Below are 72,089 nucleotides of genomic sequence, written 5' to 3'. Positions count from 1 at the left end.
AATCAAATTTTCGCAGAGGGCATGGATTTATGTAACAATTCTTCCCCTTTCATATTCCACCTTGGAGGTGACGTCCACACACTTTTCAAACATAAGTAACACGACCTTGTTATTGGATAATTTTAATACAAAAAGTCTCATAATAATTTTGCCAAAAAGTTTCATAATAATTTTGCAAAGAAATAGATTAATTATAAAGATTGATGTAGGAAATGCTTTTATCCTTGGACCATAAGAATACCGCAATATTCAACAATAATTAGGCATTGTTGAGAAACTACAGCTGTAGCTGTGCAACTACAAAAATAATCATATTTTTTTTTAACGTGATGTACATGATATGATAAGATAAGTATTAGGCTTATAGTATTGATGATAGTACCGTAATACTATAACGATTACTCGGTAAAGCAATATACATGTTAAGCTATCATGAGGGCATATTACAAGTATTGTACCCTTTCATGAAATGCATGTGTTCATGTTGTTGGGCTTTATTATTTGTACATATCGTTTTGCATTTTCTATGTTTCTGTTTATTCCGAAAACATTTGAAAAATATCAGCACGCGTTTGCCTCCCCGATGGAGTAGTGAAAATGTCGGCTTGTAATCAATGGGCCCGGGTTCGATACAGGTTGAGGCACATAGTGGTGCCCCACGACTGTAGGTCCAGTCCCGATTAGCCTTTCTGTGCCTATTGTGGAATTAAAAACACACTCAAAGCAACAAATACGTGTACTGTTAGTTCGTGCTTCACTGCATTGCAAGTTAGGAGCAGAAGATTTCAACAATTATTGAAAGGCGAAGACGGCTTATTGAATAGGTACATTTTCTTACTTATTATTTTAACACGAAGCGTGCCTGACTATATTATTAAAACATTAAGGCACATCTTTAAATGCTAAGGGAGTTTATAATAACATTTTCCATTTAACTGACATAACGAGAAATATATTGGATTTCGTTTTATCTACCGTATATCATTCTAATTGCTTCCTCGTAATTTATATTTCCTCCCTTTTATATACACATATAATTGATTTCAAATTATAAAATCAAACTGGTCCCCAACTCTATCTTAGAAATAAAGTATTACCACAGGTATTACTTCTTTCATTTATAGGTAAGGCGTAAAGAAATGGCATCAAAACAAGATGGGTAGATAAAGGTGAACCAATCAAGGATATTACATATTTACTGGCTGATAAGAAACGTTGCTATCTGAAGTTTGGCACAGGTAGTCAAACAGTCAATCTTTGGAAAATTGTGTAGAATAACCTCACGATATTCTTATACAATTACAAACTTAGTTCTAACGTCAGAAGAAAATATATAGCTAAATCACTTGAAACATATAAAACTGATGTAACACAAAATTCACCTTACAGATCATATGGTTCTAAGGCAAAGTTTGTTCTAGGTTCACTTCATGCTCACATGGGCTAATCGGTACTGGACCCACACGCTGAAGGGAGCTCCCTACTGGGGGATCGAACAAGAAACCCATTGATTGAAGGCGCTGCGACTCCAAGGATCCCGGGTTCAAATCCCGGTCGGGTATGGTTGTTTGTGAATGTCCATTCATCAATTTCATTATTTCATCACTCATCCCCATCTTAGCAAATTAGCCAAGAGGCACAAAACGCGAAGTAAAATAAACTAAATCAATCAATCAAACCATTGATTGAAGGCCGCGTGGCTTCTGTTTACAAGAAAATGTCTCCATATTACAAAAATGAGTTTTTGCCAACATCCACTGATCGCCGTAGAGATAGTCACCACACATTTAGGTGTTGCATTTTTATGTCTGCGACTCTGCATAAAAACTGATAAAATATTATTATTAATAGGGGAGGGTGGGGCAAGTGTATCCACACTAGCTAAATTGTAGACCATGATAGAAAATGACTCCGCGAGAAACTAGTTTGTGTCATGGAAGCTGGAAAGGCTGTGTGCGAAGAAGTTGTACGCTCACTTGAAAATTGACGATTTTATAGGTATTTATTTTCGGTGTTATCTTTATAAGGATTATGGTGTATATAGAAGTCTACATTCCATTTCGTCAATACATTTTAACACTTGTAATATATTTATTGCATAATATATCTCTTTATGAACCTCGTATTGGCATCCGGTGAATGTAGCATTATTAGACTCTCATACAGGCGTCAAGTAAATAAAACATGTGTGGTGGGGTAAGAGCGTCCACCTAGAATCTTAGACAGTCGCACTTGTTCCAAGTGTGATTGATTCACTGGTAGGTTGTTTTTCGTTGCGTTACTACCGTAAGTTTAATTTTAACAACAATGCCCCCATGTGTATCGAGCAGTATGTGTGCTAAATTTTCGTTCTGGGGAATTCCCACTCATTCCTTTTGCCAGTTAATTTTGCTGTCTGAAGGACTCTCCAGCACATTTCATTAATCTGGACACATGATTTAAGTAATTTAGAACGTTTGTCTGGTGAAAGTTATTTGCCAAGTTTTATTGTTCAATTTCTGTATCTGGCTGGTCTCATTTGCCCCACCTGGTGGGGCAAGTGCTTCCACATGCAGACTTGATTTATTTCAATTTTTTAACAGAGAAGATAATTCTTCTTTTTTTTTGTATTTTAACTAGATAAAAATGTTCATAACTGTTCTACGTGTAGCCTGGTAAAAGTTTGTTTCTTCTCAAATAAATAATGTGTACACTATGACCTTTCTCTCACTTGCCCCACTCTCCCCTATTATTAAACAGAATGATTCTTCATTTTGAACCTGCAAAGTAATTTGTTAGGTTAGGTTGTATGATGTGGTGCTTGGGTTTGTAGTTTTTGGTAATACGTTACGTTCTACATTTTGTTAACGGGTTCAATCTACACAGATGCCAGGTCTGGCGTAAGGTGGCGCCAATTCAATTAGCAATTCCGGCGTTCCTGGCAGTTGGTTCTCCGGCGCAAAGCTGTAAGGTACGTACGTACAAATGGCCTTGCGTCCCACTTCCAACTGAAATAAAGAGGCCCTCACAGATTGTAGAGACGTTGACGGCATTGTGAGACTTTGAACTAACATCTACCTGTACCAATATAAAAACAAAATCTCATCAGTTGGAGATATAGGACCAAGGGACAGGTCTGTAGTCGAGGTGATACGCCGAATTTATTTGTTTGTGCCAATTATTATTATACATATATTATATGCACAACGCTATAAATGGGTATTTGCCTGCAGTGTGAAGTTTTATAAATAAATACTCATTAGTAGGGGTCGGAAGTTGATGCCTAACTAATCTCAAACAATGACCTAGAGAATGACCATAAAATTATAAAAATAAGCTAAAAATAATTTTCGCTTTTAAAATAAAACCTTGTTTTTTTCTTCATAGATTTCAACAGAGTACTGAATCAACTACTGAATCAAAAGGGAAACTGATTAAGTGCTAATATAGTTTTCTTTATTTTCACTTCAAGTTTTATTCTGTGTAAGTCATTCACCCGCTTTCAGAGTGGGCTTTGCACGGTACAGTCAGTAGTCGGTCAGCATCTGAAAATATAGTTGTGTTTCGCGTACATCAGATTATAATTGTTTTAATATTGTGACTCAAACCCAAGATTAAAGCGATTATAGTGGCCAGCAAGGGAATCTCCAAGTAGGCTTCAGACAAAGTATTTTATGTGCTGGAGGAAAAATAATACGAAGCCTCTTCATCTTATCGAGGTGTATCTTCTGGTGTACCCCAAGTCAATGTTCTTGGACCTCTTCTCTTCATCCTCTACCTTGATGATCTTCCAGAATATCTTTCTGACTCATGTAGAAACCTTCTTTTGTTCGCCGATGATTGCAAAATATACAGTAAAATATCAAATTTAAATGACATGGCACTGTTGCAAAGGAACTTAGATTCCCTAATAAAGTGGTGTGAAATATGGAACTTAATCCTCAGAAATGTACTACCATGACTTTCTCCTTAAAGAAAAATACATTTAATACGCAATATTTCATAGAAAACAATTGCGTTCAAAGGGTTGCCGCACAGAAGGACTTAGGCGTCATATCTGATGAGAAACTATCCTTTTCTTACCACATCTCTGCAGTCACTAAGGGTTCCATGCGTATGCTGGGTCTCCTCTATCGCTTTACTGAAATAAACAACCTGTCTGCTCTCGGCACTTTATACAAATCTTTCGTTTCACCTAAACTTGAATACTGTTCTCCGATCTGGTCTATGGCATGCCCCTCAAAATTAGATAGACTAGATTCTGTTCTAAATTTCTTCCTGGCCATTGTTCGCCACCGAATATAATCCACAAAACATTTACAAAAGTCCATCCTTCTGAAAATGCTTAATATCCATACCCCTCATGATAGACACATACTTGCAGACAATATTTTCCTCCATAAAAAACTTAAGAAGTGATCGCCTTCTTCAAGAAATTCACTTTTGAGTATCATTCCGCACCACAGACTACCCGGCCAATACAACACTCTACCAAACCAAGTTGATATTTTTGAAAACCAGTCACGTTTTAAAAAGCTACTGTGTAACAACATGTAATCCACTTTATCTCATATGTATGTATTTTAGTTTATGTTATTATTCTTAATTGTTACTTACATGTTATTTTTTGTTATTTCCATTGTTATTACATTCCAATGTAAAATGGCCAAAGCTGTATTTGGAATTCTCTGGTTAATAAAAGGCACCGCAATTGAATATTTCATTCCCTGCCAAACATTTCAGTTAAAAATAATATTGTGCATTTCCATTGACCGTATTTTCGTTTAGAGCAGAGCATGCTAAAAGGACCATGTTAGGAATACATAAATTATTCTAGAAAATGCATATAAAATTCACGACACAACAGAAGAGAAGAAAAATAAACCTCAAAAATGAAGAAAAATGCAATAGAAACGACAGAAAACTGAAAAAATGACCTGAAAAAAAAAAAAAAAAAAAAAAAAAAAAAAAAGCCGAAAAATGGGGAAAAAAATGCAAAATGATTGTTTGATTGATTGATTTGCTTTATCTTACTTTGCCTTTTGTTCCACTTTTGGCTAATTTGCGAAGATGAGGATGAGTAATGATATGATGAAATTGATGAATGGACACACATAGATATCTACGCCCAGGCTAGGACTCGAACCCGGGACTTCTGGCGTCGTAGCGCAACATGAAAACGATGTTTTCTGATTCTAACTTAAGGAAACGGATTGATATCGAAGTTAGCATTGTCTTCAAGGCTCAGAAAAGAAGATGATCTTTCATCAACTTCCTAGCCCCACTCATTAACGTATATCTTCTACGGAGGTACGTGCCCTCCTAAAATAAAATACTAAATAGGCAACTGTAAGTAATGACGCAGTAGGACGAAGTTTAGCACAATTATGCTAATTGAAACTAGAAATCGTATCTGGGATGTTTTGAATACATAACAATCATGTTAATACTGCACCACTTTGAAGGCCCGCAGAGAATAAAACATGGAGATAGATTTAAATAAATTGACACCAGTGGCTGATAATAGGGGGGCGTTGGGTTAGGGCAGTTGCCCCCCAATTTTGTCACTTTTGCCCCCCCCCCACTATACTAAACCTTATCTAAGAAAAAAGAAAGTAAACTGTCTTTGCCCCCCCACAATATACTGCTTTTCCAGATTCTCTGGAGTAGCGACGCGCAGAGGGGAAAGCTTGTGGGCGGGGCGAGACTAGGTGGGGAAGGGTGCCTGATGAAAGCAACGAAGTGCTGCGCGGTGTAACGGCCGTAAAGCAAAACGCTTTCTGCTGCCAATTTCTTCTTTTATTCTTAACAATGGTCAGTTTATTGTTTTACACAAATAACAAATAATATTGCACGTTTATTTGTCTTTTGATGCTACGAAGAACAGAAAAGAATTAAAACAAATTTAAACATACATTTTCAAAAAACATGCAAATAACCACAAACTATGAAACATCATGTATCAAAATGTGTTTTAAACAAGTCTGAAAAACATGTTTAAAACACTTTGTTTTAAACGTTTTAAACATTTGTAAAAAAACAAAGCCATGTGTTTTAAACTTTTAAAACAAGTTGTTCTCGAACACATTCAACACTATGAGGCACTCTCCTGAATGCAGAGTTCCCCTAGACTTGCGAGCTGACATGTTTACTACGAAACTACTGGACCGCGAATGAGCCCCCTCCCGTGGATGCCCCTCCCTTCCGGGCGTTCGTTGGACGAGGCGCACACCTTTGAACATGCGCACAAAACGCGTTCGCGTTCTCTTACTCCAGAGAATCCGGGAAAGGAATATAGTTTTGGCATCTTCTCCCTTAGTTTTGGAACCCAATCGCCGCCACCGCATGCCATGAAGGCATATGAGGTGATGTGGAGGTTGAGCTCCACATGTTCTTGATCACGGCCATACAGTCCAGCCAGGGAAGAAAAAATTAGCTGGAAAGATCTATTCCAAACGCAAGGTACAAAATAATTCACACACACACACACACACACACACACAAACACTCTATGCAATTTTTGGAAGTTTCAATTTTTCGAACTACTGGTACAATTTCAGGACCTTCTCGGTTCACATGGCATTTCTTCCACCTTCATATGAGCTCAGAAGGTGTACTTTAGCTCAATACAATACGGAAATTAAGATTTCTTGAAAGCTCTTGCATAAAAAAATCACAATACTAAAATATTGCCAGATTGTATTATGCAAATAACATTTCCAAATGAGAATTGAGTGCTTCTGAGATAATAATAAAATAAAGTTTTATGTGAATAAAATATGCTTGTACCAAATGTACATATTTGCCCTTGTTTGACAAATTTTCAGGGGGTGTAATGTTCATTGATGACTCCTCATAAAATTTGAGAGGGTGCAGTGTTACACTGTATCCCCCTCCCCCTATATGTTTGGATAATATAAATGTTCAAGAATTAACTTTATGTGCAAGCGTTCATTATCTGCCTTGTCTAAAGTTGAAGTATATTTTAGAAAAGAAGGGCTTCTTGTACACCCAACGGCAAAAGAATCAGTAGGCGAATTGCCCATGCATTTTCATTCGGTCTGTTTTACACAATGTGATGACAATTAATAGAAATAAAAACGTCAATACCCCACTTCGAATCAATGCAATTCCATTCCTTAAAACAGCACAGGATGCAGAATAAAGAAGTATTGAAAATAGCGATTGACAATTTGCCTACTATTATATTTGCCGTTGACTGTACAGCCTACGGAAAAGAAGTCTGATTACTACCCCCGAGAAGATACCCGATTTACTTATCTGTGTGGGTGTGTTTGTTAGGAAAAAGGGAGAGGAAAATGACCGAAACCAAGAGGCAAGAAGCAAGAACTAAAGATCAAGTCGGAGAGTTCCCCTCCACCATAATCACTTATTTCCTCTCTCATACTCTCTCTTTCTCTCTCTCTGTTTTGCCTTTTCACTTCTCTTTATTTCCTTCTCTATTTTGCTCTTAAGTTTCTTTTCATTTCTTCCTCTCTTTATCTTATACCTTCTTCTTATATCCTTTTCTATCCTCCTTTATTTCTTCTTCTCTTTATCTCCTTCTCTATCTTCACTTAATTCATCTCTTTCTCTGCTTTCTCTTTTTTATTTTGTCTCTTCTGTCTTTCTTTATATTTCCTTATTCCTTCTTCTCCTTCTTCTCCTTCTCTGTCTTCCTTTATTTCTTCTTCTCGTTCTCTATTTTTCTTAATTTATTCATCTCTTTCTCTGCCTTCCATTATCTCTTATCCTTTCCTCTGTTTACCTTCCCTAATTTCTTCATATTTCTACTTTTTCCTTTGTTTCCCTCTTCTCTATCATACTCTATCTCCGTAGTTCGTCTCAATCTCTCTTCTCTCTCCTATCTTCTTTCTCTTCTTCTTATCTCTATTCTATTCATGATCTGCCTTTATTTCTTCTTCTCTTGCTCTCCTTTTTCTCTCCTTCTATCTTCCTTCTCTTCTTCTTTTCTCTATTCTATTCTTGATCTGCCTTTATTTCTTCTTCTCTTACTCTCTCTTTCTCTCTCCCTCTATCTCCTTTCTCTTCTTTTTGTCTCTATTCTATTCTTTATCTGCCTCTATTTCTTCTTCTCTTTCTATTTTTCTTCCTCTATCTTCCTTCTCTTCTTCTTTTCTCTGTTCTATTCTTGATCTGCCTTTATTTCTTCTTCTCTTACTCTCTCTTTCTCTCTCCCTCTCCCTCTATCTCCTTTCTCTTCTTTTTATCTCTATTCTATTCTTTATCTGCATCTATTTCTTCTTCTCTTTCTATTTTTTCTTCCTCTATCTTCCTTCTCTTCTTCTTTTCTCTGTTCTATTCTTGATCTGCCTTTATTTCTTCTTCTCTTACTCTCTCTTTCTCTCTCCCTCTCCCTCTATCTCCTTTCTCTTCTTTTTATCTCTATTCTATTCTTTATCTGCCTCTATTTCTTCTTCTCTTTCTATTTTTTCTTCCTCTATCTTCCTTCTCTTCTTCTTTTCTCTGTTCTATTCTTGATCTGCTTTATTTCTTCTTCTCTTACTCTCTCTTTCTCTCTCCCTCTATCTCGTTTCTCTTCTTTTTGTCTCTATTCTATTCTTGATCTGCCTTTAATTCTTCTTCTCTTTCTCTCTTTTCTCTCCTATTTCCTTTCTCTTCTTCTTCTCTCTATTTTATTCTTGATCTTCCTTTATTTCTTCTTCTCTTTCTCTCCCTCGATCTTCCTTCTCTTCTTCTTTTCTCTATTTTATTCTTGATCTCCCTTTATTTCTTCTTGTATTTTCATTTCTATCTCTATATTTCTATTTGTTTTATTCTCTCTTTCTCTCACTCTCTCTGTGTTTATCTTCCTTTATTTTCCTCTATCTTTACCTTCCCTTATTTCTTCCTCTATTCCTCTTCTCTGGATCTTTCCCACGCCCAAATCCAGACTAAGAAATCCTCATTGTTACCGAAAAAAATACTTTCGAAATCACCACTTCCAAAGCAACTTTTTTATCTTTACTTTCGATTCGATATTCTTGCAACGTCATTAGGAATTGGTGGGCAATTCGGTCGTAAGGAGGAAAAGAACAAAACGGATATGAAGAGAAAAGTCTATTTTAAGTGTTGCCTCCCATGGGAACAATTGCATCATCCTCCGAAGCGATGCGATGCGATGCCATTCTCACGAAATGGCAGGAGCGAACCAAATCCCCGGCTTGTAATTAGTGAACGGAGGAATGCGAGTAACCGGTGGATCTCCTCGGGTTGATGAATGTAATTCTGCAGACAATGACGACAGAAGCAAGGAACCGGGATTAGGGCATTTTCGAAGAGTGGAGAATCATTCAAGAAGGAATGTAGAACGCAAAGTCATGCCAAAAGCAACTATTTCTCACTATTTCTTTGTTCTGCATCTTTTAGTTCGGACACTTTGTTCTGAAAAAAAAGGGAAATTAACATATTTTTAACGTGTGTATTGTCTTCTCTGCTTTGCTATGCTACGCTATGCTATGCTACATTTGCACTAATCATTTTAAAAATTATATATTTGGGAATTTTCGTGTATCTGATGACATCATTATAACAGTTGAAAGGTCGTAATGCGTTCTCCTGTATGTTGTTCACTGATGTAGGAATCTTCACAATAATCTTTCTCGTTACAGATATGCAAAACAAGCTGCTGAGATGAAAGAAACAATTCAGTTACGATTGCAAAAAAGATTATTGCTTTTTGTAATTTAAAATGAAAAAATACCCATTTCCAAAGGGTGTTGAGCGACATGTTCGGACAATGCCGCCAGCAGGATTTTCTTATCGGGGAGGGGTAGCAATGCTCAAAGAGTGGTGATGCTATCCCACAGTTAAGAAAATTCTCATAAAACATCCCCACTAGGATAATTTGCATAGGCATCCCGCTGCATTTTCTCCTTGTTGATCAATACAAGCATCCCCATTTATCCAATCTGGGCAAAGCATCACCCCAGATAGGAATTTCCCCTTAAAACACTGAAGGGCAAAGTAGAAATTCATATCTTGTCCTTCAATCATAAAAAAAACCCTCATATTTTACCTTTTATTATTATTGTTGTTGTTGTTGTTGTTGCACATATCATGAAATTGAATTGAATATACCGTGACGTTGTTTTCAGTTCAGACTTGAGTAAAAAAAGGTAAAGTGCTTCCCTGTGCCTAGCACCACGCCATCAAGGCGTATAGGGGGTGTGGGGGCAACGCCCCACACTTTCTTGATCCGGTCATGAGTGGGGGTGATGTGATCAGCATCACGCCCCTGATCGCCTTTACCTCCCAGGGTTTCCCCCAGGTACCCATGTTATTCGACGCTGGGTGGGCGCCGGGGCCGCTTCCAACGTTAGTCAGACGCGTTACCGACTGAGCCACCGCGGCTCAGACTTGATTCCACTACTTAAATACAAACTGGATTTGCTTGCTTCCTTACCATAAAAATCTATCAATTTGCTGATGACACAATTCTTTGTCTTTTTGTATTTTTTCAGGATGCACATTATATCAGGGATCACTTTATCTGCTGCCTTTCATAGCACACCTGGTTCATGTTTTCACGCTACAATTTAACTATTCGAATTACATGAGAGTTTTCCAGATATCTCGGGGGAGCAAGCGCCCCCTTTGGACCGCCTCTGCAGACTGCCCTGTGCTTGAGCCCAATTCCTTAAGACACCCATGTGACAAATGTGACATATAATCAAAATCAACCTTCAGGTGATAAATTCGAAGCAACCCTATCAAAAAATTATCTAAATGTCTTAATCTTGCTGTCGACTTTCCACCACAAAGGGCCACCGACATGGCCTGCTTGCTTGAGAAATTCGATGGGGAGCAGCTTAACCTAATCGCTGCCTTTCTCACAGCGCTCCATCTAATTTGCCGTTCGTGGGAAATACATCAAGCCCTCTCCGCCTCCTTGATTATCAACAGATCGAATGCATCATGATTCGGGAAACCTTTTCTGTGTTAGCTAACCTTTTTCTTGAGACAAGCAATGTGGGAAAGGGCTCTCTTTGATAGCAGCCTTTCATCAACAGCGATTGGACTTAATGCCTATACAAGGCTGTTCATTTCGTACAGTAAAAAAAGTAGCACAGACCGTTTGTAATTCGCTTCCGTCTGCCCAAGATCTTTGCAGATCCCTCAAAACGTTTTTACCTTCAAAATTACATACTATACTATCGGATTAAAAAATATAGATACTCGAGTTTAGACTGCAATTAGAAATTAACCAGGATACCTAAAAACAAAACGAGTTACATCAAAATTTAGCTTATTCAATTCTGCGTTAATCTATACTAACCATTTTTCTTCGATTCTGCGTTAATCTATACTAACCATTTTTCTTCGAGTATGTCATATTTTTATCGTCGTGAGAACAAAAAAAAGGCCGTTTTTTTTAGTTTTGTACACAGCGATGTCCGTTGAACCGTGGAAACTTCGGGCTGTTACTGCAAGCCATAGCGTGCGGTGTTGTCACGTCTCACGTTCATCTTTACTCCGCTGAGTAAAAATCTGTATAAAATCGGTTTCTTAATGTGAATTGACAACGATAATGGAATTAGAAAAACACATGCAAAGAGCTTGAAAACAAGACCAATATTGTATTTGTAGAACTACCCCAATACTAAGAAAAAGTTGCTTCGCAAAATTGATAATGATGATGTTGTGACAGATTTTGAGAATTTGAAAATTAGGATTTGTGTTTGAAACCTTTCTGCCTGCACCATACTAAAAATTCATTACGATTGGACGATCCTTTTTTGATTTATAGAATTTCAGAAGAAGGATCGTTTGCAAAGGTACAAGAAACCGGCCCTCTTTTTGTTCTTATAAAAAACATAAAGCACCAGCATACATAAAACTTATATAAAATTCCATCGCTTATAAACACATAGGATGTAAGAGATAAATTAATGAAAATAGTCATGGACAATTTGCATGGCTATACTCATGGATCCCACTGTTCTACTACAACTCACGTTGGTTGTCGATGAGTAATGTCACCTCCCGTATTTTTTTAACAGAGGCAGAAACTGCACTGGTACGGTAGGAAAAAACTATACAAATGTTGAAAACCTAATTGATAGTGACTTTGTATAGAAATAGGCACACCTTTATGATATTTGACACAAACTGGTATCTCTACAAGTTTCATACAAGGGAATCCTGCAACTATGAGACAGTGTCAGCTTTCAAATAGAAGTTGCTGCTTTGTAAGATGAAGATTAAAGATGAAATCAGTGATGATTGATTTCGTACATTGAAGAAAAAGAAACTACAGTTAAATGAGGAAATCCAAACATTGTTCTACGCCTGCTTTTAACATCTATTATAATCCAGTGGCGTAGCATGAGCATTTCAGGTGGGAACGCCAAGTCCAAAGGAAGACTACGCCTTTGTTTGTCTAATTGTTTACTTATGGGATTATGACGTTTTTTAAGCACTTGATGCGAAATATACGAACATTAAACGTCTCATTGCTTCGATAAAACACAAACGCGACCTGGGATAAAGAAATAAGAAACAACTTACAATTTTTCGATTTCAGGCTTCAGCCATATTATTTCAGTAGTGGTCCTGATAATTTTTTCACCTCATTCTTTATTGATATTTTTTCTTTCCAGAATCGAATAGAAGTTGACATAATTTCTACAAAGTTTTATATTAACAAATTTGAATAGTTTTTTACAATATTGTCTGATTTTAACTTATTATTGGATAATTTGGAATAAAATAGGTTTAAAAAAATCGCTACTATGTTGGGATATGGTTTGCTATGGTGAACAATAGATGGCTCTGGACTTATGAGTATTTTTCTAACATTTTTCTTTATTGTTTCTCAATGTTTTACTGTGGTGGAAATTAGTTAATATCTTGATCTTTTTTTACAGAATTTAGAATTTTATTTGAAATTGAGAAGATGAACCGCACGTAGGAAGATAACAAAGTTTAATTTATAATTGCCGTAAAAAAAATGTATGTAATTTCCTTTTATAGAAGTAATAAGAAAGCTAACTGTTTCTTACCAAATGGCTCCCATATCAATATTATTTGCATGATATTGATATAGGATTAATCGCCTAAGTATTGTCTATTTGAAAGTACCATTCCATTGTGCTTTGTTGCCTGAAGTTAGCCGGCTTCCGATAAACACGATCCATGCATATTTAAAAGCTAGCAAATGAGATGCCTCACTATGCAACAAAGGTTTGGAAGACTGGTATTTTATAGGTTCTTATAATTAGGTTGTTCAACTTAGAACACCTTACGCCAGTGGTTCCCAAAATGTGCCCCGCGACGCCCTGGAGCGCCGCGAAATGTTCCAGTATTTACACTGTAATGGCACTTACTTGCTAGTCTACACATGGTTTTAGATAAGATTGTTCCAAATATGTGCTTATTTAGTACCTTTACATGTAAAATATTTCTGAATTTGAAATGTGTATTTTTTAAACTTAAGGCAAGCAACCTAACCACAGGAACTGAGCTTTTCAAGTGTTCTATAGGCTTACATTCTGACTTGGGCGCCGCGGGAAAATCTTGAAACACTACGGGCGCCGTGAAACAAAAAAGTTTGGGAATCTCTGTCTTACGCCATTCGGAGTCTCTTGCCCAAAAGATAGTACATGTGTAGCAAAACTATATTTTGTTCCTCTCAGCACATCCAGTTAATGACGAAAGTCATTAAAAAACCTACCAGAATCATAAGCTCTTCTAGCAAAATAGTAGAAGCATTATTATTATGGATGATCTAACTATTGATTGATTTGGTTTAAATTACTTCGCTTTTCTGCCACTTTTGGCTAATCGCGTAGACGAATATTATAAGTGATGATATTGAAGTAATACTCACAAAGAATACCCATGCTAACCATTCCGCCACAGTACCGATTAGTAATTCAGACTACTGTCTGACATACATCACGTTGCGTCATAAAAGAACCTTATTTAGTTCTAAATTATATAACCTTCTCCACTCACCTGTCTCCTCATTCCTTTTAGGTCCAAATATTTTCCTAACAATCTTATTTTCAAATACTCTCAATTTATGTTCCTCTTTCAATGTAAGGGACCAAGTTTCACATCCATATAATAATTCAGGCAAAATTACTGTTTTGTATATTCTAACTTTTAGATTCTTAGATATTAAACGAGAAGACAAAAGTTTATGAAGACAAAAGTAACATGTTCCCTGAATTATGTCTGCTTTTAATTTCCCCTTTAATATAATTTTAATTTGTTTGTATTACTCCAAAGTACTTGAATTTGGAAACTGGTTCAAACGAGTTGTAATCAATAATTAGATTTTGATTATTACCTAACACTTGGATTCGGCGCGTAAGAATAGAGTAAGGTGGGGTAAGACTGCGCGGCGGGTAAGACTGCGCACCGGTTTTTCGAGGTGAAAATCACACACAGTTGGCACCACTGCCCCACCGTTACTTCGTCCAAGATGGTAGCTAGCTGTGGATAGTGGTGAAGATACGTTTGAAATTCGTTGTGCTGAGAGAGGCAAGTGAAAATATTTTGAGGGTGTTTGCTATTTATTTTGGTACTACGTGTTTTGAGTACTACGTCACTGTGAATGTATACAATATTACGATGTTGATGGATAGAAGAAGCTGTGTTAATGCCGAGTCCACCTGCGTATTAGTTTCCATTGCTTTGTGCAATGGCTGGGCAGCAGCACGTGATTTGTTCAGGAATGCAGGACGGGGCACGACTGCGCACGTGCGCAGTTTTACCCCACAAGTGTGTGGTTTGCAGGTGCAAGTGTGTGGCTTGCAAGGCCCAGCCATTAGATAGATCATGTTTTGGTCCACTGAAGTCGTTTCATTCATCTGAGTGTGATAAGTGGATGAGTAACCATCCGGGTCGTCCAATCACAGTTTTCCAAGTGGCATCCATTTTTACAAAGGCATATGGGAAGGCAGCTACAGTTGGGAATGCCATGAAGGGCTTTGAAGTGACTGGATTATGCCCTTTCAATCAAGACATCTTCACTGAGGACGAGTTTCTTCCCTCTACTGTGACAAATGTATCAGCTCCAACTCCAGGTGAGCAGTCTTCAACAAGTGGAGTTAACAATACTGGACCATCCACCAATGACGTGCCACAGCAGGCAAATGTGGCTCATGCATCAGCTGAAACTCCAGGTGAGCAGCCTTCAACAAGTGGAGTTAACAATACTGGACCATCCACCAACGACGTGCCACAGCAGGCAAATGTGGCTCATGCATCAGCTGAAACTCCAGGTGAGCAGCCTTCAACAAGTGGGGTTAACAATACTGGATCATACGGGCACATTTCCGTTAACCAGATATCACCACTTCCACGTGCAGAGCATATTCAGCACCGCCGACGAAAGGGAAGGCAGTCTCAGGTGTTAACTGGATCTCCATTCAAAGTCAACTTGGAAGCCTCCTTGGCTGAGAAGAGTAAGAAGAAAGTTCAGGGGAAACAGAAACGGAACATCATTGTTGAAGCAATGTAGCAAGCAGAAAACGCCAGAAGAAAGAGTACAATTGCCCAGGTTGTAATGAGAAGTACAGCGATCCTCCAGTAGAGGATTGGATCCAGTGTTCCATATGTGACGAGTGGTGGCATGAAAATTGCACCTCGTATGAAAGAGGAACCTTTATTTGTGATTTGTGTTAGCGATTCCTAACCCAAGTGAAGGACGAGAATAGTATCCCATATGATAGAAGAGCTTTTTTAGGCGATTTGTGTTTCTTTTTATACAAATATGACTCTGTGTAGAAAGTGCGCATTCTTACCCGAACTTGATCGCAGTCTTACCCCGCGGTGCGGGTAAGACTACGCATTTGCATGGTCACGGTTTTGTAATTGTTTCATGCAGAAATAGTGTTCATTCAGCTTTCGGAAATTTACTGTGAGTTAGCAAAGGATAGTGCAATGTGTATTGCTTTTTTCATGTGTGTCTGAAGTTTCATAGCTTGAATATAAAATTATGAACTCAAACTGCGCAGTCTTGCCCCATCTTACTCTATATTTAGTTTTCTCTTTGCTAACTTCCATACCTATCTCTTTAGCTGCTTTGAAAATTATTTTAGCATTATTCTTAATTGTATTTATATCATCCCCTAATAAGTCTACATCATCTGCATATGCTAACAACTGAGTAACACCATTTAATTTTAGTCCTTCCTTAGTTTCTTTTACCTTCCTAACAGCATATTCTAAGGCAAAATTAAAGAGCAATGGAGATAATGCATCTCCTTGTTTTAACCCATCATGAATTGTAAATTTGTCAGACACATTAATATCCACACGAATTTTACTTTCTGTTTCACTGGTGCATACTTTTATCATATTGACAAGCTTCTTAGGTATTCCAAACTCGACTAATATATTATATAATTTATCTCTTTTGACCAAATCATATGTTTTTTTTTAAAATCAATGAATAGCTGTTGGACACTTTGATTATATTCCCACTTTTCCTCAAGTGTCTGTCTGATGAGAAAAAAAATGATCTGTAGTTGATCTGTTACGTTTAAATCCACATTGATAATCATCTATAATCTCATTAGCATATGGGGTTAGTCTTGTTAAAATAATGTTACATAATATTTTATATGTTGTTGAGAGTAGAGAAATTCCACTGTAATTATTGCAGTTCATTTTATCACCTTTCTTAAACACAGGAACAATTATGGATACTTTCCACTGTTGAGGGATTTCCTCTTTATTCCATATTAAACAAATTAATTTATGAATTTGACATATTAAGGAATTTCCACCATATTTAATTAACTCAGCTGGTATTAAATCAATGCCAGGTGCTTTGTTATTCTTTAGTCTTTTAATAACTTCAGTCAAGTTAGGTTCTGGAACTAAAGGTTCTGCTGTATGCACTTCATTTACTTCTGATTTATCTCCTACATGAACATTTAAAAGGTCATTAAAGTAGTTCTTCCATCTATTTAGAATATCACTTGGGTCAGCTAGAAAATCACCGTCTTTATCTTTTATCAAGTTTACTTTAGGTTGCCACCCCTTTCTAAATTCATTTACACCTTTATATAAATCTCTGATATTTTTGTTTTTGCTCTTTGTTTCAATTTCGTTAATTTTGCTTTTCAAGTAATCTCTTTTTTTTACTTCCAAATGTGCGGTTAACTTCTCGCTTTATTCTATTATAATTGTTTAGATTTGTATTATCAGAGTTATTTAACCACCTAAGTCTAGCCTGATTTCTTATTTCTATTAGATTATGACATTCATTATCAAACCATGGCTTACTTTTTCTTGGTTTATGGTATATATATTTTCTTTAGCTGCTGATTCTATCGAATTACGTATATGCTCCCAATTCTTATTTACGTCTGTTTCATTTATATTTTCATCATCATTTAAGTCCTGCAAAACATCAAATCTCTTTGACAGTTTAATTTGGTAATCTTTCTTAATTCTTTCATCAGCAAATTTTCCTGTATCAAATTTTAGAACTTTTAGATTTTGTTGCTTATGATTTATCACTGCGAATCTTTCTCTTAATTTAGCAATTACTAAATAATGGCCACTGGTACAGTCAGCACCTCTATGTGTACGAACGTCAATTATACTAGTATGCCTTCTCTTATCAATGAGAATATGATTTATCTGATTATGAGTTTTACCATCTGGAGAAGACCAGGTATATTTATTGACATATTTATGATACATTATTCAAAAAGTATTCACTATATATTTGGAAAGATATAATCTCCTGTTCAAAATGTATCCTTTTCATTTTTCTTCCTTCTTCTGAGGTAGACATATTCAACTGTGTTAACCATTGAGAATAATGCTTCTCATAGTAATTTTTTTAAAACTTCCTGCATAATAACCTGATAAAAAGTTTTTGAACTGAGTCTACTTTTTGAAGGTGATTCGTGGCTGACTAAAACCATAATCCATTAGCATATTCAAGAATAGGACAAACTATTGTCTTATACAGGTATATTAAGGTATCTTCTTTTTTAAGAACTTTTTATGAGAAAAATATATAACCAATCTTTTTTGCAAATTTCTTCAATGTGTTCACCAAGTATGAGAGAGGAGTCTATTAATGTTCCCAAATCTCTATGTCTATCGCACACTTGCATTTTACTTTGATTAATGTAATAATAATATTCATAATAATAACAACATCAAATTTGAAATATAATAAGAGTAAAGTGCTCCCCTGTGCTTCGCACCACGCCTTGAAGGCATATAGGGGATGTGGAGTTAGGACCGCACACTTTCTTGATCTCGGCCGAAGGTGGAGGTGATGTAATCAGCACCACGACCCTGGCCGCCTATAACCCCAGAGTTTTCTCCAGGTACCCACTTTATACGACGCTCGGTGGGCGTCGGAGCCGCTTGAACAGGTGGGAAAAATTCCGGTTCTCCCCCGACGGATATGGAACTCGGGTCCCTCGCATGGTAGACAGACGCCGTAATTATTAGTTTAAATAGTTATTATTGTATAATAACAATGATATCCATAATAATATTTTTTTATTTTTTCTATTCAACTTTTATCATTGGCCTGGCCACCATACCCCTACAAAAAATTCTGGCGACGCCCATGTTTATGCTCTTTCCCCAGTTTTCCTAGAACTGTGTTTGTGTCAACAAACCCTTCTGCGGGAAAAAGGCACTAATCTGCTCCGAGACAAAACTCCAGCAGGTTTTTTTTTCCCTTTATTTTCTTTCGGTGGATGAATCGAATTCGCGAATCCAACCAGCTGGGGAGGCAGATGCTCACCCCGTCTACCTCAGCAGCGGCAGCTGATCTCGTAGAGAAGCGAGTCGTGGGAACGACGGTGGAGCTCCTGTCACACAGTCGACCAGCACGCGCAGGCGCAATACGCACCCCGCGCCGGCGTTTGCCAAGCAGCGTTGCCAGCCCCTCGACCAGCAAATGTGCTGGTAGCGGGGGAAAATATCCCCGAATAACTTTCGTTGGGTTTCAATTGTTCATCGCTTCCTATTTTCTCAAATTAAATCACGACACCGAGAATGGTTGAGAAATCAATAAAATATTGATACAGGATAGAAAGATATTTATTTAGCGGCATGGAAATGTATTTATTCATTAAGAAAACACAAGGCAACTCACGAAATTTTAAACTATAAATTGAAAAGTTCTGAAAAATTAATAAAGCTTTCAAATATTCACAAATTGAAAAACAAGAGAATGAAGATTATTAACATTATGTTACATGGTACTAACATAATTAATTATAGGGTTGTAAGGAGTGACGTGCCCACGATTTTCGAAAAGGGGTAAGTGTCCTTTTTTTGATAATCAGTCTTCATCTTGCCATCTTTCGCTGTCCTTGACGTTCTTCTTTTAGGAATTCTGGGCCGAAGGAGGGGGCATGACCCCCAACCACCCTCCCCTTTGGGCATGTGTTTCCTGTAAATCTCACTTCGACGTAGTATATCCTGCCTCCCTCATTGTGTAGTGGTAAAATTGCGTCGCCGTAATAAAGGAATCCCGGGTTCGATACCCGGAGGAGGCACATATAATGGTTCGGATCCCTTAACTGTAGTTCTAAACCCGATTACCCTTTCTGTGCATAAAGTGGTTTAAGAAATAAACTCAAAGAAAGAAATAGCCACCCTTGTGGAATCAGAATTTTTTTAGGGCTCTTTTTTCGTTTACATAAATTTTAGTTTTGATCTATTGGATTTACCTCTCTCGTCGGACTGTTTTCTATTTAAATATTTCATTGAAATTTTCTTTCTAAGTTCCATCACTGAGAACTAGCCAAAAAATGGAACATTTTCATTTAACCGGGAAAGATCACCATTGTAGTGTACCAAATGTGCAAGAGTTACGACAATTTTTTCAGCTGGAAATACAAGTATTTGCATATATTCTATGAGCCAATGAGAATTTAGGGAGACTCGTCAATGCATTTAATTAAATCACACGTGGTAGGAATATTGCAGTCATGGTGATGAAACGATCGGTTGAAATAAAATGAAAATTTAAAAAACGCAGGACTCAACACAAATCCCTTCAGAGGGTTAAATTGGCTGTGAGTCCAGACGCCAGAGCCTCGTTAGTCTGCAAGAATGCAGACCAAGATGCACAATGTTTGTTTTTGTTTGTATTAAATAAATACATACAGTAAAACCTCGTTAATCCGGACCCCGATAAGCCGGACTTTGCTTAATTCGGACAGGCAAGAGGCCAAAAAGAAGAAGAAAAAAAGCAGAATGCAAGGTTTTAAGTGACTAGAAGTCAACAAGATAACTTCCCAAAGAAAAGGCAGTCAATCACTGATGAAATTCTGTTTCCCGCAGACTTTGTACTATACTGTATACTGCATTTAGGCCTATGCCCTTTAAATACACCATAATAAACGTGTTTTGTTGCTATAAACGGAGTTTTAATGCAGTTTCTACTGTTCTTTTAGGTTATTTCAGTTAATCTGGACTTTCGTTAAACCGGTCATTTCGTTAACCCCGCATTAATCCGGATTAACGAGGTTTTACTGTATATGTAAAACATGGTAATGTGTTTTATTGGAGGAAGGTGGAATGTAGGAGGAGCAGGGTAAAAAAGAGGGGAGGCGTAGGGTGGAAAGAAGGGGTGTCAAAAATTTACCTCGCCCAGGTCAAAATTTTATCTTGAGCCCACCTGTCTAAGCCTGGCTGAACCAAAATATTGATACTACGACAAAAACAATGCCTGATTTGTGTTCAGCAGGTCGAAATCTACAATAAGAATTCATCAAAGAAGCAATAAGCAAAATCTTGTTTACCAGTGTTATAATGAGGGGGTTGGAAACGCTGCCGCCAATTCTCATTTCTCACACGTAGGTACTACGTCACAGAAACAGCTGACTGTCATTCAGGGGGTCTTCTTACGCCACACATCCTCTCTGTCCCCCCTCCCCCAGGCACTTGACGTAAGCGATGAATGAAGCAACTACCTCCATCCCCTCAGAGAGGGGTCCGACCGACCTGTTGCGAGTAGTGGGTCGCCCATCACACGCTGTTTGTTGCCAGAAGAATGGCGGATCTTTTCACACTTTACCTTCCTGCTTGTATCCTTCTTTCTTGATCTATTTCGCGATTGTTCCTTTTCGATCGCGATGGTAGTGAGATAGCGGCCGCAAGTCAGTGATGTGCCGTAGACTATACTAAGTTTACGTCTACATGCGTTGTCTACACGTAATCTACGCGTACATTACATTGGGTTGTAGTTTACATAGACTACGTAGACAATCTAATGACATTTTCAACTATATTGGTTCCTAACGAAATGAAAAGAATCCCATTTACAACAAAATTTCTCTTCTCTTCTATTATCAACTATAGAAGATAAATAGTATGCAAAAAACAACAACAGATGGCAGTCGTGAGGCAAGAGTGGTCTTTTCGCCATAAAACACTAGAATATTTCCTATATTAGGTATTTTCCTAGGTGAGAAATTGTTCAAATTTGGAAGAAAGAATATGAAAAGTTCTTCTCACACATCATCAACTGATACGCAGTATAATTTTCTTTAAATTCCACGGCGCCCTTTGCTAAGTTATCACCTTTCGCCATGTTGTTTACATAGATTACGTCATCTACGTGTATAAAATAGTCTACGTGTAGAGTGTAGACTATCGTTGTTTACGCGTAGACGCACATCACTGCCGCAAGTTATGAATTGAAATTAGAACGACACAGCAGTTTGTAAAAAAAAGAAAGGATGCTGGTACTATAGTCGAGTATTGTTTAATAACAAATGCAAAGCTTGTGAAAATAGCTTCCGAATCAACCTTAACTCACTATGTGACTTATTCAAACATGTTACGTAACTCTTTTTCTGTTTATTCCTTTCTCACTCTATCTCTCTCTTTCTCAGTCATTCTATCTCTTTTTCTCTTCTCCTTCTCTCTTCTTTCTTCCCTTTTCTATCCCTTCTCTCTTTCTCTCTCTGTCCTCTTCTACTTCTTTTCTTTCCCTTCTCTCACTTCCGTTCTATTTATTTTCTTTCACTTCTCTCTCTCTCTCTCTTTTCTTTCTCTTTTTCATTCCCTTCTCTCTCTCTTTCTCCATTTTCCTCTTCTTTTCCTTCTCTCTCTATTCTTTCCCTTTTGTTTTTCTTCTCTCTCTATTGCCTTCCCTTTTCTTACCCTTCTCTCTCTATTGCCTTCCCTTTTCTTTCCCTTCTCTCTCTATTTCCTTCCCTTTTCTTACCCTTCTCTCTCTATTGCCTTCCCTTTTCTTTCCCTTCTCTCTCTATTTCCTTCCCTTTTCTTTCCCTTCTCTTTCCCTTCTCTCTCACTTTCTCTCTATTTACTTCCCTTTTCTTTCCCTTCTCTCTATATTTCCTTTCCTTTTCTTTCCCCTCTTTCTATTTCCTTCCCTTTTCTCTCCCTTCTCTCTATTTCCTTCCATTTTCTTTCCCTTCTCTCTCTATTTCCTTTCCTTTTCTTTCCCTTCTCTCTATTTCCTTTACTTTTCTTTCCCTTCTCTCTCTATTTCCTTGCCTTTTCTTTCCCTTCTCTGTCTATTGCCTTCCCTTTTCTTTCCCTTCGCTCTCTATTTCCTTCCCTTTTCTTACCCTTCTCTCTCTATTGCCTTCCCTTTTCTTTCCCTTCTCTCTCTATTCCCTCCCCTTTTCTTTCCCTTCTCTCTCTATTGCCTTCCCTTTTCTTACCCTTCTCTCTCTATTGCCTTCCCTTTTCTTTCCCTTCTCTCTCTATTCCCTCCCCTTTTCTTTCCCTTCTCTCTCTATTGCCTTCCCTTTTCTTACCCTTCTCTCTCTATTGCCTTCCCTTTTCTTTCCCTTCTCTCTCTATTTCCTTCACTTTTCTTTCCTTTCTCTCTCTATTTCCTTCCCTTTGCTTTCCCTTCTCTCTCTATTCCCTCCCCTTTTCTTTCCCTTCTCTCTCTATTTCCTTCCCTTTTCTTTCCCTTCTCTGTCTATGTCCTTCCCTTTTCTTTCCCTTCTCTCTCTCTCTCTCTGTCCATTCCCTTCCCTTTTCTTTCCATTCTCTCTCTTTCTCTCCACTCTCTCCTTCTCTCTTTATGTTCTCTGCAAAAACGACTTTGACATGGTTTGGATTTCCAGTGGAGACGTACGTAGATACTTTAAATTAACTGTGCATATAGCAGAGTTGTTATAGGTCGAAGAATTTTAAATAAATTCAATTCCGGTTCAAGAGAGAAAATCAGCAAGCCTTAATGAGTTCTGGACCGTAAAGAACCTTTTTATCTGAAAAGCATTTCAATTCGGTCTAGGAACCCTTTTTTAGGATCAATTTAAATACGGTCCAGGAACCTTTTTTCCAGGATCAATTTAACTACGGTTTAAGAACTTTGTTTCCAGAATCAGTTTAAATAGGGTCCAAATTCCGTATTGAAATGAAACAATGCGCAACTTGGATCTTAAATTGTGCGAGAAAAAAAGGTTCTAGTCCTATTGAAGAACCCAATAGACTATATTATGTTCTTGGACCTTCAACAACCCTGCTTCTCATTACGGACCTGACGAAAAACAATTATCCACTTGTGAGAATGAAAGGCTAATCCGGGTGCTGGATGTCTCGAGAATCTAAGGAACAAGGTCGTGCATAACGGTAGAAATGGGCGAAACGCAAACGCTGCAGTCGCGTTACCCCTCTCCATGTAGCCCCATTCTCTCGCGCGTGTTCCTTCCCTTGGTTGAGACCTCTCGAGTCACTACTTGCGCAGAGACTTGTTTTCGTTCGCTTGCTTGTTGCCTTCGTTGAAAAAGAACGTTTGAATAGCCATCCCATCGTGCTGCAATGTAAAGCTTAGGGCAACCAAGTGACGAACGAAATTCTTTAGGGACACGTCAGAGAAACGTTTGGCAATCAACAGCCCCATTTGCTCCTAATTCCCTTGCATAAAGGACAATTTCCCTTGATGTAGCAACACTGCCCGTCCCTGTTGTGATAGCTGCTGGCGACACAGCAGCCTCACGTAACCTTATCGACGGTTCCTATTGGCTGTGGTTCCTGGATCGGATGTCGGAGCGCGACACCTGACGGGTTTGTTTGAACTCACTGTAACGTCACACTAATATGGTGCGTTATGTAACACTTCGACAAGGGAAGTTTTTGAACGTGGCCCACGAGAGAACAACAACAACAGAACGTACTCGCGGACCGGCTTAGAAAGCAACTTATAATCGGTCAACCCTGGTTCAGGAATTGTAAATACATTCAATCCCAGACTGGGAGAGAAAATCAGCAAACGTAAATGAGTTCTAAACAGTATGGAACCTTTTCATATTTAAAGCATTTCAATTCGATCCAGGAACCCTTTTACCGGATCAATTTACGGTCCAGGAACCTTTCTTCCAGGATCAATTTAAATTCGGTCCAGTAACTTTTTTCCCGGAAGAATTTAAATTCGGTCCAAGAACTTTTTCCCTCATCAATTTAAATACGGTCCAGGAACCTTTTTCAGGATCAATTAAAATACGGTCCAGTAACTTTTTCCCCGGAAGAATTTAAATTCGGTCCAGGAACCTTTTTTCCCGGAAGAATTTAAATTCGGTCCAGGAACTTTTTCCCTGATGAATTTAAATTCCGTCCAGTAACTTTTTCCCGGATGAATTTAAATTCGGTCCAGTAACTTTTCCCGGAAGAATTTAAATTCGGTCCAGGAACCTTTTTTCCCGGAAAAATTTAAATTCGGTCCAGGAACTTTTTCCCTGATGAATTTAAATTCGGTCCAGTAACTTTTTCCCAAATGAATTTAAATTCGGTCCAGTAACTTTTCCCGGAAGAATTTAAATTCGGTCCAGGAACCTTTTTTCCCGGAAGAATTTAAATTCGGTCCAGGAACTTTTTTCCCGCATCAATTTAAATACGGTCCAGGAACCTTTTTTCAGGATGAATTTAAATTCGGTCCAGGAACATTTTTTCAATGTAACAAAACGCAACTTATACCGAATTTAAATTGTGCGAGAAAAAAAGATTCCGGTCCTGAGGCGGGACCCTTTAGTATTTATGGGCTCATGGACATTTAACAACCCTGCCATAAAGTGGACTTCAATTTTTCTTTCTTTTTATTAGACTTGTAACGTGAATCACATAAAGTGGGAGATCTTTCATCAACCCCCGTACCTCGCGTTTTTGGACTTTCATCTCTTTCTTCAGCTGAGAGCACCTCTGCGGTAGAGACGGTTGCAGTTGATTGTCGGCGACACACATGGCATGAAAAACGGTGGTGATTATGTCGAAAAGTAGGCTATGAGCCAATCTAACTGTGTGTGCTGCTATTCTCGTTTTACCTTTTGGTTAATCGGAACATACTTTCTGGTCGTGCCTCGTACAATGCCATAATGGCGTTACATTGTCTTGAGCATTGTTGAACGCTTGCTTAGGTTTCTAAGGAACAGGATCAGCATTTCTGGAAACTGACAAGAGAAACTGTAGAGAGATAGAAATGGAGGAAGACGACGAAGACCTGGATTTTGATGGTCGACCGATTGAGTATCAATATTTTGCATTCCGAAGAAAAGTGCCTAAGGTATGCCGATAACATTTTATACATAACTAAGTCTCTAGCCTTCTTAAACCCGAAGGCTGCAGCAACACAAGCCTTCCACCTGTCCCTCTCCTGGGCAAGATCAATCCAATCTTTTCCATCCTTACCGATTTCCTTTAGGTCAATCTCAACATTATCCCTCCACTTTCCTACAGGTCTCCTACCATCAGGTTTCCCAACAAGAATCTTGTAAACTCTTCACATTCGTGCCACATGGCCTGCCCACCTAAGTCTTCTTCATTTAATGATTATAATAATATCTGTACAGCAATACAAATTGTGTAGTTCTAAATTATGTAACCTTCTCCACTCACCTGTATCCTCATCCCTTTTAAGTCCAAATATTTTCGGTAACAGTTTCATACATCTGAGACACATTTCTTCATTTTTACACAAGAAACTAATTACGGAAAGGTTTGCAACGTTCGTCGAGGTATTTTCTTTCATCGTGAAATATATTTAACCGGGAAATCATGTATGTTACCGACGCAAAATTGCAATTGCTTTCATTTTCTTGTCCTACGACAACCGGATGCTGCGTACGTTTGATGACGTAAGCCCCTGTCAGTGTTTGAAACCCCCCTTTTTTTACTATGCTTGCCTAACGTAACCAAACCTAACCTAACCTTATGGGAAATGGTTCGTGGGGCTATCCGTGAATGGAAACACTGCATGCCCACTACGGTAGTCAAAATTTGCTCGCCATATTCTGTGTTATGGAAGCGAAAAAAGGAGTCAAACTCTCTATGTGAACAATTGTGGGGTTTTTCCCTGTAAAAAGCATAATGGCATCTTGAACTATGTTCCGCAATACACAATTGGTAAGTACGAACCATGTGAAACACAAAATATCCGAATTTAATGTGTCTCGGATCTATGAAACTGTTACCATAGAGAAATATCTCACCGACGCAAAATTGCCTATTTTCCTAAGGATTTTATTTTCAAATAAAATAAAAAAAATATATAAGAAACCTTTTATACATAATAACATTTTTAATCAATTGACGTTTGAGAACTTCTTGTTCATAAGTTATTAGTAGTCAAGAATATTATATTGATCACAGTATAATATCGAAATTAGTAACAGTATCTTCACGGTAGAATAGCAAAATGTTTATATTCAAAATGTGGTTACCCCAATAACGCACCATAAAAGCTAACATGATAACTAGAGCCCGGAAGTTCAGGCATTTATTTTCGTTAAAATAGGCAGGCAAAAAGGCATTTATAATGTGGAAAATAGGCACTAAAAATGAAAAAAGGCAAAATAAACCGATAAAAAGGCACATTTGGAAGTCGCTTACTTTTATCTATAATTTCTAGCAAAATGTTAAAATCTACATTGGGAAGAGCATTTCAATTTTCACCAAATTCACGCACGTAACCATGTAACTTAGCACTTAATGGCACACTAAATTTCGGCATGATGACAACTACACGATCATTTCCCTCCAAAGTGCAGAACTAAACTAAAGATAACTAACTAACTAACTCCCTAGCCTTCTTAAACCCGAAGGTTCATGGCTGCAGCAACACAGGCCTTCCATCTTTCCCTATCTTGAGCAAGTTCTATATACTCTTTTCCATCCCTACCGATTTCCCTTAGGTCCATCTCAACGTGGTCCATCCATCTTCGTCTTGGCCTTCCTACAGGTCTCTTACCATCAGGTTTCCCAACAAGAATCCTGTAAACTCCTCTTTCCTCTCCCATTCGTGCCACATAGCCTGCCCACCTAAGTCTTCTTCATTTAATGATTATAATAATATCTGTACAGCAATACAAATTATGTAGTTCTAAATTATGTAACCTTCTCCACTCATCTGTCTCCTCATCCCTTTTAGGTCCAAAGATTTTCCTAAGGATCTTATTTTCAAATACTCTCAATTTATGTTCCTCTTTCAATGTAAGGGACCAAGTTTCACATCCATATAATACTACAGGCAAAATTACTGTTTCGTATATTTTAACTTTTAGTTTCTCAGATATTAAACGAGAAGACAAAAGTTTATGAAGAGAGAAGTAACATGCATTTCCTGAATTAAGCCTACTTTTTATTTCCTCTTTAATATAATTTTCATTTGTTAATATTACTCCTAAGTATTTGAATTTGGAAACTGGTTCAAACGAGTTGTTATCAATAATTAGATTTTGATTATTACCTAACACTTGGTTTCGGCCTGTAAGCATATATTTAGTTTTTTCTTTGTTAACTTCCAAACCTATCTCTTTAGCAGTTTTGAATATTGAATATTTTAGCATTATTCTTAATTGTATTCACATCATCCCCTAATAAGTCTACATCATCTGCATATGCTAACAACTGAGTCACACCATTTAATTTTAGTCCTTCTTTAGTTTCATTTACCTTCCTAACAGCATATTCTAAGGCAAAATTAAAGAGCAATGGAGATAATGCATATCCTTGTTTTAACCCATCATGAATTGTAAATTTGTCAGACATATTAATACCCACACGAATTTTACTTTCTGTTTCACTGGTGCATATTTTTATCATACTAACAAGCTTCTTAGGTATTCCAAACTCTACTAATATATTATATAATTTATCTCTTTTGACCGAATCATATGCTTTTTTGAAATCAATGAATAGCTGATGGACATTTTGATTATATTCCCACTTTTTTTCAAGTGTCTGTCTGATGTGAAAAATTTGATCTGTAGTTGATCTGTTACGTTTAAATCCACATTGATAATCACCTATAATTTCATTAGCATATGGGGTTAGTCTTGTTAAAAGAATGTTAGATAATATTTTATATGTTGTTGAGAGTAGAGAAATTCCACGGTAATTATTGCAGTTTATTTTATCACCTTTTTTAAACACAGGAACAATTATGGATTCTTTCCACTGTTGAGGTATTTCTTCTTTATTCCATATTAAACAAATTAATTTATGAATTTGACATATTAATGAATTTCCACCATATTTAATAAACTCAGCTGGTATTAAATCAATGCCAGGTGCTTTGTTATTCTTTAGCCTTTTAATAGCATCTTTAACTTCAGTCAAGTTAGGTTCTGGAACTAAAGGTTCTGCTGTGTGGACTTCATTTACTTCTGATTTATCTTCTACATGAACATTTAAAAGGTCATTAAAGTAGTTCTTCCATCTATTTAGAATATCGCTTGGGTCAGCTAGAAAATCACCGTCTTTATCTTTTATCAAGTTTACTTTAGGTTGCCACCCCTTTCTAAACTCATTTACACCTTTATATAAATCTCTGATATTTTTATTTTTGCTGTTTGTTTCAATTTCGTTAATTTTGCTTTTCAAGTAATCTCTTTTTTTACTTCTAAACGTGCGGTTAACTTCTCGCTTTATTCTATTATAATTGTTTAGATTTGTATCATCAGAGTTATTTAACCACCTAAGTCTAGCCTGATTTCTTATTTCTATTAGATTATGACATTCATTATCAAACCATGGCTTACTTTTTCTCGGTTTATGGTATCCTATACTTTCTTTAGCTGCTGATTCTATTGCATTACGTATGTGCTCCCAATTCTTATTTACGTCTGTTTCATTTATATTTTCATCATCATTTAAATCCTGCAAAACATCAAATCTATTTGACAGTTTAATTTGGTAATCTTTCTTAATTCTTTCATCAGTAAACTTTCCTGTATCAAACTTTAGAACTTTTAGATTTTGTTGCTTATGATTTATCACTGAGAGTCTTTCTCTTAATTTAGCAATTACTAAATAATGGTCACTGGCACAGTCAGATAGAGAACTTGATTTTGGAATGCATGCAAAGGCCCTTGGGCATTAGTGCTGTTTCTTGTCAATAACGTCCTGACACGGACGCTTTACGTGATGACGTAATTGTGCAGATGTTCTGCAACAGGTTTTCAGCAGTCAATCATGCACAAGGAAATGTTAACCGAAAGGCAATATCCTAACTAAGCATGAACTTTTCTCTCACACTTTTCTCCTTCAGCAATGTTGAAAAATGCATGAGTTCAATATTACTTAAATAAGGCGAAAATTATTCACATATTAAACGGAAGAAAAATAAATGCCAACAACGTTTATTGGGAGAAAAATAATTTATATACACACTTTTTTTAAAAAAATGGTCCAATTTCATTGAAAAAGGCAAAAAAAGGCATTATAATTAAAAATTGGCAGTGGGGTCCCAAATAGGCAAAATAGGCAAAATGAAAAGGCTTCTAAAACATTCGAAACAACATAAAAAATGTATATCCGGAAAAAAATTATCAATATATCCAGTAGATAAAAAGAGGCATTTTGCCAAACTTCCGGGCTCTAATGATAACATTTAATATTTTTGTGCTTTAATTCTGTGGATATTTTGTTTAGTTTGTACGAATTTTGGAGTATATAATAAGCTATATTGATTTTTAAAATGTCTTTCTATGGAAATTATATTTCTGCAATATGTCTAAAAACATAGACTTTACTAGCAATAAGCATGATTTAAAGAAATGTTTTGTGCCTCATAGAGCATCTTGAAAATGTCCAATATTTGTTTTAATGTTGTTTTTTTTCTTACAAAATTTTTCACTGCTCACTTGTATGACTTTCATTTTCAAATATTGCTCTTGTGCGGTTCTGTATACATACACAGATAAATCGACATATACAGATTTAGTTTTAAACAAACACTTCTGGCAACGGGTATGCCGTAGGTACGGGAGGGTCATGGGGGGGGGAGGTCCTCCAGCCAAGGCAAAGAGGGCGCTGCTCGAGCAAAAATATATAAACTTCGAAAATGATCAACCTTATTAATATTAATGTAATTGTTACTTTGGAAACAAATAGGTATATTTTGTTCTCGATCTGATGACAATGCAATGGTTTCTGCAAGAGTCACATCAAGTTCATACTTATTAATTAAGTACAAGATTTCATGCGGTTTTATTCATGATAATTTTATATGTTGGTATCCAGTAGAAATTAGTGTCGTTTAATTGAAAGAGGTCAAAATCTGGAAATATATGTTTGATTGATTGATTGATTTACTTTATTTAATTCTCTTTTCTGCCACTTTTGGTTAATCGCGAAGATGAAGATGAGTGATGATATGATGAAATTGATGAATGGACACTCACAAACATCCATGCCCGGGACCCCTAGCATCGTAGAGCGTTGTGCTAACCACTCCGCCACGAGGGCCGACAAACGTGTTTGGTGTTTTTATGAAGTAATTATGAAGGTATGTAAAGAGTTGTACTGAGATACATGAACATATTCTTGGTTAATTGATGTCCATTATAAAATTATACCTGGCCATTGAGTTGTATTGCATTTCAACCAGATTTGCACCATTTCTAAAATGTTCCATTAGAATATCGGATCTCTCCATGCTGTAATTGTAATATGGAGTAACGTATTGTAAATTACGCAACAGAACCAAAGCCAAACTGCTTGGCGGAATGGTTAGCACATCGCGCTACGATGCTAGGTGTCCAGGGTTCCAATCCCGGGCTGGGCACGAGCGTTCTCTGTGAGTGTCCCATCAATTCCATCATAACATCCTCAACTTCGCGATTAACCAAAAGTGGCAGAAAAGCGAATTAAATAAAATCAATCAATCAATCAATCAATCAAAAGCTGACATGTAAATGTATAGACAAATATTTGTGTAGAGAACACAAATAATTGTTTCACCAACACAATACCGGACTATTAACATTTGTTTCACCAAGGGACGACGCTACAGGGGGTTAGGGTGAACTGAATCCCCCAAAACTGACCTGAGCCCCCTTGCAGCCCCCCCAGATTTTTACAGTAGCTACAGTAGACGCATTTGGACCGAAAATAAGAAAAACTACAAGTTTCCTTACTTAATATTTTCCATTATTAATGATTTCCCAAATTTGATACTAAATCGACATGATACTCTGCTGCCCACCTGGTAGGCGGAATATTCAGTGGTTGTGAGCTTATTCATAGGTTGGCGGTTCAAAAAGTGACGAAGAATATGCACACATACAGCTAAACGTATGTAATTATAATCACCTATGAATCGAATCAGTATTTTTAGAAACAGATTTAACTGATGCGAAAAGTGAATTTTTATAAGTGGTAGAACGTTGAACATTTAAAGAACCGTCCAGTTCTGTTCGTTAGTTCTTCATTCGAGTAGCAGCAATATTATTAGTGTTGGCAATGTGCTCTCATTCGTGTCATATGTGCTTATCGTTGAAAATATCCGAGACTGAGAAATACGACGTTAAGGAATAAACATATTTCTTAAATGCTAAGAATTGGAAATATTATAATTGAGCTTCCCACCTCGGTAGTCTAGTTGTAAGACTGCTGCCTTGTAACAAAATGGTCCCGGGTTCGATCCCTGGTTGAGGCACATTTCATTACGCCAGGGATCGAAATGGAAATTTTCACGAAACTGAACGCTTTCCTTTCGTTAACATGGTGTTGTTTCTCTTTCTATGTTCCGTTGTCTCTCATTACAGCGAAGAGATTAAAGATGACGCGTTGTATTGCAATTAATAATGGTTAATACAGTAAAACCTCGTTAATCCGGACAATGGGGGCGGGGATAAGTTGAATGGTTTAACGAAAGTCCGGATTAACTGATATAACCAAAAAGAACAGTAGAGAGTGCATTAAAACTCCGTTTATAGCAACAAAACACGTTTTTTATGGTGTATTTAAAGGGCATAGGCCTAAATACACTATACAGTACAGGAAAATGTAAAGCAATAGGACAACGCAGTGCTTCTAGCCACATTTAAAACCTTGCATTCTGTTTTTTTTGGCTGTCCGGAATAACCGAAGTCCGGCTTATCGAGGTCCGGATTAACGAGATTTTGCTGTATTAAACTTCACACTGAAAATAAAAATGTAGTAAAATATGTAAAAAAAAATAAACGTACCAGAACGGCCCGTTGCCATTTCTGGCGAAACAGAACGGAAAGGTTCCAGATATTCACGAACACCGGGACAATATTTATTTGCCATGGAAAAAAAATCGATTCTGCCCCCTCCCCCACAATTTGCTCCGAACGTTAGGTCCCAAGTTAGGACTATATTAGCCCCCGAAGAATTTGAAAAGGAAATCTCTACACCCCCTACTTATATCAGGCTCACGCCGTCACTGGTTTCCTATATCAAAACCATATCTATGTATATTGTAGTTGCAACCAGTGATGTGCCGTAGACTATAAGTTTACGTCTACATGCGTTGTCTACACGTAATCTACGCGTAGATTACATTGGGTTGTAGTTTACATAGACTACGTAGACAATCTAAAGTGCATTAAAATTAATTTTCAAGGGTTTCATGAAAGGGAAGTGACATTTTCAACTATATTGGTTCCTAACGAAATGAAAAGAATCCTATTTACAACAAAATTTCTCTTATCTTCTATCATCAACTATGGAGGAAGCTAAGTAGTATGCAAAAAACGACAACAGATGGCAGTCGTGAGGCAAGAGTGGTCTTTTTCTCAAAAACACTAGAATATTTCCTATATTAGGTTTCTTCCTAGGTGAGAAATTGTTCGAATTTGGAAGAAAGAGTATGAAAAGTTCTCCTCACACACCAGCAACTGATACGCAGCAAAATTTTCTTTTAATTCCACGGCGCCCTTTGCTAAGTTATCACCTTTTACATAAAAGATTACGTAATCTACGTGTATACAATAGTCTACGTGTAAAATGTAGACTATCGTTGTTTACGCGTAGACGCACATCACTGGTTGCAACCTAATTTTCACTGTCTTTTATCATTTAGAATTTTTGTAGGATTTCTTTTTTTTCTCAAAGTCGCACCCAGTCGCTTGCTTGTTGGCATGGCGACAGGAAGAACCGCGCCCCTCAGGCTACAATGGCTAGGGTTATTTTGTTGTTAGTTTTCTTATTTTTTTGGTGTATTGGTGTGTGTGTGTGTGTGTGCACGTTAGAGCCACTGGACAAGGCTAGAACACGGCAACACTGCAAGGACACAAGCAAGCTTCTGCGTCTTTTGGGGACGAAGGACACAACGAGATAGAGGTGACAGCAGTGAGGGAGTATGTGAGAAGGTCTGAAATAACTTGGTGCATGTGCGTACAGGGATGCAGAGCGGTGCTTTGGAGGAGACAAGTAGGTGAAGTGCGATTGGTGAACAGATGGCAGCACCGTACAGCGAGAGAAACTGTGTTTTGAACTACTTCCGTGTGTTTACTGAACAATACCTAAAACCACAATGTCGCCGGAATATCAGCCAGCCTAGGGGAAGTAAAAGGAATCCGTGACCTGGAGCCGTGACCAGTGTACCCTTCATCCCCTCCAACAACGGACCACAACCACCCCCTCAATCTAAAGTAGGAACAGTGTGTGTGAGGAAGTGCACCGCATAAGTGACGACAAAAGGTAAGACATCCCGACAAACATTAAACTACATAAGGGTTACACTCATTACTTATGTTTGTGTTGTATGTGCTATGCCGGAATATTTTCTTATAATCAATAATAAGCTTTACATGTTCAGAGCTAAGGTCCCGGGTTCGATACCCGATGGAGGCACATAGTGGTTCGGATCCCACTTTAAACTGTAGGTCCAGTCCCGATTAGCCTTACTGTGCATAAAGTGGACTCAAAACAACAAATCAATCAATGTTCAGAGCTAAATTCATGTTCTTCACATATTGCCCCCACAATATTATTCGCTAATTCTAAATGTTATATTTTCTACAACAGCATGTTTGAGAGTTTACTTAACTCCATCTATTGTGAAAATATCTAAATAAGCTTTAGTTTTATAATTGCACACAGATGGCAGCAGAATAAAGTAAAGGGACTTAAATGTTTCTTGACAAAATTTTCTCGTCAATGTTCACAAAAACAAACTATTAATTGCAACGCAAGTTGGTGTAACAAGTATTTTGATGCTAATTTTATGTCACTCCATTACGTAGATGTAGCGGTAATTATTTAGCATTAACTGCATGTGAAAACGTATATTTACAACGGAAAAGAAAATGCCTTTGTAGGTAGGAGTACTATGAGAAGTAATCGAAATTTGGAATGGCCTCATATTGGATTCCTCAAAGGGCATCCATCATTGGGTTTGTGGTGTAGGATTTGTTTGTTTTTACCTGGAGTTGCTTGGAATAACATATTATTATTACAGCTTCTTAAAACCTTATTGAAACTTATGACGATATACATTAACTTTAAAACAGACAATTCACCCGATATAACTTGTAGGAAGGAAACTATTAGCCCTGGTCTCGTGTTAGCAATTTGTAGATACTTCATGTGAATAATAAGGTCCGGATTGTTATGTAGCCAAAATACGCGAAATATGTACACACATACGTAGAATATATCACTGAAATGTGTATGAAATATATAAATATATTGAAACATTTAATGATATTCTTGATAGTCTTTTATTTTTTGCATCATTCGTATGCTTTTTTAAAATTCGAGTGCATATCTTGAAAATTCTGACAAGGTGACTACGTGAATTTCTGACCTGTAGTTACTGTTCGAAGAATAGTTATTAAAAACATGGTGGGAATAGATCAATGCACGCACGAAGCCTTTGTGAAATTAAGGTGACAAGTCGGTCACAATCAGTTCAAAAAAATTATCGATTTTTCGAAAAAGCAAACTTGATTGTACAGTGTCTCTCAAAAGTTTTAGGACAACGACATTTTAAACTAGGCAACCCAATTTACACAAAGCGTTGGTGGGTTGCGTGTAGAGTTAGGCTCAATTTCAGGGTTGCCACATGCACAATAGATATTTATAAAATACGCGAAAGAAATAAAAACAAAGACGTGAGAGAAAACGAAAGGTGACAAAAGAGAGGAAAAAGAGAGAGCGGAAGGAGAAGAAGAAAAGTAGAGGAGAGAAGAAATAGAGGATAGACGAGGAGAGGAGATGTAGTGAGGAAAATGGAAAAATATTCTAGGAGAGATGAGGAAAATGGAGCAAAGATGAGAGAAGAGGAGAGTGGAGAGTAAAGTAAAGGAGAGAAAAAGAGAAGAACGAAAAGAAGAGGAGAAGACTGCAGTGGAGTCTGAAATCTAAGACAGGAGAGGAGATACGAGGTGGAGATGAGTGGGATGGAGATAAGATGCGAGAAAAGTAGGGAAGGCGATATGAGATAAAAGCAGAGCGAGCAGAATGAGGTGAGAGGAGAAAGAGAAGAGAAGAACAGAAGGGACTGAAGAGAAGAGGTAGTTGCAGAAAATATCGTCTCAGCGTCATGAGTTGATGCATTGGTCAAATTATCGACATGAAACATTCAATAATATTTTGAAATGTATTAGATCGGCTCGAAATGCCTTTTGGCTTAGTTCAGAGCAAGATAAAGTCTTCCACGTAAGATCTTTGATTTTACCTGCGATTATACCACTAAAAACATGAATGTAATTTGAATATTTATAAGAATTATCCAATTTTTGTCCACTTCTCGGTTCGTCCCCCCCTCGTTAATTCCAAACTGAATCATTCCGTTTCACACGGCGTGGACAATGAACACAATGGGATAGGTCTAAAACTTACGAAAATTTTCCGCCACCGGAAGGGTTTGAACCTACGACCATCAGATTGACAGTCCTGGGCGGTAAACACTACCCTACAAGCTTTCGCTCCTAGAATTAAGTATAAGGAGCTGACCAATATGAAATGTAGATGCAACTCTCCTCCTACATGTAATGTGCAAAAGAATACTTGTTTGTAACAAAGAAAACTAAGGTAGTACGATTCGGCGAAAACATTTAATGGAGAATTGCACATGATGAAAACTTTTCAATCGATATTTGCGGAAGTTGCATTGAACTCGTGTGGGAAAGGGGTAAAATTAGTATGTCCTGAATTGCCACAAATATAAATAGTTATTTCATTAATATTTGTCAATGTATTTGAAGCAGTACACAATTATCGTTAGAGTATCATAATTCACGATCTTATACATGAAAATATCCCTTTGAATGTGTGTCAATTCATTTATTTGTTTATTTTTTATAAATTCCATATGCAGAACAATGTAGCCACTATACACTGCTATTACAAATAATGTTACCATGCTCTTGTTTAATATAAAAGGAGAATTAAAAAAAAGAACACCTAGTATGGAGGATCGAACCTCGGACCGCTGGCAGGCCAATCGAGAACTCTAACCACTACACCACGCCCTTACCTTCGATTTGAACAACAATTTTTAAGTATTCTGTCCCTCCAATATTGTAAATGTCGTTGGGTATACATGTAGTTGACCTTTTACTTTAATTTTGAATTGCTTTCTTGTAGTATAGCAGATATCTTCGAGAAATAATTTTCGAAGTGATGAAGAAAAACTAGAATATTGGTAGTTGCGAAAATGCGAGTTATTTCTTCTAACTTATTATTGTGATTAGACATTATTAATGGAAAATATCTAGAGGCTTGAACATTGCACGACGATGTTCTTTTCCTGAGATACTGCAACAGACGAAATGCTTGTTTACTGACGCAAGTGTCGTGTTCAGAACAGTCTTATGAAATGTAGTTGCTGTTGCGTAAGGTAACACGAAATAATTACACCGTTTGCGAACTACGAAACGTTAGACGTAAACAGGGGAAAATTTTATTCATAAAATCACTTCATATTTGACAGTATTAGTCAAGAGAGACTCGTGGGACACTGTGTTAAGGTGCTGGAGTAAATACTTCTTATTTTTCTTCCTCGATGAAGAACAATTTTTAAACTAGAGTAACAGGCGTTCTGCTCTTTTTTATTTCTTTTAAATTCTTCCACATTCCTTTCATTCATTCGGTTAAAAATAAATAAGAATATTGCTTGCATTTCTGTCATTGACTTAGACCAGGCCCATACGTAGGATTTCTTTGAGGGAGGGCCCAGACCCAAATATATATATATATATATATATATATATATATATATATATATAAGAGAGAGGGGCTGTTGCGCAAAGGATTATTATTATTATATTAGAGAGAGAGAGAGACAGATATTACAAAATAGTTCAAATAGTGCGAGCGCCATTGAAAAGTCATGATAGTTCTATGTTTAGAAAATAATATATTTATAAATTAAATGTTGCGTACTAAGAATTATTATTACAATAAAGAGCATGTCTAATTGTGTGTTAAGAATAAAGAGACATTGTCGCATCACGATTGCAGTTCGAAAAAGTCGGGACAGGGATTGAAAGTAACACACTGTCTGACTAAATCGCTGAATCGGACGTCTGGTAGCCTTGCATCAATGATTATAAAACTAAAACTACCCAATATTGTAGCCTGAAGACTTTTGCGCAAGGAACAGATTCATTTATGTAAGAACAAAATTGAAATTTTTACACATTTCTAATATCGACGATGTTATTTTCGTAGTTATTGATAGGTTCACATTTAAATATTTTTTCAGGGTTCGAGGGGGGCATGGCCCCCATGCCCCCCCCCCTGGGTACTGGCCTGACGTAGACAGTGAGAGAGAAATTTTGGAGAATCTTTCTATTAACTTTATTATTTACATCCACCTTATGCTCAGATAGGTTTATTGACAATCGTGAACTTTTCGTTTAATATATTTTTTTAAACGACGGTAGAATATTGGTCAAATTTCCTTTCGTGCTCTTTTGAGAGAATATATACTTCTACAATAGCAATCGCGTTCGGAAACGGTGAAAGAAAATGACTTGGTTTTCAAAGGCAGACAAGCTTGGTAACGTAGCTTGCTGGCGTTCAAAGTGACTCACTCACGCTATTCAAGGCCGCTTCTTATCGCAAAACGCACCCAGCAAGTTACAAGTGACCAGAGTCGAATTTGAAAGAGAATCTGAAGAATGATAGATTTCATCAGAGGCGGCTAGCTCAACATGCAATAGTTTAAGTCATAATTTCTGACAACCAAGAAACCTTATTCAATAAGTATTGGGATAGTAATACGTGTATCCGCTCCTTTTTAACAAAGTAAGCTCGAAGACAATCTGTATTCAATTTGTTTATATTCGCAAATTGGTCAAGCGGAGGTTGTTATAAGGAACTATTTCGTAGATGTTCATGTAACCGTTATAAAATTACAAATAAAGTATATTCACAAGCTTAGATATACTAACAACGAAGAAATAAATTCAGAGTTAAATTTCAAATGCATGTGTATAGAGTAATTCTAGAAGTACAGAGCTATATCAGAGTATTGAACTTCTTTTTTGCAGGATAACGTTTACAATATTCACGCGACAGAATAATTAAGAACTCCAAGGGAAACAAGCCTCTAGATATTTTCCATTAATAATGTCTAATCACAATAATAAGTTAGAAGAAATAACTCGCATTTTCGCAACTACCAATATTCTAGTTTTTCTTCATCACTTCGAAAATTATTTCTCGAAGATATCTGCTATACTACAAGAAAGCAATTCAAAATTAAAGTAAAAGGTCAACTACATGTATACCCAACGACATTTACAATATTGGAGGGACAGAATACTTAAAAATTGTTGTTCAAATCGAAGGTAAGGGCGTGGTGTAGTGGTTAGAGTTCTCGATTGGCCTGCCAGCGGTCCGAGGTTCGATCCTCCATACTAGGTGTTCTTTTTTTTTTAATTCTCCTTTTATATTAAACAAGAGCATGGTAACATTATTTGTAATAGCAGTGTATAGTGGCTACATTTTTCTGCATATGGAATTTATAAAAAATAAACAAATAAATGAATTGACACACATTCAAAGGGATATTTTCATGTATAAGATCGTGAATTATGATACTCTAACGATAATTGTGTACTGCTTCAAATACATTGACAAATATTAATGAAATAACTATTTATATTTGTGGCAATTCAGGACATACTAATTTTACCCCTTTCCCACACGAGTTCAATGCAACTTCCGCAAATATCGATTGAAAAGTTTTCATCATGTGCAATTCTCCATTAAATGTTTTCGCCGAGTCGTACTACCTTAGTTTTCTTTGTTACAAACAAGTATTCTTTTGCACATTACATGTAGGAGGAGAGTTGCATCTACGTTTCACATTGGTCAGCTCCTTATACTTAATTCTAGGAGCGAAAGCTTGTAGGGTAGTGTTTACCGCCCAGGACTGTCAATCTGATGGTCGTAGGTTCAAACCCTTCCGGTGGCGGAAAATTTTCGTAAGTTTTAGACCTATCCCATTGTGTTCATTGTCCACGCCGTGTGAAACGGAATGATTCAGTTTGGAATTAACAAGGGGGGGAGGGGAAATATTAAATTGCAAAGTCTCCATTTCAACGAACCGAGAAGTGGACGAAAATTGGATAATTCTTATAAATATTCAAATTACATTCATGTTTTTAGTGGTATAATCGCAGGTAAAATCAAAGATCTTACATGGAAGATTTTATCTTGCTCTGAACTAAGCCAAAAGGCATTTCGAACCGATCTAATACATTTCAAAATGTTATTGAATGTTTCATGTCGATAATTTGACCAATGCATCAACTCATGACGCTGAGACGATATTTTCTGCAACTACCTCTTCTCTTCAGTCCCTTATGTTCTTCTCTTCTCTTTCTCCTCTCACCTCATTCTGCTCGCTCTGCTTTTATCTCATATCGCCTTCCCTACTTTTCTCGCATCTTATCTCCATCCCACTCATCTCCACCTCGTATCTCTTCTCCTGTCTTAGATTTCCGACTCCACTGCACTCTTCTACTCTTCTTTTCGTTCTTCTCTTTTCTCTCCTTTACTTTACTCTCCACTCTCCTCTTATTTTCGTTCTTCTGTTTCTCTCTCCTTTACTTTACTCTCCACTCTCCTCTTCTCGTCTCCTCACTAAATCTCCTCTCCTCGTCTATCCTTTCTTTCTTCTCTCTTCTACTTTTCCTCTTCTCCTTTCGCTATCTCTTTTCCCTCTCCTTTGTCACCTTTCGTTTTCTCTCACGTCTTTGTTTTTATTTCTTTCGCGTATTTTATAAATATCTATTGTGCATGTGGCAACCCTGAAATTGAGCCTAACTCTACACGCAACCCACCAACGACTTGCGTAAATTGGGTTGCCTAGTTTAAAATGTCGTTGTCCTAAAACTTTTGAGAGACACTGTACAAACATATCTACATTACCCAATGAAAAATAGAGAAATGGGGCAATTGCCGAATTATGTGTAAAAATACAGTGCTTTCATTTGATTATTGTGCCGCTAGAATGCACACCTGTGTAGCGACTGGAAACGCACAGCTTGCCGGCGAAATTTCGCCAAGTTTATTTTCGACATGCACACTGCGGAACATTGCAATAGAGCTAACTTTGATGAAAAACTTGTAATCGAGAACAGATCCATGTCGTTGTTTTTGTGCGCGGTAAAGTGAAGTGACTGTGAAGCTACGTGAAGCGACGAATCGACAGTGTTGCAATATGCAAATATTAAACTCCAGAACTAGAACAATCCCTAAGTAAAAAAGTTTAGCATGGCGTGTGGGATGGAAATGCTGTAGCTACTAGCGCCGTGAAACGTTTCGACGGGAACTTGACGTGACAAAGCAATAGACCGCGGCTCAAGAAACTCACAGAGTGATTTACTAAACATTATCAAATTACTTTGTAGGATTACAATTTGTGTTTATATTGTAACATATTGAAATCTTATTGCTCGATTTACACATCGAGCAATAGTTCTTATTTCATGTTATGTAGTCAGGATTTTATTTTGAGGGGGGGTCATCCATTATCAGCACGAGCATTGCCAGAAATATTTGTAGAGGGGGGCAGGTCATTGATAATACTTGATTACTAGAAATAATAATGACAATACCACGGTTATAATTGTAATTTTACAATAATAACTATTATAAGTTATTAAAGTAAACCAATTTTAATCCAAATTTATTATTATTATTATTATTATTATATATATGGAAACACTTTGCTACTCCATCCACCATATGAGTGAATATCCAAAACAACTGTTGTCCATTATTTTTTTACATTTTGTAGGCCTACAGTTAGTGTACTGAAATTCATAGTTATTGTATTTTGTTATTAACTTTTACACATTCCATTCAAAGAAAAACTTTAAAAGTTAGGGGTAAATTTAACTCATCAAGTTTATATTGTGTGACCTCTCACAAGAAAACTATAAATTTTGGAAGATGTGGATTCATTTATACTTTGGATTAAATGCTAGAATAACCTAGTTCCTCTATTATACACTAAACGTTTTTCGATTCAATGTTTAATCCAACTAAGGAAGTAAAATTAATTACTACCACTATACACTATTTGTAGGTTTTCGGAGGGGAGCTGAAGCCCCCTTAGCCCTCCCCCTGGCTACGTGCCTGTAGCTACCCGTCATTATATTAAATTTATCTCAATCCAGAAACTGTATATGGGTTTATTGCTTATAAAGGAGCAAGTATCGTATATCAGGAAATGCGCATCGATTTCGTGTGTTCAGATTCTGACATTTTTTCATATCTGCCTATTGCAACACTAGCGCATAGATTTGGAATTCCTTTAAATGGTTAAATTCACCTCTTACCATCGTTTCGTCATCACGAGTTAAACAAGCGATTGATCTTTCTTGATCGGAACGTGGCACCTCTCTGTCTACCGTGAATATCAGTATGTGCTTTCATAAGGGGAATGTGTCGTGTTGAACAAGGATTTACATTCGCTTCTGTGTAGTTTGTTAAGGCGATAAGTTATAAACCGACAAGTGCTGTGCACTGATAAGTGTTATTAGTGGTGTTATAATGTCGCAACATAAGTATACTTCAGAATCTTTATGTACGATTCTTATGCGGAAACATAAGTGCAAGGAGGTCATTTCATTTGAAAAATGTGTGTCAGCACAAGGAAAACATTTCCAACATACGCAATTACTTTACTTCCGATTCTGAAATATTTTAATTAAAATAAATCTGTGCGCTTGAGTTGATCGGCTACGTACATCCGATTTCGTCGGCAAGCGGCGTTCTTCCAGCCGCTACACGGACCGTGTTTGAGCGGCACAATAAGCAGATGCTCTAAAACATAAGTATGTAATATGCCTCAAAATATGTAAAAATATATTTCATGAGATGGTTTGTAACATTATAATTCGCCTACATTTGACATGTAATTACATAAAAAATTGGCCCCTAGAGAGTAAATTAACGAGAGTTAAGGGCATTAATTTATTTTTCTTTATCTATTTGCAGGAAGGCAAAGAAAACTATGGCCTCCCCTTTCACCTGTACCTGGGATACGTCAAGGCGGTAAGTGAATGTCTTCTGACCAAAAAAATCCTGAGCATGTAATGTTAATTTGACACTATCCATTGTCAAGTTATAAGTTTACCCGTTCTAACATTGGTGGTAAAACAGGCAGCGACTGACCATCACCAGCTAAAAAAATATATATTATTATTATTTCGAGAGAGTGTCTATTTTCTTGTCTTCGGGTGAACACATTTCTCCTTGCCGATTTGTTGGGGGTCGAACCTACCACTAAGGGGAACATATTTCAAGGGAGGGGGTGAAGCAACACCTCATCATTTCAGACGAGGTAAAGTTCCGAAAAGTGTGTGTGTGTCTCCCCCCACGACAATGCGAGGTCACATACTTCTGGAACATTAGTGTCGACTATTGAGGAGCTGCGGTTTGCGTTCCACACCCTACGTACTCACCCGACCTCGCACCACGTGTACGAAGGGGGGAGCTGATGGGGTACAGCCACTCACGAAAGTTCAAGATATCCAAAATTTTCAAATTAAAATCCATTAGGAACTGCAACCTCCCTTTTGTTGTAATTCTTTATACCACGGCTTATATCTACAAGGTTGGGTTCTTTTAGAAAGGAAACCAAAAAGGTGAGCCTTCCAATGGAGACAGTTAATAAATTATATTATAACTTCCTTTTTATATTAAAGAATCTAGTTGAGAACACATGAGAATATATTCATATAAAGATGATCGGACTTTCGCGCAAGTTTGAATATCTACATAATTACTACATAATTTCCTTATTTCAAAGTTTTATCTTAAAGGGTATCCCTCTTCTTCAGCGATGTACAATTTATAACTTTATTTATTGCCTTCATCAACGGTTGGGGACTTCCTTCCTTAACTTTAAAGGTGTTAGTCTACTAGTATAGAGATCTATTCGTGACCTTTAGGGATTTTTATGTTATGCGTTATCAGCAAGTCCAAAACTAGCGGCATTACTTCTAGATTCCGATATCTAACTTTTCCCAACCCTTGGACCGTCGGCTGGAACACGCCGCCACTAATAAATACGACATAAGTGTAGACTAGGTGTAAGCGATTGAAATCGCGCTGCCACTGGTGTGTCAAAATTTCTACGATGGGGTTCGTAATGGTCCTACGGATTTAGAAATATTCGCAGACACTAATTTGTATCAGTGTTTTTACTTCTTTAGATTTCGTATATACATACGTACGAGCATGTTATTAATTTCATCTTTATTATGATTAATTTTTCGTCATTGTATCTTTCTGTTTTATCTTACACACTATTCCGTTATTGTTTACCTTCCTTATTTATCTTGACATTTATTTACACTGTCATTTATGTACAATATACCAATCTTTTTTTTTTACACGTATTGTGCTGCCATCTCTACGTAACTTTCGTAACTGTTTAAATAGGTTAGGCCTATTGGGTACGTAACAGAACTCCGAAAAAGGAAGATGTAAATGCAAAACTTCATTAAAATAACCCTCGATTAGAATTTCTGTCATAAAGTACAATTTTAATAGAGTGAAAAGTTCCAAATATATGAAATATTTAGTGTATTCTGCCCCCTACAACGAAATTTTCCAACACCTCGCGAAAAAGAAACAAGAAATCATGCATAAGCCAGTACCTCGTGTCGTCGGCTGTCGTCTTTTGTGCACTGAAGGAGGACGATGAGTTATAATATAAGGCCAGTAGCCTGTGCAGGAAGTGAGGCGAGATCACAAACACTGGCATGCTCAGTATTTTTGAAAGCGGGGGGTTACGTATCCTCTTTTTAGAAGTCAGCTCTCACTTTGTCATCTTTTCCTGCTTTGAAGTTCATTTTTTTAGGAATACCGACCCACCAACCCCCTTCCCCCCCATCCTGGGCACGAGTGGCTGGCCGCAGCTATAGCAACGTTAAGATATATGCTAACATCACTAACCTGACCTGCCTAACTTACTGTCGCAGCCATCGGTCAGTCAGGTCAGGTTTGGCGCTGCTCCCATGCATCTCCAAGTTGCTACTGTCGCTAGCCCTTCGTGGACTATACTCTGTCTCAGTTATCTCTGGAGGAGCCGAACGAAAACAAGTCTCTGTAGTAGACGCGAGACGGCTCCACCAATGAACACGTGAGAGGAACGGGATTGCGTGGGGGGGGGGTGGAGTTACCACCCATCCCAGCACTGCTTCGCTCTGCCCACTCAACCCCTCCCCCCCTTTCTCTGCCGCTATGCGTGGCCTTGCTCCAGAGATAAACGGGACAGGATATAGCGACCGTCAACAACAAAACGACAGAACAAGCGCAGCCTAAGCGTTTTCATTTGTTTGCATGCCATGCCCTCCGGTGGCTGTAGTATATACTAGTTGTTGCTAGGAATAACAACTTTTACGTAAATTATCTTACATTTTTTAATAAAACTGTACCACTCACGATAACAAACAGTTTGCAAAAAATTCATTTGAATTTACTTGTTGTTTCTAAAGTTCATCTTGTTTACGGAGAAAATACAGCAGAATGATCTTACGGTGGAACATCAGTAGATTATACGGCGTCAAAAGCGTGAAGTTTCGGAAATGGTTTACAGTGTATTCTTGACGTTTGGCCTAGTGCAAATATCTCGTTTTACAAATAATATTTGTTTCAATTATTCATTTTTGGACACACGATTTCAAATTTCAGATACTATTTTCCTATTTTGGTTGAGCACTTTTTCCAATAATTCATAGCATCCTGCTATGTGTTTACATAGTAATTACAATGTCTTGATCTTCTGTTGTGGTCTACAACACAGAAAGTAAATGCATCAGATAAAACAAAAAAAAATGCATACAGCCTGTAGTTCAGACCAAATGTTTCAGTGCATTATCTAGAAAATGGCTTCTGCTGTACTGGATATTTCAATAAATAAATAAATAAAAATGCAGAAAGATGCATAAAAAACGCATCAACTGATGCATTAAAGAACAGCTCGACAGAAAGAAATACTCATTTGCGTCATACTTACTTTGGCGTTTCCTTTACTACAAAGTAAAGTAAACGAAGTATAGAAAGCGATCCATTGAAGTGTAGACCGCCGCAACGATGTTTCCGCTATCGGCAAGCGAGGCACTCGCAGCTGATTGTCCGCGTCGTAGAGTGTCGATGAAGCAAGCGCATAACAGTTTCCGTAATTATTTTAAAAAAGTGATTTGCTTACCAGCTTTAAAAAAGGAGGTGTTCAAACTAGTCGCCAAGGTGCACACACTATTTCATACATCATTATTAAGATACCCTCAACGTAAGCTGGCAAAAGGGGGGGGGGCGATAGAAACCGTTTTTTACGGAGGTCCTGAAAGTAGACAGGAGACTGTGAAGTGATAAGGGTCCTTGTTTTGTATTGCGTGGCATGTTTATTAGCGATAGGATGCTTGTTACATTTGTTTGTTTTTCTAGTGTATCGCTTGTTACAAGTAGGTGGAATGGTAGGTTCTGGCTGGGTCCTTTGACCTACTTTTGAAATGACTTACGACATTTTACTATAAGGCTGTCTCCCCTTATGATGTTTTCCTGTAAGGCGTATGTTCTAGCAACGCCCATTGACCTACTTTTTATTTTACGACGTTTTACGCATTAAAGTAACCTACAATGAGAGAAAAATGGAGAGAAGAAGCTCTGGCATCACTTTTTAAGCTATTTTTTATCCTATTTCAAATGTAGCTCTTATGCTACCTCACTTTTTTGACCTACTTTTGAAATGACTTACGATGTTTTACGCACTAAACTAACCTACAATGAGAGAAAAATGGACAGAAAAAGCTCTGGCATCACTTTTTAAGCTATTTTTTATCCTATTTCAAATGTAGCTCTTATGCTACCTTGCCTTTTGACCTACTTTTGAAATGACTTACGACGTTTTACGCACTAAACTAACCTACAATGATAGAAAAATGGGCAGAAAAAGCTCTGGCATCACTTTTTAAGCTATTTTTTTATGCTAACTCGTTTTTTGACCTACATTTGAAATGACTTACGACATTTTCCTATAAGGCTGCCCCCCTTTTTATTGTAAGGACCCCCCCCCCTCAGCGTAATCTACTACAACCTGCTAATAGGCTTCTGCTCTCAGCGTAATCCGTTTTACGGGCTAAACTAACCTACAATGAGAGAAAATTAGACAGAAGAAAAGCTTTGATATTAGTTTTTAAGCTATTTTTTTTTACCTTCTGCAAATTTTGCTTTTATGCTACCTCGCTTTTTGACCTATATTTGAAATGACTTACGATATTTTCCTATAAGGCTGCCTCCTCTTACTGTAAGGTCCCTCAGTGTAATCTACCACGACCTTACTCTCAGCATAATCTGCCACGATGTTTTTTGTTTTTAAAACTCTCAGGTGTGATCTTCTACAATGTGTGGGTGTGTGATAATCAAAATTATTTTTGTTAAGGAAATCCCTGGCCCCCAAAAAAAGAAAATATCCCGCCAGGGGTGCGTGGTGCCCAACACAGTTCTAATGGCCACGGCTAACAAAGCCATGCCTCTGTAGAGTTTCATGGTTTTTTTTTTTAAACCCCCCCATGACCCCCTACAGAGGACCTCCGTGTGTAATGTGTGTGTTTTATGATTGAAAAGAAGAAAAATTTTGGTTAAGAATAGAATGTGTAAGAACTAAAAAAGTTTCCGTAGGGGGTGCAGCATCTGAAAGAAAAAAAAATATCCTCAAAATAGTGTACATAATATGATAGAAAAAATATATAAAAAAAAAGTGTGAATGCAAAAATTAGTGTGAATGATTGTTTTTTTTTTAAAAAAAATAATAGAAAAATATAAAAAAAGTGTGAATGCAAAAATTAGTGTGAATGATTGTTTTTTTTTAAAAAAAAAAAAGTGGTGCAAGAAATAATACGTACTTTTTTGATGCAGAAGTCTAATGGTGTGAGCAGATTTCTTCCTCGTCATGGTATCCCCATTCTCGGGGTGTGGATGTTGCAGTCTAGCAGCCTCAATTTGGTGTCGTGGGGATCAAGCGCCACTTTGTTTATCGTGGATGTATGCAACTGATCGATGGTGCTCGTGATCCGATGTTCGGTCACGCGTTTGATTTTTTTGTCGAACAAGCACGACTTGTAATCTTCTACGGTTAGTTTGTTTGTGCTCGAACGCCCCACCCCCTTTGCCTTTTTTATTTCGGTCTCATCCTGAATTTTGATGGCGTACATTTTCGCTCGAAGGCCAGCAAACTCTGTGATGATGCGGCCGTTGACTTCATCCTTCATCTTCCCGATCGTCATTTTCTGGCTGTCGTCGAAGAGAGGGTGATCTTTCGGATAATTGGAGAAATCGAAATGCTGGCTCATGCTTTTGAGATCTTCGTATAGATCATCGGTGCGGATGTTGTACACGAAGCTGTCCGTGTCGGTGTACGCCACCTCGATCGCCTCTCCATAGCGTGGTTTCATGACGTCGTAGTGAAACTTGTACATGGCCAGCTTCGACAACTCGAGGATTGCAACTCCCACGGCGATTGGTTTGTCGAATGTTATGTGGCGGAGAGCACGTTCGATCAATACCAACGTGTCGCTCAGTATCGTGAAGTTCTTGTACGTGGGCTGAGCGACGAGCTTGTTTATTTTCTTGGGGTCGGAGACCAAGTTGATATTTCTTCTTTTCCTGGCATCTTCCATGCTCTTGCCGTAGATGCTGTTGTTCATCAATTTGTATAAGTCTTTGTCTGCGGAAGAAGAAGCTGATGCTCGACGTTGAGTGTTGCCGTCGATATAGGGTGCTAGCCACCTGGTCTGTTTAAACTTCAATCCCGAGTGCACGCGCTTCAAAACCAATCCATGCTGGAGGTAGAATTGTAGGAGACGATAATGCACCACGTAATTCTCTTTGCTCTTGAAGGTGAGCATCAGCTTCTTCTCCGGAGCCGATTCCATCACAGGTGCCATTGCAAATCCATGGTGTTCTCGATGAAGGGATGCAGGATATTCCAAATCTACTTTCAGAAAACATCCATTTTCATGATCTTCGCTCCATTCCAAACAATCTTGAAGTTCCTGCTTGCTCATCCATTCGTATTCTCCGATGGGCAGAGACTCGGACATGGCATAACCATACAGGTTGTTCATGTCCCAGTATGCCAAGAAGTTTGTCGGTTTCCCTGCATCAAAATCGGCAACATATGGATTGTTGGCCTTGACGTATCGAAGGGGACACTGGACGATTCCACCACGTTTTGCCTCTTCGACAAACAAAAGTTGATTGACGTCCTTGATGAGTTCTATCTTCACCTTCGTGCATTTTAACATCGCCTGCCAAGAATAACCCGGTGTGGTGTAGCTGAAAGCGGGGTCCAAACCATATGCTGCCATTCCTCTCGAGCGATGGAGATGAAAACGATCGCTCAATAGCGTAACATCCAGTTTCAGATACAGATCGTGATAGTCGGCCATGGTTTGACAAGAGAATGTAGACCAGACGAGCTGAGCATGATGGTAGTCCTCTTCGGTGCAACAGGTGTCGCTAAGACGACTGTAGAATGCTTCTCTCGGCGGTAACGACGTTTCTGAGAATTTGGAAGCATCCGTCATGTATTCGTAGGGGTAAACCCCCTTGCGTCTCAACAGTGCTAAATGTTGGTCGCCAAAACATTTCCTGGTGGCGACCAAATCATCGTCGGTGAGTTGAGACGCAAGTGTTGCCAAACTCGAAGACAGAAAGTTGTAGGAGTCCAAGAAGCGAATTTCTACGTGATTGCTATTTCCAACGTCCACCATCTTGCTGAATGAAATGAATTTCTCGTTGGTGCGAGCTATGATGCTAATGGGTTGAGCGTCGCATCCCATCTCCTTTATGAAGATTTTGGCGTCGTAGCCCTCCAAATTGTGAATGAATACAGGAATAAAATTCGGTTTTTTGATTTGTAGATTACAGTTGTTACACAGGGGGGCCACATATTTTCCCGTGTGATGGTTGTGGTGGCGAACTTTGAAATTTTCGAGGGTGAAGTTACATTCGCACGCATCACACTGAGAGGCAAGGTCGTATGCTTCCTTCTCTTCCTGGGTAAGAGGCTCCATTGGTTTGTCTTCTCTTAGTAGAGGAGCGAATTTTATGGCCATCTGTTTCAAGGTTTGAACGAATTTTTGTGGAGCATCATTGCCGCGATATAAAATAACATTACCTGTGTTGTTGACCATCAATCCAAAAGCACAGGCTTCGTGATGTAGAATTTCGGTGGTGCTCGATATGCTGGGATTCGGTTCGCAGATGGCGAGTGGAAGTTGGAAACTTTCAAAGTCGGCGCATATCACCACGGGATGCCAGAGTAGCGCCTTGTAGTTGGAAAATTTCATGTCATGAGAAGGCATTTCGATAGCCGTAGCCGGATGTTTACTACACATTTCATGATGATCTTGGAGTTCTTCATCAGCATTCTTTTTTCCTCGACCGTAGAATATACTCAGGCATCTGTCGCATACTCGAATTTTACGTTGATGTGTGGTAATTTGACTTCTTATTAATTTTGAAAGATTCTGAATTAGACAATAATGATAATTATCATCATCTTCGATCAGGAGTAATCTGATGACACGATTACTTTTAATGTTGCTATGTCTGAGAACGTAGATGGTGTTGTTTTTTTTGTCTAATCCGAAGATGTGTACTGCTATACTTTTGTTTTTATCTGTCTTGTACTGTGCCTCAAATTTACTAATGTCTCGTAGATTTACAGGGTAATTAATACCAGCCATAGGTTTTTCAAATTCTGAGAGATATTCTGGCTTGTTGTAGTGGTATAAACAATGTTTGTCATTATTGGCTGGGTGATGATCGGCAATGATGCACCACAAAAAGCATCTGTTATCCTCATTTTGAATGTTGATGATTGCTTTCTTACTGGCTATTTTCAGGGGAAATTTGATGTAGCTGGATGCTCCCATCGGGTTGTATCGTGCCACCTTCAAAGTTAAAGTGTGAGGCAAACCGCAAAGTGTCCAACCCGATCCACGTTGTTCGAAAGTCTCGTGCTTGTTCAACAAAGCGTCAAACATCTGGTTGCAAATGGCATCCAGCTCATGGACGTCGGCGGCATGGAGACTCTTTACACCAGTGTAATGATGGAAAGTTTCTCGCTCTTTTTTTACGTTTTCGTAAATGACGGAAACGATGAGGTGGATTTTCAACGAGCATTGCAACAAAGTTTCGGTGATAGACGAAATTAACTTGCTTTTGACCGAATGAAAAAAGTTGTTTAGATCAGATGTTTCTTCAGATTGGAAAGTCTCCTTGGTTAAAATATTTCTAATATTTTCTCCGGCACTCTTCTGCTTTTTTCGTGGCGCTTGATCGTCAACATCGAGCTCTCTCTTACTTGATCCTTCCCCATGCACATTCTTCCGATGTCTACCCAAGTTTGAAATAGATATATATTTCCCACAGTAGTCACATGCACGTTTCGCTTCCTTCTTCTCCATTTTTTTCTTTTGCTAAGAAAAAAAAGATGAAGTTACTAAATTGCACTCATTTCTTTTTGTGGTGTTATTTATATTAGACCCCAAAACCATAAATGATCTACCATAGATGAAGTTACTATTTGTGGTGTTATTTATATTAGACCCCCAAGCATAAATAATCTACCATGGATGAAGTTACTATTTGTGGTGTTATTTATATTAGACCCCAAAACCATAAATGATCTACCATAGATGAAGTTACTATTTGTGGTGTTGTTTATATTAGATATGTTCTCAATTTTTTCTTAAATATCCGGCATGAATCTTTTTGGTTTCCGAAAGCAAACCAACATGGAGACTGTACACCGCACGACGACAGATTTACCTTCCATGTTAACTAAACTCAATGGTCTACTGATTGTTCATCTCAACAGTATTTGGACGAAATTGGATGATGATGTGGGCAAGATGTTTTACGTCTTCAACAACAATTTACATTTTTACGAAATTCCGATCGGTGGGAAACTTCAAATCACCGTGAATCCGGAAAACGTAGGCGAAATCAAAATATCTACCGGCAAGAATATTTTTCGAATCAAGCACGACAAGATGCTTTCTAACATTACGTACGATGTTTCTGCAGGAGATTATCTTTACGTTCAACTCCTAGGAGATTACGATAAACTCATTCCTCTCTTCGTAGAATTACGTATTGTCTATCCTATTATAAATAACCATTAACCAAAAATGCCTAACGACATTTTCGGCCACACTAAGCGTGTAGACCACGCAGAAGAGATTCTCATGTTGGACGTCCGAATTAAAAAGTTGAGGAGCGATTTGATCGCTTTGCAGGAGACCTTAAACAAAAGTTTAGAGTCGGAAATCGCTACGCTCCAAACGCAATGTCTCGACCCCATTCTGAAAATCGATTCCGAACTAAAAACTCTCATAAAAAATTATGTTGACGTACCTTCTTACGACAGCGTTCAAAATATACAGTTGAGCGTGGATTCGCTTCAAAATGATTTGGCCAAATTACAGCAATTTCAATCGAAAAATGAAGATTTGGAAAAATTGAAACTCGAAATCGAAGAACGAACTTCCGCAATCGAAAAGAATTTCTCTGAACTTCAAACCGTCGTGAAGGATATTGATGTAGAACGCTTGCACGTCGTCGTTTCCAAATTACAAGAAGAATTCGCCAGCACGTTGGAAGAAATTAAATCCAAGTTACAGACTTTGGAAGATACAATGACGAACCTACCATCGTCAGACGAACTGCAGGTCATCGGCAAAAGCGTCGCGAACATAAAAATTCAATTGGAGGCTTATCAAGATTTCGAACACATTCAAACCACCATCGCTACGCTTCAGGCGTCTCTGGAGTTGATAAACGAAGAAATTAAAAATATTCACGCTGAAGCGAGCGCGTTGACGAGCATTCAGGACACGTTAATCACGGTTCAGCAGAAGATCGAATATTTAGAAAATTTGAACGTCGAATCCAATCTTGCTCATTTTCATCACGTACTCGACAACATACAGGGTGATTTGGAATCGTTACGGACGAGCGTACCTTCGAGCGAAGATTTGGAAAAATTGAAAACGGCGGTGACGGCACTAACCGAATCGAGCGACATCAAAAGTTCGTTAAGCGATCTCGAGAGTAGGGTGGCCAATCTCCCCACCTCCAAAGAATTACACGCTTTGAAAAGGAACATATCTCGAATGCTGAAACGACTGGAAACGGAAACGGCGAACGTGGAACAGATTCGAGACGAACTTGCTTCGCTGGTGTCGACGCTACCCACTTCGCAGAGCGTCGTCGATCTTCACACGCAGTTTACCGAGATGCGAAGCATCGTGAACGATCTTACCGAGAAAAGTTCGAAATTGAATCAAATCGAGAACCTTCAGAGTATTGTCGTCAACATCAGAGATCAAGTTGGAGTGCTGGAATCCACGCAGGAATCGACGCTGGCCTCTTTCGGTGCCAAGTTGCAAGAACTCAACGAAAACTTCAAGCAGTTGAACGTGGAAGTGAAAATCAAACCGTCATTTTCTACAGTAACGGATACCATAGTCGAATATTTGTTGCCCGTACAAAATACACTGGGACAGCTTCACAGCAACCTCGTTAGCGTCGATACTAAATTCGCTAAACTGCATTCTCTGCAAGCCATCGAAATCAACAGCGTACCCAATCAACAGAGAATCTCCACGTTCGTCGAAGGTAACAAACTGTACATGTTGCATCCTTATCATCCGTACTACAAGTTTCTTCTCGATGGCACGATTCAGATAAATGAATTTTCGTACTGGTCTCACGGCAGAAAAGCTAGCGTTCCCACCATGACCTTGATATCGAATCGTGGTGTCCAGAAAGCAGGAAACATTCCTCTGGCACGTTGGAACGAAACGCGCAACGTATATGAAATACACGAAGACGAAGATCTTACCGTTTTCGACGTGAGTGCCGGCGATAAGCTGATCATTCAAAACACGAGCGAAGTGCCACCCTCTTTGAATCCCATCACGCTGGTGCTTCTCTTCAAACGTAATCTCTAAAAAAATGTCTAGGCAAGCCATCGTCCAAGAATTGCATAAACCTGCACGCCGCAACTACGAACGTTTGGCGGTGGTGACCAAGGGCATCGACGACCTCTGGCAAAGTGACCTCGTGGAGATGAGTAGCGGCAATCTAAAAAACGTACATAAATTGAACAAGGGCAACAAGTACCTCCTCACAGTCATAGACACATTTTCGAAATTCGCATGGGCTCTACCTTTGAAGGCCAAAACGGGAACGTGCGTCACGGAAGCATTCAAGACAATTTTTCGCAAAAGCGGCAGACGACCACGGTTTTTGCAAACAGACAACGGTAAAGAATTTTACAATGCCGTGTTCCAAAAGTTTATTCAAAAACATGACATTCGACATTATTCGACCTTCAGTCACATCAAAGCCAGCATCGTGGAAAGATTTAATCGAACCTTGAAAACACACATGTGGAAACGATTCACGCTTCGGGGAAATTACAAATGGGTCGATATTCTGCCGGAACTCGTCGATACCTATAATAATACGGTACACAGAACGATAGGCATGAAGCCAGCTGACGTTACCAAGTCCGACGAGCAGCGTTTAATTTCTACAGTTTACTGTCCAAAGTACACTCCCACGACAAAAAAACCTAAATACAAAATTGGAGACCAGGTGAGGGTTAGTAAATTGAAGCGAACGTTCGACAGGGGTTTCACACGAAACTGGAGCACGGAACTTTTTACCGTGGTTCGAGTTCTACCCGGAAACCGCCACACGTATATAATAAAGGACAGTGGCGGTGAAATTTTATTGGGGCGCTTCTACGAGGAGGAACTCTCTAAAACTAAATACCCCGACACGTACCTTATCGAAAAAGTTTTGCGTAAGAGAGGCGACAAACTTTTGGTGAAATGGCTGGGACTTCCGGACACGAGTTGGATCGATTCAAACGAAGTGATTCTATGAGTGCGTGGAATGTCGTGAAACGTCTACCTGATTCGGAAAATCGAAAGAAGAAAAGGAACGGCAAGTTGCTCCCCGACAGCATCCGCTGTCTGATCGTAGGTCCTTCGGGGTGTGGGAAAACGACACTGCTCGTGGACAATTTTCTCCTCGCACCGAATTGGTTAGATTGGAAGAACAGGCACCTGTACGTGTTCTCGAAAAGTTTGGAGCAATCTAAATACCAGCAACTGATGAAACTGTACGATGGTCTGGACATTGCAACGTTCTCTTCGGAAATAAAACCACTCGACGATTGTCGTGAAAATTCAGTCGTTGTGTTCGACGATGTCATCCTGGAAAATCAAAATGAAATTCGCAACTTTTTCACACATGGTCGTCACAAAGGAATGGATTGCTTCTTCCTAGCTCAAACGTTTTCCAAAATTCCAAAACAGTTAGTACGTGACAATGCTAATTTCATATGTTTGTTTCGTCAAGATCACACCAACCTCAAGCACGCGTACGATGACTACGTAGGCGGAGACATGAACTACAATCAATTTTCGGAACGCTGCTGCTCCCACTGTTGGAACAGTGACGATTTCGGATTCGCAACGATCGACATGACGAGGAAACCCAACGACGGAAAATACAGAAACAAAATCAACGACTTTCTAAACGTTGCAACGTTGTGAGAAACGACGTGTATAAATAACGTTATGACGAAACGAAAAATCGAAGACGAAAATCTCAAGCTTCGCGATTACCTCGCGAAACGCTTCAAAGGTTGGAAATCCGAGAATCGCGGATTCTACGAAGAGAAGAAACGTCAAGATCAACCTGTGATCGACGCCATCAGCGATCTAGGTAAAGAAATTAAAGGCGTCACGGAACAAAATAAAAATTTGATCAACGAACTCGTACCACTTGCAGCTAAAAGTTACACCGTACCCACGCCTATTTCGAGCATTCCTTCGACGCCGTTCGAACTGAAGGACGTACCGCCACGACGTCAAGCCATAAGCAGCACGTCTTCGGATAAAATCGAGTTGGGACCTTTGGCACGAGATTACTTGAGCACAGGGAAGTTCGACAAGGATGAAGTGTTCGGATTGTATCCGAGCATGGAAACCAACGAGGGTGTGGTTTGGAAGATTGGGAAATCGAAAGTCACCTTCGAAGGCAACGACATTAAAGTTAATTTAGGCGATAAGGATAGTTGGAACAGGTATCCGGGTACGGTGGGACTGTGGGAACTCGTTGCCAAAAAGCAGCCGAAAGATTACACCGACGAAGATTACCAAAGTTACAAGGAAATTTTGATCATGACGGATGCCTTGTACCAGAACAACGACGCCTCGCAGAATAGGGTGAAATCGAGCAGCGGTGAGAAGTACAGAAATCTCATCAAACCGATTTGGAACCAGGTCAAAACAGGCAGCGGCGTCAAACTCTACAACACGTTACCCAAAGAATTCGTTTGGGTGGACGACGTGCGCAAGCTCATAGACCGATTGTTGGTTATTGCAGGAGAGGAGAATGCAGGCAATCGTAATTTCTACAACGAGAAGGTTGGCATCGTGGACATGATCAGTGCCAAACTTTCCAACTTCATCGTGAACGACGACAAGGGCATAGGTTACCTCATCAAAATTATCAACACGCTGCCTCCGAGATTCTGGAACGTGGCCGAAGGAAAGGGACTCGTGAACGACATCATCAACAAGTTACCTTTCAAGATGCATTTACCTGGCTACCAGTACTGCGGACCGGGTACCAAACTCGAGAAAAGATTGGAGAGAGGAGACAAGGGTGTGAATCCGTTGGACGCCGCATGCAAAGATCACGACATCGCTTACAACACCACTCGCACCGATCTGGATGCACGTCACGAAGCAGACAGAAAGTTAGAGCACGTGGCTTTCGAAAGATTCGTCAGCAAAGACGCATCGCTGGGAGAAAGAGTTGCGGCACTGGGCACCACCATAGCCATGAACACAAAACAAAAACTTGGGTGGGGTATATAAATAACATACAGTAAAAAAAAAAACAAAAAAAAAAACATCATGTCTGGTATAACCGACTTGCCACACGAACTGCTGTGTAAAATATTCAAACATGCAGTAAACGGAGATTGTGAGGATATAAGAAAACTTTTGATCATAGCGAGATCAACGCCGGAATTTCGCATCCCTTGTGAAATGGCTGTCAAGGATTATCTTCGGGAAATTAGCGGCATGAGGTGCGGCGATCTCGACACTCTTTTTTCGGCCGCAGGGGAAAAATTAAACAATAGGTTAGATGAACTGTACGAGGCGAGGCAGGGGAGAAGACGATTCACAGATGATTGGCATAAGTCGAAACAAGAGACGGAAGATATCATCACGCACATCATCGCGTTTTCCGAAGCACAAACTTTCTTCCTCTAACACAGACAAAAAAAAAATCTTCGATACAAAAATCTCGTGAAAAAAAAAATATATATAAAATAACACACATCGTGAAAAAAAATAATCTTCGGTGTATATATAAATAACACACATTGTGAAAAAAAATTAAATTTCTCTAACACTGAAAATTTCTTTTCAATATGACGACTGAAAAAATGAGTGACCTTCAAGCATTAAAACAAATGCTAAATTTGTCAGTAGAGTATGTAAAAATTCAGGAATTGGAAGTCGACAAACCTTACACGATAACTTGCGGTTCAATTGTTTCTACCCAGTATGGTCCCAGGGTGCGTCTGTTGCTCAACGCACAATACAGTCTATTTTTACCGGATCGATACGCTAACATGTTATCCGACGAGAAGCTATCTATTTTAATCGAGAACAAAACTCGAATCGTGTACAAGGGGACAAAGGAACTTCTTGGTAAAAAAACAAAGCACGTAATAGAATTTGTTTAACAACGCTGCGCGGAGTATATCCTTGAAAAAAAATTGCACGAAACAAAAAAAAATCTCGGAACATACATATATATAAATAACATACCGTAAAAAAATTACACAAAAAAATCTCAGAACATTTATATATAAATAACATACCGTGAAAAAAAAACATGAAGCCCAAGGGTGTCGTGTACCAGATACCATACTCCAATCTAAAAAATCTAGGTGCCCTCGATGGGTTACTCACCAAGAAACAACGCGAGAAGAAACGTTCTTGCTTGACGAAAGGACACGGAATGAAATTACTTCTCAGCACACCTCAATTGAGACGCTTGCAGCGTTCGCGGAAACAGCAAAAAATCGGAGGTTTCATATTCAGCATCCCGGCCATTCTTGCGGCATTGGGGGCCGTTGGAAGTTTGGCCGGCGGAAGTGCCGCCATCGCGAAAACCGTCATCGACTCGAAGAAGAACAAAGCGGAATTGGAAGAACAGAAACGTCACAATCTGGCTATGGAGAAGAAGGGGAAAGGTATAACCAAAAAACAAAAAAGCAACCTCGATGCTTTGAAGAAATATAAAAAAAAGAAAAAGCCCTGTCCAACTTCGATATTGAATCTCTGATCGAACTGTTGGGAATAAAGAACTTCAGGGGTGTTTTCATGTCCGATTCTCTACCCTCTGCTGTGAAGAAAAAAGAGTATGGCGTGGTCAACCTGGACAGTTACAAAAATGCAGGTACACATTGGATATGCTACCTCAAAATTGACGATAACAATGCATTTGTTTTCGATTCGTTCGGTGGCACACCACCTGCCAGGTTGGTGAAGTATCTCAGTGTTGCCAACCTCTACTACAATGACAAACGCATCCAGGGTTTCACCGATGTTAACTGCGGCCACCTATGCCTTTCCGTTCTCGCATACATGTCTAAAATAAATAACCCGTCGGTGGAACATTTTCAGAAAGCATTGTGGAATCTTAAATACAATGGGCGTGTTCCATCTCACGAGCGAATCTTCGATCTTGAAACTCACGCTGCACGACGACATCGTCTATCCTAAATCCGTGGCTCTGCGTGCATTCTACAGCATGTACCTCATACCTAACGTCACGCAGCACAACAACAAAATTAGCGTCGGAAGCGAACACATCGTCGTCACGCCAGGCCAATACAATCTTTCCACTTTGCAAGCTCAATTACCCAAAGGCACGTACCTTTCTCAAAATTCGGTCACGCACAGAGTGGAAATCGTATCGGCGACGGAGACCGTGGACCTGGGCACCATAGGAGAACTTCTAGGTTTCGAGAACAACACCAAACTCGAAGCTGGCATCAAGCACACGGCAGTCAATATTCCTAAATTTCTAGCCATCGAAACTCTGAACGTTCACTGCAACGTGGCGGAAGGCATGATCACGAAATCTTCGGACGGGGGGTTGCTGGGAAGTCACAAGCAGACGGGAATCATCGCCACGTTCAAACCAAGTTCCGAATTCATGGAACCGATCATCTACACACCTTCTTCGCCGATCTATTTTCCAGTATGTCGCAACCGCATAGACGACATAGAGTTGGTAGTGACGAACGAGAAAGGAGAGGTGGTGGATTTCGCAGGTGCCACTACGACGGCCATCGTGGAGATCAACGTATAATAAATAACACACATAGTGAAAAAAAAAATGGAGCAAATCGAAAGTTACGAATTGCAATCTTTCCCTCCGAACCGTCGCACGTTCGCCAATCTCAACGAAGCGAACAGGGAGATCGAATACGACGTGGACGTAGGGGATGGGTTCGTTCATCCTCACAGAGCGGACCTCTACCTTCAATTCGACGTGGTGAAGAAAGAAAGCGGAGAAGCGTTTCCGCCCAATGCCAATTTGAAACTCGTGGACAACTTCGTGCCTCACCTGTTCTCGCAGGTGGAGGTGAGGAAACACAACACCGTCATCGACAGAATAGACTATCCAGGCATCACGTCGACGGCAGTGGGAACATTGAAATTATCCAAAACGGACGCAGCATACTACCAGGCGGGAGGATTCGAAGCGGGGACCAAAATATCGACTAAAAGTCATACGGTGCTTTTTCCCATGCGTCTGCTGCCGGGATTCTTCTCGGACTACAAGGAGATCATGTGGAAGGGAGGACTGCGCGTCACCTTTCGAAGGGCGGCCAACGACAACGACGCACTGATGCGATACACCAACTTGAACGCCGACGGTACGCCGATAGCCAACACATTACCCGAAGCAGCCAAGTGCGTCATCCGGAGCATGGAATTGAGAATGCCGATCGTGGAATACGAAACGAACTACGCCCTCAAGTACAAAGCGGAGATCTTGAAAAGCCCGCAGGTGCCGATTCACTTTCACGGTTACCAGTGCGTGCAAAAGTTGGCGTCGGGAAGTCACATGGAATTCGACGTGACGACTCAGTTCAACAACATACAGTTCGACATGCCAGATTTCATCGTGGTGCTCTTTCAGACCGGGCGCGATAACAATCAGGAAAAAGATTCCAGTAAATTCGACGACTGCAAGATCAAGAACGTTTATCTGAAGAATGGCAGGAACGAAGTGTTCCCGCGCGAAAATTACAACCTGGACATAACCAAAGACGATTACCTCAAACTTTACGAAGCTTACACGGCTTACAAACGAGTGACCGAGGGAAGCGTGGACATGTACTACACCCCCAGCGAATTCAAAATCCGCAGGCCGATGTTTGTCATCAACGCCACAAAAAGAAAATAGGTGGTGGTCAACGATCGAACCAACATCAAGGTCGTCTGCGAGTTCCACGACGCGCTGCCTGCCGATACTCTGTGCAGCGTTATCCTGGTTGCAGAGAAGTTTTTTGCGTACGACGTGAAAAACGAGAGGGTCACAGAGCAGTTTTAAAAAATATCGCCAACAAGCAAAAATAGCTTTTCTACATTCCCAATTACAAAATTTTTAATCTAAAACACATCCAAAACACTCCAATAGGATGCAGAGTGTTTTTTTAGGATCAAATCGAATTTCTTAAACAAATTGAGGGGGGGGAAAGGGGGGGGCTTGCTTGTAGTTGAGTAGTTATCATCAAAACCTATCCAACAAACCCACAATCATCATCCTAGCTCAATTAGGAGCCGAGAAAATCAATGTCTTAGAAAACGTCTTAAGATAATTGTCTTAAGAAAATTTTCTTGACAAACCGGAAGTAACATCTTGACAGACCGGAAGTCGACTTTCTTAAAGATTAAGATATTTGTCTTAAGACGTTTTCCAAAACGTTGATTTTCTCGGCTCCTATGGGGCCTAGAACCATGTAACTTTGATCTATGTATATACCAGTACTTGCCCAACCCTGTGGCCGAGTGGTTAGCACATCGCGCTGCGACGCCAAGAGTCCCCGGGTTCGAATCCCGGTCGAGCATGGTTGTTTGTGAATATCTATTCATCCATTTCATCACTCATCCCCCAATCTTCGCAAATTAGCCAAAAAGTACAAAAACACGAAGTAAAATAAACTAAATCAATAAATCAATTAATATACCAGTACTTTTCCTACATGTTCACTCACCTTACAACCCCCCCCCCCCGATCAAAAAATAAAATTTACCCCCTGCGCGCATGCGCACATGTATAAATTTAAATATAAGCTCGATATTGAAACAAAATATTATTTTTTCTTCTCCTCCTCTCTCTCTGGCCAAGATTGCAAATAATTGCAGGAATAATAATACCACGATATTTTAGACTGTAGGTCTAGGTCACCCCGAACCGGACAACATTTGAGTTGGTGTTTTTTTTTAAGTCCACTTTATGTGCAGTAAGGCTAATCGGGACTAGACCTACAGAGTTTTAAAGTGTTATCCGAACCACTTGTGCCTCCAGCGAGTATCGAACCCTTGAATACAAACCTACGTACCACTGCACCATGGAGGAGGTCCCAGACAACATATTTGCACTACAACAAGCAAAAAATAAATTCATATCTGTGCATATGGGAAGTCCAATACATAGTTGGTAATATGTGATGTGATCAGCACCAAACATTTAATTTTTATGTATGTCCGTGTTTGCCCGACCCTGTGGCCGAGTGGTTAGCACATCGCACTGTGACGCCAAGGGTCCCGGGTTCAAATCCCGGTCGGGCTTGGTTGTTTGTGAATGTCTATTCATCCATTTCATCACTCACCCCCAATCTTCGCAAATTAGCCAAAAGATACAAAATGCGAAGTAAAATAAACTAAATCAATAAATCAATCATTAAGTTCCGTGTGTTGCAATCATGAAATTAAATTTTAATTAACTTTTTTTCCTATCTATCTCTCTCTCAAATCTATATAGCCTGTTCATATTCGGCATGTCGGCCATTTTGTTTACGTGGTAAAAAAAAAATCTCAAGCCACTTTTTTGCGAATGCTCGTTCTGTAGCCATAAGTATAATTGGATATAGTTGTCAGATTTTATTTAATTTGAGGTTTAATATCAATAAGCGTGCATAAAAACTAAATATTTTAAATAAATAAGATTCGAATAACTATGTACTTCCACTAGCCTTTGCGATGGCGCAGCGGTAGCGTCGTTGCCTTGTAATCAAGGGTTCGATACCCGCACAAGTAGTTCTTAAAACTGTAGGTCCAGTCCCGATTAGTCTTACTGTGCATAAAGTGGACTTAAAACATCAAATCAATCAGTACTTCCACTAGCCTCTGCGATGGTGCAGCGATAACGTCGTTGTCTTGTAATCAAGAGTTCGATACCCGGTGGAGGTACAAGTGGTTCTTGAAACTGTAGGTCCAGTCTTGATTAGCCTTACTGTGCATAAAATGTACTTAAAACATCAAATCAATCAGTACTTCCACTAGATATCAAAAACACGCAACTCTCCTCTATTTTTTTTCTTGCTTTCCTCTAACAATTTAACATATTTTTTTTTTTTAAATATGCCCCCCCACACATATTTCCTACCTACCAACAACGGCACACGGAACAAAAAAAGATATTCCAGCTACCAAGATGCATGCTTCAAATATATAAAAGCAGAGAGAGACATGAAACATCTTCTATATTCTCTCTCTTTTTGCATGTTTTGTGAGTATATTTTCTTCCACAATACATAAGAACTATTTGGTTTTCAAGAAGTTATACCTTCCTTCCACAATCTCTTATATCTGTTTTGGCTAGTTTCAAAAATCAACTCACAAAAGCAAAGCCATACTTATAAATCAAAGCCAACTCATGCAAGCTAAGAAACAAAGTTACTTACTTTTGGAAAATACTGGAGAAATGCTCTTCACTAACGTTCAAAATAAAAACAGAACTTTCTACACCAGTGCTTTAAGTTTTATACGGTTTTCTAATAAGGTCAAAAATGAAATGTTAGCCAACGCAACGTGGACCAATAGAAATCGAGACAATCCGTTCTAGAAGATTCTTCCCCTACATTTCAGCCACATCATTTTGAATAATGTATCGTATTGTATCACTGGTATCTATGCTGCTAACTGACGTCACTATATATACTTCCGTCATCCCAAGGCCTACGTTGATAGCACGCGAAATCCCCTTTCGCATTACAGGTATTTCAATGTAATAAAAAAGCTTTAGAATTTCATTAGAGATAAGAGGACTTGCATCACTGGTATCTATGCTGCTAACTGACATTACTATATATATTTCCGTCATCCCAAGGTCTACATATTGTTGAATTTGTGTTATTGCATCAATGTTGATAGCACGGGGAAATTCCTTTCGCATTACAGGTATTTCAATGTAATAAAAAGGCTTTAGAATTTCATTAGAGATAAGAGGACGGTATTTCGAAACCAACACAATGTAATTTCCTGTTCATTCTCGTAACCTACTCCATATTCGAGTGAACATATTTTTGTTTAATGTCATAAGTCATTTCAAATGTAGGTCAAAAAGCGAGGTAGCATAAAAGCAAAATTTGCAGAAAATAAAAAAAATAGCTTAAAAACTGATGCCAGAGCTTTTCTTCTGTCTAATTTTCTCTCATTGTAGGTTAGTTTAGCCCGTAAAACAGATTACGCTGAGAGCAGAAGCCTATTAGCAGGTTGTAGTAGATTACACTGAGGGGGGCCTTACAGTAAGAGGGAGGCAGCCTTATAGGAAAATGTCGTAAGTCATTTCAAATGTAGGTCAAAAAGCAAGGTTAGCAAAATTTGCAGAAGGTAAAAAAATAGCTTAAAAAGTGATGCCAGAGCTTTTCTTCTGTCTAATTTTCTCTCATTGTAGGTTAGTTTAGCCCGTAAAACGGATTACGCTGAGAGCAGAAGCCTATTAGCAGGTTGTAGTAGATTACGCTGAGGGGGGGGGGTCCTTACAATAAAAAAGGGGGGCAGCCTTATAGGAAAATGTCGTAAGTCATTTCAAATGTAGGTCAAAAAACGAGTTAGCATAAAAAAATAGCTTAAAAAGTGATGCCAGAGCTTTTTCTGCCCATTTTTCTATCATTGTAGGTTAGTTTAGTGCGTAAAACGTCGTAAGTCATTTCAAAAGTAGGTCAAAAGGCAAGGTAGCATAAGAGCTACATTTGAAATGGGATAAAAAAAAAAAAGTGATGCCAGAGCTTTTTCTGTCCATTTTTCTCTCATTGTAGGTTAGTTTAGTGCGTAAAACATCGTAAGTCATTTCAAAAGTAGGTCAAAAAAGTGAGGTAGCATAAGAGCTACATTTGAAATAGGATAAAAAATAGCTTAAAAAGTGATGCCAGAGCTTCTTCTCTCCATTTTTCTCTCATTGTAGGTTACTTTAGTGCGTAAAACGTCGTAAAATAAAAAGTAGGTCAATGGGCGTTGCTAGAACATACGCCTTACAGGAAAACATCATAAGGGGAGACAGCCTTATAGTAAAATGTCGTAAGTCATTTCAAAAGTAGGTCAAAGGACCCAGCCAGAACCTACCATTCCACCTACTGTTACATTTGTTTGTTTTTCTAGTGTATCGCTTGTTACATTTGTTTGTTTTTCTGTGTACTGCTTGTTACGTTTGTTTGTTTATCTAGTGTATCGCTTGTTACATTTGTTTGTTTTTCTGTGTACTGCTTGTTACGTTTGTTTGTTTTTCTAGTGTATTCAACCGCAAAGTGTGTTATATCTCAGCAAGCGTGCTGCACAGCGTGTATTTATTTATGATTCATGTGTGTTAACTCAACCGGCACGTGAAGTTCAAAGGCGATTTGAAACAAGATTCCAGGATGTAAAAGTTCCATGTCGTAAATAAACCACTCTTTAAACTAGATACGGAAACTTGCGCACTTGATTGACGGCCAGTCTACAGTGCCCGCGAGCGCCTCGCTTGCCAATAGCACAAACACTGACGCGGCGGTCTACACTTCAACGGATTGCTCTGTACAAAAATGCATCAGACTGTATACCTGTTTCTTGGAAAAGACCACTAAGCACACTTTAGTTCATCAATCGATGCGTTTCTGATGAATTTACAGTAGTTTTCTGTGTGCACAGTCACAAAAACTCCGTCCTGGGTGGCCACACTTCTGGGTTTACATCTGTATGACCTTCAAATGGACGGGTTATTTAATAAAATAAGCTTATATCTTGACAGGAGTTCCCGAACGAAAACCCGAAAGAAGTGGTGAGAATCGCCGCCCAGCGCTTCAAGGACATGCAAGAGCACAAGAGGCTGCGTTACGTCGTCACTTGTCACATCTTGAGGAGGAAGCTATCGCTACTGAAATGGTGGAGGATCAGGAAGAGGAGGATAGAAGGTAAGAGCATCCAATTTTATATACAGCAGCGCTGGTGTCGTATATGCGAGTGGCAAAGAGAGGAAAGGGTAAAGCATGAAATTTATTATGAACTCTTTGAACAGAACGGCAAGGAACTACGCTACTCTGCACAGCACAAGCAGGAAATCAAATGAAGAGGAATCCATCGGCTCGGTTTGGCACACTTCGGTTCAGATCGACACACTTCGGTTCAGATCAACACACTTCGATTCAGATCGGCATGCTTCGGATCAGATCGACATTCTTCGGGTCGGATCGGCACACTTCGGTTAAGATCGGGACACTTCGGCTCAGCCGGAATGCCTTCTCGAGAATTAAAACCGGTCATTAACTCATGAGCCTAGTTCATTGCAATTATGGGCTCTCCGGTGCTCTGCTGAACCGTACTGACAGTTTATAATGGTTTTCTTGCTTAATGATGGAAAGATCTTATCACGGATAACTATGGCCATACTGAAAAAAAATGGACGAATCCCTGCTTGAATGGGATCTCTGGAGCAAGTAAGACTTAGAGTCTCAGTTTAGAGTTTCAGGGCTCGATTCGAAAAGGCCCGGATTCGAACCCTGGACATCTGGCTAAAATTATAGATAGACTAAATGAGACATACCATGTGTCAATAATTAAGGCAAATCTGGACCAGCCAATATGTTTTAGAAAATTCCCTTCCTTTCAAAAAACCGCTATGATATTCCATGTTCTGAAATATTACATCAAGTTATATATTTTGTGTTATGTAATTATATCACCCTTTTCTGTTAAATAAACGCCAAGATATCAAAATTCTCTTAGTTTCTCATAAGGCATTCCACATGTGTGTATACTGAAGTTATTTCCATATATTTAGTTTTAGCTTCATTTCTGTGCTACAGTAACAAGTCTCACTACCACCTGGTGTTCTAGCCACAATAATTACGTCATCTGCATATGCAACTATTTGCACAGATTTATTTATTAAGATCTCTATACTCCTATCTTAACAGCCTTCTCTAATGCAAAATTAAATAGCATATATGATAGTTTCCTTGACGGAAATCTTGTTTAGTTTCAAATTTTTTGGTAGTTTGTTTATTATTTGTACTTTGAATCCTTTGAAAACGCAAGACCACAATTCACCATTTATTGGTGAGGTCAAGTATGATAAAAAATTGTTTTTAGAAATTTGTGAGACCATGAGTATCCAAGTTATATACATTGGGTATTTTCTAAATTTACTTAATTCACTTTCAGAATACCCATTTTTATTAAAAAAAAATAATGCTCTTCCTAATAACAACAGAATATCTAAATATAACAGAAACGTAAATAACAGTAAAACCTCGTTAATCCGCACTAATGGGGGGATAAGTTGGCCGGTTTGACGAAAGTCCGGATTAACTGAAACAACCTAAAAGAACAGCAGAAAGTGCATTAAAACTCAGTTTATAGCAACAAAACACGTTTGTTATGGTGTATTTAAAGGGCATAGGCCTAAATACACTATACAGTACAGTACAAAGACTGCGGGAAACAGAATTTCATCAGTGGTTGACTGCCTTTTCTTTGGGAAATTTTCTTGTTGACATCTAGCCACATTTAAAACCTTGCATTCTGCTTTTTTTTTTTTTTTTTTTTTGCCTTTTTGTCTGTCCGGATTAACAAGGCTTCACGGTCTATAGAAGAACAAGTCTGATACTCAGGATTACACGGTCACTAAGAGTATAAAAATAACAAATATAACAAAGTTCACTGCAGGTGTTTCCTACTGTCAATATATATATCCTCATACGTTTTCAGGATTTTGCTATTTTAGTTTACAAATCGAACTTGTAGCTACAAAACGAAAATATTTTCAGAAACTGAACAATATTAATTAATACGAACGAAATGAAAGGAAAGCAGATTTTCTAAGCATGCACTACTGCCATCTGTGTGGAAAATTATCTGAAATTTGTTATATTTCCTCAGAAGAAACAGCACGTATTTAAATCAATATTCATATTGAAGTAAGTTTTGAAGCTTTCCTGGCAACAAATAATGAAAGGATTCTCTCGGGCTATAGACCAGGTTGTACGGGCAACTTTTCTTTTCATATTATTTGTGCTTGCACAGGGCCTGGAAAACCGGCTTAAACCTTGTATAATATAGGCTAATCGGGACTGGACCTGTCGTTTAAAGTAGGATCCGAACTATTGTATGCCTCAACCGGGTATCGAACCAGAGATCTCTCGATTTTAAGCGACGACATTATTAGTACACTATCGGGTAAGTCCTATATTCAGATTTAAAATCTGTGAAGTTGGTATTCTTTTGTCTCGTTGCATGTTTGTAAACATATGTGGATTCTCCTCTCTGATTCCATATTGATAAACACCTACAGGGTGTTTAATAATTTCCTCCGGGATTTTGGATGTCGGTTGCTCAGAGGACAACTCGCCCACGGAGATGAGAGCATATCAGTGAAGAGAGGAAATATTCAAATTTTTAACATGTCCTCCCTTGGTTATTCGGCAGTTGTAAAATAGGCAAGCTGGGGTCATAGCCTGAGACTGTACAGTGTTTTGTAAAATAGGCAAGCTGGGGTCATAGCCTGAGACTGTACAGTGCGATCCATGAGTATTACCGTGCAAATTACCCATGACTATTTTCATTATTTTTTCTCTTATATCCTATGTGTTTTCAAGGGATGGATTTTTATTTATGCTGGTGCAGAAGTTGTCAACAGCTTGTTTTGAGTTTTCTTTTAATTTTTGAAGCTCTTTTTGGGTGATATAAAGTGCACGAACATGGTGATGGACAATTTGCACGGTAATACTCATGGATCCCAATGCACACCGCATACGAGCAAGATTACAAAGTTGACGTCTGTCGAGTAACCAAGGGAGGGCATATAGAACATTTGTGAGGTGGGTTAAAAACTTGGATATTTCCTATCTTCACTGACATATTCTCCTCCCGTGGATGAGTTGGCCTCTGAGCAACCGACATCCAATATCCCGAAGGCAATTATGAAACGCCCTGTATTATTATGTGAAAATATGTGGTTGTTGTATGAAAAAAATATATTAATGAAATGTTTGTCTCTCATAATTTGTCCGGGAAAACTCTCAAATGCATATGGAAATATGACAATACGAATATTGTAGATACGTTGAATTTTTTTTAAATTAATTTGAGTTTCAAATCGCAGGCTTTCAAATGTGATGATATACCTATCAAAAGCATCACCAAATAAGAACTGTTTGTCGTAGTGCATTGTGTTTAACTTATTCTGATTGGCAGGGGTGCCCATAGGAGAGTATAATGGTGCGGACCACGCCATCAATATTTAAGGGTTTTTTGCTTAAAATAATATATAATTCAACATGTATATATATTATTAAAATACAGTAAAAACTCGTTAATACGGACACCGATAAGCCGGACTTCGCTTAACCGGACAGGCAAAAGGAAAAAAAAAAGCAGAATGCAAATGGTTTAAATGTGGCTAGAAGTAAACAAGAGAACTTCCCAAAGAAAAGGCAGTCAACCACTGATGAAATTCTCTTTCCCGTAGACTTTGTACTGTACTGTATAGTGCATTTAGACATATGCCCTTTAAATACACCATAATAAACGTGTTTTGTTGCTATAAACGGAGTTTTAATGCACTTTCTACTGTTCTTTTAAGTTATTTCAGTTAATCCGGACTTTCGTTAAACCGGTCAACTTACCCCCCATTACTCCGGATTAACGAGGTTTTACTGTATATTGAAAAAAAAATAGTTTACACCTTGGCACCACGCTTCAATATGTGCAATGAGTCAAGGAGATCAATACATTTCCCTAGTACCTACTTCAATAACTTTAGCTCGTTCCATAGCACCTTTGCACCATATTTGATCCGTTAAATGAGGAAAGCGATAACTTTAGGAGTGGCAGATCAGAAAAGTGTTCAGTAATAAAAAAAAAAAATAATAAAAAAAAATAATAAAAAAAAAAAGGCAGCTTTTTGTTACAGGATAGTAGTATACACGATACGTAATTAAATACTTTGACATGATTTGGGGGCGGGGCCGGATGAGCAGCCCTCCCAATTGAAATAGCAAGAGCTTTCACAGGTAGTTAAATTTTCATATCCCACCTTCATACTAAGGCATTGACTACGGGTCTTTATTTTTCTGTGTAATTTCTTTCTAAAACAGGTTCATGTTTTTTTTTTACTTGTCGGTTATTTTTTTTTCCAAATCTTGAGTTTTTAATTTAGCACATTTTCCTGCTAAATATTCATAAAATTATATATTCATTGTGCTTCTAAACTAAATTTAGTATTTTATGTCACATTGCCCACGACTGTTCATGATAATTTGATAAGTTGGAACCGATTTTTGAGGAAGATTTTGTCCATTATTTCTCCCGCAACACATACCGATGATACTGTTCCTGTTTGACGGTAGGTACCCACTCGATCCCCGCCAAAATGGCACCACTTCGCTCGATAAAGAAAAACCGCAGCAAACACCGAAGTTACGGCTTCCGTGTGGCGTACCGGTATCCGCTCAGGACCACGTCATTTTGCTCCGTGATGCTCAGAGTTTTGATAGAAGGTGAAAAATCACGAGAAAAGTCCATTTAAACGTTGTTTCATGTAGTTGTTGGAATGATTTAATGTGTAACTTACATTAAACCATTATACATGCTGAAATTTCTTATTTTTGTAAACCTTGAAACACAAGAATGTTGGATCTTGGTGCTGTTTCTACCCGTTTAAGCCCAAAATGTGTTGAAGATCGTGAAAAAAGCCACAATTCGCATTTTATGCCAGAATGGACACAAAGGACTTGAACACTATTTGCAGAAATTAACATTTTTCTGTGTTATCGCGCTTGCAAAAAATGAAGATCTCTAGCAATGAGATTTTGTTGGGTTACTATTACTAGCAACAATTACTACATTCGGGCAAATTTTCAATTTTTCGTCTTGATCCTTTATCTCCTAACGATCCTTGTTGGGAGGAAGGTTTAGAATGTAATTTTGAGTAGCTCTATAGCTAATTTTTACGTATTGTTTTAAAGTTCGCAACTTTTCATGATTTTTATTCTTTAACTGGCATTCTTCTGGTTCAGTGTTTCTCAACCGCTGGGTCGCGGTCCGATACCGTTTCCTGATGAAATTCAGCTTTTTCTTTGCAGTAGAAATATTCTGATTATTTTTTTCAATTTTTTGTGTTCAAAATACAGTTTCAGCGCAATCCGTTGCTTCGACCTGGCTCCAGAGGGCTCTGAGTATTAAAAATTTAATTATAAGCGCCACGTTTGCACCTGGTGTTGGAAATTTGAACTACTTTTTCATCAGCATTCACTTCCCCATGATCTCCATAGCTTATACACAAAGTTTCACCGCAATCCGTTGCTTGGAACAGCCTCCAGAGGGCTTTGAGTAGGGGAAATTTAATTCTGACCACCTTGTACATTGGCTGTAATATTTCCATTTGTGTGCACAAGTGCCGAAAGTGCTATTTATGACCTCCTGGGTACGATATGTCTGTCATTCCAGATAACAACCGAGCTGCTCCAAATGGCCCGGTTGATGCAGTGCCCCGTCGCATGCGACTTCATATCGAGAACATTGAACCAATTCCACACGAGCCCGAAGGTCCAGCCCCCATGCGGGTGCTGCGGGTGGATCCTGTGAGGCAAATTCGTGGTCCAGCCGATCTTGATGCTATGGATCCTGAAGAACGTCAAAGATTCATGGAAGAGCGTTTGAGAATAAATCAATTGATGCAAGCCATCATGGCACAACTACCACCAATTGATCGGAACGCCGACCGACCTCTTCACCTGGTTCGTCGCAACAGAGCTGAACGTATCCAGATCCCGCGTGTTGGGAGACGAAACCGCTTCTGGCGCCTTTTTCACCAGCGTAGGCTCCCCGGACAGGATCCACATGGTTATGTACCAAACCCAGCCGGACCTCGACCACCATTACACCAATTTCTTCTTCCTCAAGCAGCAGAACCATTTTTTGCTCTTCCTCAAGCAGCAGAACCAGTTTTTGCTCTTCCTCAAGCAGCAGAACCACTTTTTCCTCTTCCTCAAGCAGCAGAACCACTTTTTGCTCTCCCTCGAGCACAACAGCCAGTTCCTCCTCGTCCTCGACCCGAACAGCCAGCCCGTAACCCGGCTGACTACCAACCACCTGCTGATGTCCCATGGTTTCGCATGCGCTGATGCTACCATTGAAACGAATATTTCACAACAATTCATTTTGAGAAATTGTCTGTTTCTAAATTCCAATTTGTAAACTTGTGGAGACTAAATCATCCTGAGAATAACATTGAAAATAATAATTTACGGAATTAGTAGTATCCATAAACTCTCAAAAAATATTCATAGAAACAATGCAAAATAGCTTATTTGTAATAGTTTTTAAAATTTGATTTTCTGCTGGTGTCAGTAAGCCATGTGTAACTATAATTCTGTTTCTTCAAAAGAGATCTTGAATAAATCTTTGTTCATCACAATTAATAGACTATCTCTTCCAAAACTGACTTGTGAATGTAATTGGACAAATAGAGTCCAAGGAAAAGAAGATGGCAAGCATCGTACGATAAATTGGTTTAGAAACTGTAAGCATTTAGCATTAGTTAAAATTTTAAACCTAGTTTAAATTGAAGAAGGATTTAGAAGGGCGAGGCAGACAAAATAGTCAGGAACGCGATTATGGAATTCTTGCAACCTGTTAATATATTACACAACTGAAATTGCTTACTTAAAAAATTCTAGATATGGGAATATCACAGTATTCACTGCTAATACTAACCTCTACGCCCAAATAAATTTCTAGAATTCGAATATGCTTTCAAAATTCTATCAAACT

General features: G+C 38.6%; 1 protein-coding gene across 1 annotated transcript; it reads left to right on the top strand.

Moving 5' to 3' along the window:
- Positions 1 to 25,359: 25,359 nt before the first annotated feature.
- On the top strand, positions 25,360 to 71,632 carry LOC146005368 (uncharacterized). The gene is made up of 4 exons (XM_083144581.1): positions 25,360 to 25,486; positions 42,640 to 42,696; positions 65,068 to 65,230; positions 70,764 to 71,632. Exons 1-4 carry the CDS (start codon positions 25,403 to 25,405, stop codon positions 71,438 to 71,440), a joined length of 981 nt encoding a protein of 326 aa, XP_083000707.1. The 5' UTR covers positions 25,360 to 25,402; the 3' UTR covers positions 71,441 to 71,632.
- The last annotated feature ends 457 nt before the right edge of the window (positions 71,633 to 72,089 follow it).

This window comes from Lepisma saccharinum, chromosome 23, assembly GCF_977018435.1.
Source record: "Lepisma saccharinum chromosome 23, izLepSacc3.1, whole genome shotgun sequence".
NCBI classification, from domain to species: Eukaryota; Metazoa; Arthropoda; class Insecta; order Zygentoma; family Lepismatidae; genus Lepisma; species Lepisma saccharinum.
Note: the sequence above shows the minus strand (reverse complement) of the source record. Positions and strands in the feature narration are given on the sequence as shown.

What these genes read in the sequence shown, in the direction of transcription:
- LOC146005368 (XM_083144581.1), top strand. Translation starts at nt 25,403, where the DNA reads ATGGAGGAAGACGACGAAGACCTGGATTTTGATGGTCGACCGATTGAG. An exon ending in ACCTGGGATACGTCAAGGCG is followed by an intron (nt 42,697 to 65,067) that starts GTAAGTGAATGT and finishes ATATCTTGACAG; the next exon opens with GAGTTCCCGAACGAAAACCC. An exon ending in CAGGAAGAGGAGGATAGAAG is followed by an intron (nt 65,231 to 70,763) that starts GTAAGAGCATCC and finishes CTGTCATTCCAG; the next exon opens with ATAACAACCGAGCTGCTCCA.